This window comes from Silene latifolia, unplaced genomic scaffold (assembly GCF_048544455.1).
Source record: "Silene latifolia isolate original U9 population unplaced genomic scaffold, ASM4854445v1 scaffold_202, whole genome shotgun sequence".
Lineage (NCBI taxonomy): Eukaryota > Viridiplantae > Streptophyta > Magnoliopsida > Caryophyllales > Caryophyllaceae > Silene > Silene latifolia.
This window is the reverse complement of record NW_027413165.1, coordinates 232475-295225: the sequence shown is the minus strand read 5'-3', so window position 1 is coordinate 295225 and position 62751 is coordinate 232475. Positions and strand designations below refer to the sequence as shown.

Here is a 62751-nt window from a genome sequence, read left to right as displayed (position 1 = left end):
GATAGGTTAAGGAATTATCATAGTATGATTAAGGGTCCATGGATTGTTGCTGGGGACTTTAACTCTGTGATGGCAATTAATGAAAGGATAGGTGGGGCTCCTATTTCTCATGCTGAGATTAGGCCTATGCTGCAGACTATTCAGGACTGTCAGCTGTCTGATCTCAGTGCAAAGGGGGCTTTTTTCACCTGGAATAACAAACATGAGCATCATTCCAAAGTTTATAGTAGATTGGATAGGGTGTTCATCAATGCTGACTAGATGGACATCTTTTCTGATAGCTATGTTCACTTTTTACCTGAGGGAATGTTTGACCATTGCCCAGGTCTCATTTACCTTGAAGAAGAAAGACAAAAGAAAGGGAGTTCATTTAAGTATTACAATATGTGGTCGTTGGCCCCTAATTACAATGATATTATTAGGACTGGTTGGCAACAGCCAGTGCAGGGCACTCCTATGTTTAGAGTAGTCCAGAAGTTGAGAGGGTTAAAAGCTGGGTTAAGAACGTTGAATAGAGACCATTTTGCTGACATTGAAAACCTCACCCATGTAGCTGAATTGTCTCTGAATCATTTTCAACAATTGTTGGTTGATGACCCACTGAATGAGGATTTTTGTCACTCTGAGAGAGACTGTGCAAGGAATTTAGAGGAATTACTGAAGGCCAGAGATCAATTTTTGAGACAGAAAGCTAAGGGAGATTGGATGCAGCATGGAGATGATAACACGGCCTTTTTCCATGCTAGCATTAAACATAGAAGGGCTAAAAATAGAGTGTATCGGGTGAAGGATATTAATAACCACTTATGTTCTACCCCTGAGACCATCCAGACAGCCTTTGAGGAGTATTATAAGATTATGTTAGGCTCTTCTAAAAGTGTGAAGCCTCTCAACAAGAGGATTGTCAAGTATGGGAATTGTTTAACTCCTGAACACTGTTCTCTATTGACTGCTCTTGTCACTGGGGAAGAAGTCAGGCTTGCTATGTTTAGCATCCCAGGAACAAAAGCCCCAGGGCCTGATGGGTATAGTAGTCAGTTCTTCAAGGACAACTGGAGTGTTGTTGGAGATGATGTCATTTCTGCTGTTCAGAGTGCCTTTCAGTCTGGGAAAGTTTTGAAACAGTGCAATGCCACTATCATTACTCTAATCCCAAAGGTCCCCATACCTGTGAATGTTATGCAATTCAGGCCAATAGCATGTTGTAACACAATGTATAAATGCCTCTCTAAAGTGATATGTAACAGACTGGGAAAGGTGCTACCTCATATTATCAATCCCTCTCAAAGTGCTTTTGTGAAGGGAAGGGATATTGTAGGGAACATTATGATTTGTCAGGATCTGGTTAGATTGTACAAGAGAAAGAGTTGCTCTCCCAGAATTTTGATGAAACTGGACTTACAAAAGGCTTATGACTCTGTGGAATGGGCTTTTGTAGAAGATATGTTGAGAGCCACTGGTTTCCCTGATCAGTTTACCCAGCTCCTGGTTCAATGCTTCACCACACCCTCTTTCTCTTTGTCTGTTAATGGAGAAAGTTTTGGATATTTTAAAGGCAAAAGAGGACTTAGACATGGGGATCCCCTCTCCCCCCTGCTTTTCACTCTTTGTCTAGAATATCTCAGTAGAATTCTCTTAGTGACTCAAAAGCACAGCAAATTCAAATTTCATCCACTTTGCAACATAATTAAATTGTCCCATTTGTGCTTTGCTGATGATCTCATCCTCTTTTGCAAAGGGGATAGAGCCTCTGTAGGGTTGATGCTACAAGCTTTTAAGTTGTTCTCAAAATCTTATGGTCTATCCATGAACTGTAGCAAATCAAACTTCTATTATAATGGTATTGATGCTCAGTTGGTGTCTGAAATTGAGAGAGCCACTGGTATGAAAAGAGGAACTGTTCCATTCAAATACTTGGGGGTGACAGTCTCCCAAAAATGATTGTCTGTAATGGATTGCAATATCCTGGTGGATAAGATTGTTGACAGGATCAGGAGTCTGGGGTCTAGGAAGCTTTCTTATGCTGGACGGCTTGTCTTGATAAAAAAGATGCTCGATTCCTGCACGCTTATTGGTCTAAGATTTTTATCCTTCCCAAAACTGTCATTGGCAAACTGGAGGCTATATGTAGATCTTTCTTATGTGGTAATAATAACAAGGAGAGTCCAATGCTGGTTTCTTGGGAGACAGTTTGCAGAGCAAGAAATCAGGGGGGCCTAGGGCTAAGAGACTTTCATGCCTGGAATCTTGCTGCCATAGGAAAATATGCTTGGTGGGTGGCCAAAAAGACTGATCATCTTTGGGTCAAATGGGTGCATGCCATCTACATCAAAAATACCAGTTGGAATGAGTATGAACCAAGAGTTGGCAGTAGTTGGGCTTGACGTAAAATATGCCAGGTTAAACACTTACTTAAAGATCACATTTTCAGAGCAGATGTAGAGCATTATAACAGTCAGATAGGGTATCAGTTGCTGAAACCAGATATGGACAAGGTGACATGGTATCCATGGGTGCTAAATCAGTGGATCATTCCTAAACAGTCTTTCTTGTGTTGGTTGATTGCTCGTCATAGATTAACAACCCAAGATAGGTTGGTTAGGATGCACATCATTCAGAGTAACAAGTGTTTTCTTTGTGGATTACAGGAAGAGTCTCATGAGCATCTCTTCTTTTCCTGTGTTTTCAGTCAAAGATGCAGAGGTTTGGTTGCTAATTGGTGTTTGATTGAGCTTCCATGTTTAGAGGTGATTCAGTGGTGGGTACATTTACGAGATCATAGTGCTTGCAGGAAGAAGATCATAGCAATGATATTAGCCAGCTTAATGTATAACATTTGGAATGCACGAAATGTTAGCAGGGTGGATGGTTTTGTGAGCAGACCTGATTGCATTCTGCAACGGGTCAAAAATGAGGTGAAAATGAGAGTAGGGCAGTTACAGATCAAAAGTAGAAATGCTAGTGCTTTAACTTGGATTGACTACATTAGACAGCATTATTTTTTATGAGTATGTATGAAATGAGTACTATGTAATTGTATGGGAAACTTTTGATTTTAATGAGAAGCTTACCTTTACCCAAAAAAAAAAAAAATAATTAAAAGATTCTTCACTTTATTTTTTACATCAAAAATAATTATTTATGATACTTTCCTAAACTAATTTTTGATGATGTGGACGCTCTCAGATCGCTCGAAAAAACTCTCTTTTATATATATAATATATATAGATTTTTTTATTATATTTTTATTTGCTTTGTTTAGGAGTATCGAATTCTCAAAAAATTTATCGATTTACGGGTCGGGTTACAAGTCGGGCGGCTCTTAACCCTAAATATGCGGATTATCATCGGGCGGGTCCACGTGTTCGGATTGGATAGAGCGGCTTATTTTTGAGTTATTTTCTGGCTGGTTTCGGCCGATTTTTCAAATCAGATTATTTTTTGACAAGTGGAAATATAATCGATTAAAGTTAGCTTAGTACTTAGTAGGAATATTTAATTAAATAATGGTACTTGATTTTAATTTAAATAAATTTATTCTACTACAACTTTATTAGGGGTCGTATTGTTCAACAAGGCGGAATGGAATGAAATTTGATAGTGTTGAGTTTGTGCCTTGAATCTGTTAGTCGCCATTTCGAACGATTATAACCTAAACGGTATCCGTCATCTGTATTAGGCTAGGGTCTCTGTCATGGGCCTTTCTAGGTTTTTCTGTATTAGGTTAGAGATTACTATATAAACTCTCTAACCCTTACCGTAGTTGTCATACATATCATACCGTCTATCTGTAATCTGAAAAACTCCTCACACGTTAATAAAACTCTCACCCTTTTGCCACGTAAATCCGTGCGTTACTTTCTTTATTGTTCTTTATTTGTTTTTCTCGCATCCGTTATAACAGATGGTAACCACGTAAATCTGTGTGTTGCTTTCTTTATTGTTTCTTTATTTGTTTTTCTCTCATCCGTTATAAGAGATGGTATGAGGTTCTAAATCCATACTTGCTTAGTGTTGTTCGGTTCACCATAAACTAAAATGACACAAATCCATTCAATTCCATTCCAACCGAGTTAAAATCACCTGTTCCACTTTTATGTCCCATCATCTTAAGATCTTGACACATCATACTTGAATAAAAATGGTAATAAATAATAATAATAATAATAATAATAATAATAATAATAATAATAATAATAATAATAATAATAATAATAATAATAATAATAATAACAATCCGTCTTGCTTGTGACGGTCACAAGCTTGTGACATCTCACAATCCCCTCCCACTTGACCTACTTGCTTATCCTCCCACTTGCAAGTTTGTCTCACGTCACAAACTTGTGACGGATTTAGCCTGTCACAAATAAGAATTTGTATAATAATAAAGTGCTGTGCTGAGATAAGAAATTGAACGAAAAATTTCCATTGCAACCAGACACCCCTAAATAAAGGGAACCCATAAATACGCGGGAGAAAAGTACGGAATCACGGGAATTAATCATAGGTTGTACAAACATGCCCTTATACGTGGGCCACTAATTGACCAGATTGCATGAAAAAAGGGTATTTTAGGCATAATACACCTAAATCCAGTGGCCCAGTACAATTTGCCCGTGATTATATGGCTAACCTAAATAAATCCAAAATAAGTTTGACTCCGTAGTCGATAGTCCGTACGAAAGTCAAGAAATTGAATCTGAATAATAATCAGCGGCCGCCATTAGATCTGACAAATATCTCAATAATAGAAAGTGTGGGACAAAAAATAATTAACATCCAAAATCGCGATGACCACACCACCTCCCACTACACAACATGATTCTAATCTCCCCGAACCTGCCGCTTCACCCCTTAATTTATCCGATAATACTAAAAATAATAATACTTCCATTTCTACCCTAGATTCTAAGGTAAACAATTTCTCCATTTTTTACTTCATTTATCTTTACTAATTTTTCATGAACATATTATTTACCGTAATCCTTTTTTTTTTTTTTTTTTTTTTTTTTTTCTTATTGAGGTCGATTTTTTTTTTGCAATTTAGGTTTTGACCAAAAGAATCAAAGATGTTGACGTTAGCGTCCCAATTGTGTATGGGACCATCGCATTTTGGCTTGGTCGTAAGGCTACTGAGTATGTTTTTGATTCGGCTTTTTGTTATGCCCACCAAGTGTTTGATGAAGTGCGTCCCTGAATCATTGTTTTGATTTGTGTTTTTGTTTAAGGGCGCAATCGCATAAGTGGAGTGTTTATGTTCGTAGTGCAACGAATGAGGATTTGACTGTGGTGGTTAAGAAGGTGGTGTTTCAGCTTCATCCTAGTTTTAATAACCCTGTTAGGGTTGTTGAATCCCCGCCTTTTGAATTGTCTGAATGCGGTTGGGGCGAGTTTGAGATCGCCATTTCGCTTTACTTCCATCCTGATGTCTGTGAAAAGAAGTTGGACTTGTGAGTGAGCTTCTTTGGTTTTTTGTTTTGTGATTGATTACGAAATCAAATACATTCTCATATAAGATGGTCTCGTGATAACATTATTATGAGCCGGACTCATATTATTGGGTAGTTATTTCGTGATTTCAGTTTTAGGTGGTCAATGGGCTAAGATTGTAGTTGAATTGGGCTGTGTTTGCCTTATATGAGAGTATGAGACCAGCTTGGAGGAGACTAATTGATGGGTAAATTACGAAATTTGATGATCACGATCACGTGATTATTATGAGTATAGTTTTATCCTGATTTCAGTTTCAGTGGGTAATGGGTAAGGATTAGAATTGAATGGGGTTGTTTGCAGGCAACTCATATGAGACCGTCTCTAAGGAGACTAATTGATGGGTAAATTAGGATCTTAGAGGATTGTATCGAATTTATTTGTGGTTGTTTTTTGTTGATAGGTTTCATCAATTGAAGCTATACCCTCAAGAGGATGCAGGACCACAGTCTACTAAAAGGCCCGTTGTCATGGAATCATATGATGAGATTGTTTTTCCTGATCCTATGGAGACTTTTCTTTCTCGCGTACAAAATCATCCTGCTGTTATTATGCCTCGGCTTCCCCCAGGGGTTGAGTTACCTCCTGCTGGTAGGTTTCAGTTTTTCTTTTACTAGATTTCTCCTGTAAATGTTATCGTTATTCTATTGATCATTTTTTTCAAGTGCAGCTCCATCCGATGATTCCAAATATAAGCGAGGTCATAACAAAGAGCATCACTTAATCCACTGGTACACCAATTTCTCAGAGGCAGATGAACTTCTCAAGCTTGCTGCTGCTCGTCAACAGGTAAATACAGTCTTGAGTCTTGAATAGTTGGGTTGCCTCTCTCAATTTTAGTTGTTAGTGACTCAGTGCGTGTTTTCTTAGTATTATGAATTTATGGATGTCATAGTTTTTTTGTGATATTCTTTACTCGTACTGGGCAGACCGTCAGAGGGAACTTCTGCGATGCAAGTATTACTTGTAATGTAGGGTGATTGTAAGGATGATTCTACATAGCTTTGTGTGCGAGAGATTTGGGATGTTTTTTCCTTGTTACAAGAAGTCTATCATAAGGATGTAATGAGTCTTGTATTGGTGGTTTAGATGAAAGTCTTCACATCGCTTCACTGATTGTATATGTAAGAGAGGAGGTGACGAAAAGAATTTGGAGTCGTAGATCTGAATTACGTTAAGAAGTATGCTTCCGTTAATTATTTTTTAGCACCAAAGCTGGAGCGTACAATAACATTACCCAATTTCATTAAGAGGCTCCTGCCTGTGGTTAAGTAAGGAGAAGGTGATCAGATTGATGGAGTCTTATCCTGGTGTTAAAAACAGAGATATGCTTTTTGCAAATTATCCACCGAGCCATAATTCGTCACAATACAAGAAACACCGACAATTTAGCGAGCCATGTTGCTTTGTTCTATCATATTTCAAAACAAAAATGTGGGTATATTTTCAGATAATTCTGAAACTTTTGTTGTTTGGTCATACAATAACTACATTATCTCAGCGCCTCAATGGCTCCCGCAAAGGGGTCTAATGTACACAGCCTTGCCCTTGTGTTAACAACACGAAGTGGTTGTTTTCAAATGACCCAAGATGAAAATTGCATCGGGAACTGCATTGGATGACCGCTAGTTCACTAGGGAAAGAAGCGGAGCCACTTTAGTGAGCCAGGTTTATGTATTCCATCATAATCTAGAACCACAAAGCAACGAATCTTTGGCTCCATTGGAATGCGGAAATGGTTGTCTGCTCATATTCAATACATATTAAAACCTACTGCATTACTGTTGGATTTTTTCAGAGCTAAAAACTTCCTATACGTCTGTACTCTAATTGTTTTTCTTGTGTCTAGTTACACTATAGTGTGATTCAAACCTACCTTTTTGGTTATGTAGGTACAAGCTCACATCGTTAAGCTAAAAAGACAGATGAGCATGGTGGAAGGCTCATCTCCTGCACCAGATCCTACCTCTACTTTTTAGAAGTATATGCTGACATTAGAGCAAGAAATTTGGCAACCCCTTTTCCTTTTGTTTTTAAGTTTGCAAGGATTATTGATGTGTATGTAGTTGAATGTAATTACAAATTTCATTCGTTGAATCGTTGTCATGTGCCCCTCTTCTCTATTCTCTAACACGATGACTCTAGCCTAGAGTATCTAGTTGACATGAACTTTTTCTGTAAATGTGTCTAGTTTGGTACTTATGCTGCTGTATTGTTGCCTTGTTGGTAATGTATCTATCTGCCAAGAGTGTGAACTTGGTTCCCTTGCTTGCATTCTCTTCCGTTTTTTTTGGGGGTTTTCGTATTGATTCGAAACTGCGAGTTACTACAATGGTGACTACACAAAATGGCCGAACGTTTGCAAATTTTGCTCAAAATTGAGCCTAATTTTTCTCTATTGATAAGGAGGGAGTCACAGGAGCACTCGAGCGCTTGAAGGACTTCAATAATGTTTCATTTTAGTTAATACTCTGCCTTAAACTTGAAATACCATATTTCTAAAGATAATATTGCTTCTTAAAAGATTTTTGATAACAAACGAGTGAACATCATATTAATTTTATGTTTTATGTATGAGGGGGCTAGTGCAAGTGCTCCCACTAATGTTGGGAGAACGGGAGAATTTTCCGTTACTATTGGGGTGTATAAGGTTCCGTACTTAGTCCCTTCTCTTTGCTATAGTTATGGATGAGTTGACAAGGGATATTCATTTTCGATGAAAATGTTGTTGAGGGGTCAGATTTCTTTAAATATCTAGGATCTATTATTCAAAAAGATGGAGAGTTAGAAGGAAATGTGGCTCACAGAATTAAAGTGGATGGTTGAAATGGAAAAATGCTACATGATTTTTATGCGATTTAGGTATGCCCCAAGGATTAAAGGAAAATTTTATCGCACGACGATTAGGTCTGCCTTACTTTACGGCTCCGAGTGTTGGGCCGTGAAAATTGTCACATTCAAAAGATGAGTGTGGCGAGATGCGTATGTTGAGGTGGATGTGCGGTCATGCAAGAAAAGATCGATTAAGGAATGAGGTGATTATGGAAAAGGTAAAAGTGGCGTCGTTAGAGACAAGATGATGGAAAACCGCCTAAGATGGTTTGGTTATGTGAGAAGGAGATCTATGGATGCATCAGTTTGGAGGCTGGAGACCTGGGCAACAGAAAAGGTTGCTAGTAGGGATGACAATGGATCGTGGATCCGACCCGGATCCGCAAGACCCGACCCTGATGGATCGAATCTGGATCTTATTTTTTCAGACCTGTTGGATATGGATCGGATCAAGATCCATTAGTTTTAAAACGGATCTAGATATGGATCTCGGCACTCGGACCCGGATCTGGCCCGAGACCAGTTTCCATAATGTGTAAAATAATTTTTTTTAAATAAAAATGTTCGTCTTTTGTCATACACTCTTGGTATATCATAGTTTGACTATCACTCAAAATGTATCAATGGCGAACACTTTTACTTAGATCTGACAAATTTTCATTCTAACTGTACAATAGATATAAATGGCCTCCATTTCGTCCCTTATTCTCCTTCCTTTAGATCTGAAACCAGCTAACCACCTTAGGTAACAACCGATAGCCAATCTCCCACAGCCGCCACCACCCACATTTGCCAAAATCGCCCATAAGTCGTCTACACCGGTCAACCACCACCTCCTTCGTCAACCTCACTTCTCCTCCTTAGATCTGGTCATGACTCGCGTTTTCGACCTGGTGATGACTCAAGTGGTTAATAGTGGTGGTAGGTTGAACAAGGTGGCGCTTTGGCGGTCTCGAGGTTGATGAGTATGTTTGAGTGGATGGTGTGGGCGGTTGGCTAAGGTAAGTCGAATGCAATTGTGGTTTCATGGCGATGAAGATAGATGGCAATTGGCAAGGTAGGGAATCTATAGATGGCGGCTGCCTAGCGAGGAATTATGACAAAGAAGGAAGGGTAAAACTTAAAAAGTCTAGCTTTAGAAATTTAGACCCGCGGGTAACCCGGATCCTACCCGGACCCGTTGGATCTGGATTTGGATCTTGATATTTCGGACCCGTTAGATATGGAGCGGATCTGGATCCAAGGTAGACAACGCGAATCTGGATCTGGATCCTACTAGACCCGGTCTAGATCCGGCCCGTTGCCATCCCTAGTTGCTAGGGGTATAGGGAGACCAAAACATACATGGCTGAGAGTGATACAACACGATATGAGAACTCTCGGGCTTGATGAGGGAATGGTGACGAAGAGGGCACAATGGTGGGCAATGATACATGTGGATTTTTAGTATTTGACGTTATTTGAGATATTTAGGTGGCGTTTGGTTGTGGGTATTCAGGAAAGGGAAAGAGAATCAAAGCAAATGAATCCCTTTGATGGTGTTTGTTTGTCTCTTTCAATCATTCCCATTACCCCTCTCTTACCCTCAAACACCTCCAACTCCTTACCCCTCACCCACCTAAAGAATGATATTTCAATGCCCCTCATTCCCTCAACCACCTCACTTATCATCAATCACCACCATTGCCACATTACTTGTAACCACCACCACACTTGCCACCACAACCATAATGACACCACCACCACCAACACAGCCACCTCGTCGCCACCGTCTCTAAATCCAACACCACCGAAAACCCTACTGTAATACTCCGTATTTTATTACCTTGGTCAAAGGCTAGTCAAGGTAAATGAGAAAATATATTTTATAAAATTATATTGTATTCTACGAGTTATGTTATAAGACGGAATAATAAAATAATAATGATAATAATAATAATACATGACATTGTATTCTACACATGTATATACATACTCCCACCTATCCTATATCCTATATATATATATACACATCCCACCAACCTCATTTCTACCCACCTTATCTCATCATATCAAAACTCCACCACACATTTAGAAGAGAGAAAAGGGGGAGATTTCAAGTTAACATTTTGTCCCTTCGCCTCGAGATTTTAAGGTAAGACCATCTTATACTAGACCAGTGACCTGCCTCGACCTTGACCCATCTTGGACCGTCATTGACTCCCATTTGACCACCGTTGACCACCCTAGCTCGGGTTTGACCGTGTAGATCTATGGCTTGTTGTTGTTGTTGTTGTTGTTGTTGTTTTTGTGACTCGGTTTTAAGTTGGGATTTTGATCCTCATTTGTGGCCTGACCTGGGGCGGTTTTGGAGTGGTTGTGTCGAGGGTTGGGTGGAGAGGATAATGGTGTTTATGGGAGGTGGTGTGGGTGGCAGTAAGAGGTGAAAATCGAGTGTTAAAGGGGGGATGCGGGTGTGTTGTTATTGGTTGTGCGTTGTTGTTGTTGTAATACCCGATCATTGTGGGACCCGTACTTGGACCTTGGGACGCATGAGAGGACCTTTAGACCCGATAAAAGATCACTCAGGAGGGAAGGATAGCCTTACACTAGACCTAGTAGGACCTAGACTAGACCAAGTGGAACTGCAGTGGACCGAGTGGGTCCACTCGATCGAGTGAAAGGTATACTCGACCGAGTGAGGTACCTACTCGATCGAGTGAGTCTACTCGACCGAGTGGACTCGGCACTTGGTCGAGTGACGTTGTTCAGAACACGGGTTAAACCCTTTCTCGCCTAACCCTAAAATCATTTCTATCTTTCTCCTTATCTCTCCAAACTCTCTAAAACCCTCACAAACACCTACTACTTGGGATCCAACTTGAATTATAGGATTTCCAACCTTCTTCTGCATCTCGTTCATCTAGTAAGTAAATATCTACCCTTTTCTAGTCTTTTAAACCCTAACTTTTGGGAGGATTTTGTTATGGTAATTAATTAGTAATTAGTATGTATAAAAGGGGTAATTAGGGAGTAATAATAAGGGGTTTTGTAGAATATATTAGTATAGGATGTATTGTGATAGTTATTATGTGATTTGTATAGGATGAGACGGTTTCTTGAGACAGTTTCAGTTCGGATTCGAGTAGCTTGAGGAGATCGCTAAAAGGTAGGTTAATCCTACTCGGTTTCAATAATGTGGCATTGTTTATGTTGATATTATTGTGATTAGTCTCACATAATTAGGGCATTTGCATCATAACATATTTAGTGGTTAATTGCATCATTAAGAGGATGGTTATGATATGTTGGGTTGTATTTCATGTATTAGTTATTATTGTGTATGTGGAAGATGTGTTGTTGTTGAGGAGACGTAAGACAGTTGGGATACCGTCTTACGCTTGAGTCGCCTCTTGGAGATTCCCACTCCAAGAGACATGTGCACATTAATGGCTTGAGCTACGAAGGGACTCATGTGGTTGACACATGACGCCTGGCAGGGGATCCGGTTGGCTTCCGGACCCGGTACGTCTGGGCGTGTCCCAGTACCTAATTGTGGTTGTTGGTATGTCTGAGCGTGTCCCGGTACCAGTGTGGTTGCATATCGATATGTCTGGGCGTGTCCCCAATAACTTCATATTTTGACCACGTAAATCCAAATAGCGTTTAAAGAAGAGACTCTTAGGGTTCTAACCCAATTGGTCTTTCATCAATAGGATTTTTTTATAATTAATTATTAATTTTACGGTGAGACTGCGCATGCTGTTTTTCTGTAAAGTTAGATCTTTTATAGTTTAAGATAAGTTTATGATTAGCACGTGATTATCAAAGCTAGCATTATGGTTAGTGCATGTTAGGACTTGTATTAGAGCATGATCATGGCTTAGGATTACCTATATGGTTAAGAGCTTGTGTTGATTAGAATTGGTTATGTTATGTATAGATTGTGCTTTCGAGTAAGAAGAGTTTTGAGCTTGTGTTTTGGATTTGCTAAGCTATCGGTAAGTTTTCAACTTACTCAATATAGATATGTATGATAATGTGTGAGGATGGATGAAGATGATTGGTTTTCGAATCGTTTCAAGTATGTTTCTAATTGATTTGACAAGCATGTTTTATAAGTTTATGAAGTATGTTTTCAAGTGAGAATTATTATTGATTATTAAAGTTGTGGTTCGACCTATTTACGTGAACAGATTTAGCTATTTGGCTACTATTTTAAAAGTGTTTTATGGAGATGGAAGAGAGGGGTATATGTCTGTGGCGGACTTTACCTTATATCAGGATGCCTTGGGGACCCATACTTATAAGATTTGGTGTCTCGTCATTTTTCCTCCTCCTTTGGGTTAGTCAATGTGAGGGGTGTGCACACTCAGGATCTATGGCCAGTTAGTACATAGTTGGGGAAGGCTTGTCAATCCGGCAATGGCTTCCTGAAATCTTCTATACATTGATACTCTTTCCAGATACCAAAGCAAAGCAAGTTAAGAGAAAGTTTAACAAGCAAGTTTGTTTATAAGCTATGATGAGAAAAAGAGAAGTGCTTTGAGAAAAGATTTGAATGGTTTTAATTACTTTTTAAATTGGTTTATAAATATGATTGTTAATATTTATTATTATCATATTGGATTATGTATTTTTATTGGTTTGTTTTGTTTTAATGTTGTGCACCAAATCTTTCACTCGTGGACCTATGATGAACCATTCAATATTTCCGATTGTATGGGGAGTAGAGTAATTGACAGGTTTGCTATGTTATGTGATTGGGACGAAGGGATAGAGAGCACACGTGACGACGACAAGTTTAGATTGTTTAATAAGACTAGTAGTTTACGCTTCCGCAGCAGTTGAACTTATTTATTATTAAAGATATTTTAAGACATTGACTTTCTCAAGTTTATTTCGAGTTAAGAAGGTTGTAAACTTTATTATGACTTTTTCGCTGCAAGTTAATTTTATTCTAGTACCCTTTATATTTATTTTGATATCGTTGCTTTATTTGAAGTGACACCTTTAACACGCCCAATTTCTGAGTTAAAGGTTTACAAATTTGGAGTTCGGAAATTGGAGGTGTTACAAATGGTATCAGAGCGGAATTTTAGTAGGTGACCACCATATCTTCATATCTCTTCACCGCCCGTGAGTCGACCGGCCTTAGAAAGCTTTCAAAAAAAAAGGGTAGGCCATGTATAAAAAACGTGTCTCGTGTGAGTAAAGTGCGGGGATGGGGACGTTATATTTGTCTTATAATATTTTGTTTATGTATCTATGACATGCTCTTACTTGTATGTGTTTGAATTGTTATAGAAGATGAAGTTCACCACACCCTTTGAGTGTAAGATGCAACCATACGAGTGCCTAGTGACTCATTGCAAGGATTTGGAGAAGTATGTGAATTTTCTATGTACAGTTAATGGGTTTGAGTGGTTGAGTGATGCTTATGTCAAAGGATGGGCTCTTGTTAACACCTTGCCTACTTATGGACCGTATTCTAACCTTAAGCAGACCTTACTCTATGAAAGGGATACTCACTACTTTAGAAAGAACTATGACCCAAACTACCTTGGAGGACAAGCCCTCATACAACAACCGACCATAGTTTCGAAGAATTAGTGTTGAGGTATAGGGAGTTTGCAGGGTGGAATGTAGCCGGAAGAGGAGGAGTGGCGGGTAACCGTGAGGTACCCGAGAGAAGAGAGGATAAAGAGGGTAACCGAGTGGTACCCGAGGAAATTGTGAGTGAGAGCGAGCAAATGGGCTCGAATGATGATGAGAGTGATATAGAAATTGAGGTGATTATTATTGATTCTTACACTAACGAGGATCCTGAGGAAGAAGATGATTTACCTTTAGAATATTCGGAAGGGGATGATGATTGTTGAAAGAGTTTAGAAAGAAAGCATTATATGTCATTAGATCTTGTCATAAGTTATTTATATATTCGTTAAATCTCATTGTTAGAATTACTAACAGTTATACGTGTTATGTAATAAGCAATGTTTTAACTACGTGGTTAAGTGTGGCATGTGAGCCTATTTATTTAAGATGAGCATGTTTACTGTTGTGACATATAGGGCATATTAATTTATTTTATGAAGTAATAAGATTGGTTTATGTGAACCAAAAAAGTATGCATATTCGTGCAAAAAGTTATTATTGTTATTTTATCCGTATGGATAATAGTATGGATGCTATGCATAAGTTTGGCATTTTGTGGCTAGAGATGTACGACGTCGGTGCTAGGGGTGGCGTTTAAGATGTTACTCATAGTACTGAAGTCGGTTTTATTCATGTTTAAGTCTCGTATGTACAAGTAGTGATATGAAACTCTACTTGTATAAACGTGATTTATTAAGATATATGATACTTGCAGTGATGTTATGTGAGTAGTATCACAGTGATGCTAGATTCGATATTAGAATGGACATTAGGATAAAAGCTAACTCATAGTTATATCGTGAGTTACTTTATTGCAGAAAATGGTTAAAAAGGAATCTGCAAATGAGGACACAAATGCTATGATGCAACAACTGTTGCAAATGAACATGGAATTGGTAGAGTTAGTTAGGCTGTCAAATCAGAATAGGGTGACTACACCAGCAGCTAGTATGACTCGTTCAACCAGTCAAAAGAACCCAACTACTTTAACTGGAAAGGACACTGATCCAATTAAGCTAGAAAACTGGATCCAAGAATTTGAGATGATATTTAATACTTTACAATGTCCCGAGGAGTTGAGGGTAGATCGGATTGCCTTTTATCTAAAGGAGAATGCTATTATCTGGTGGAATGCTAATAAGATGGTATTGACTGATTTGGGATCCTATGTTAATGAGGGAGGAGAGGATGTTACAGAACCGTATCTTTGGGATAGCTTTGTGCATGACCTTAGAAAGCAATATTTTACAGAGCATATGAGGAGGGCTAAGAGGGCCAAATTCGACCGATTGGAGCAAAAGTCAATGACCGTTCAAGAGTACTACTTGAAATTCCAGGAACTAGTTCGTTTTGCACCCGAATTAGCACCTAATGAAGAGGCTAGGGCTTACAAATTTGAACAAAAATTGTCTTACGCCATCCGCGAGAAGTTTGGAGGAGATACATTTGATAATGTGAGGACTGTTTATGTTAAGGCTTGTAACGTTGAGAGATTGCTTGATGAAAGGAAACCTGTGCTAGGAGAGAAGAGAAAAGGAGGAACGTCGTATAATACTCAAGGATTTCCTAAGAGAGATAATTTCAAACGTTATGGAAATAGAGCTCATTCGACGGGGAACCACCGTCCAACAAATGGAAATACTAGTGGTAAACCACCGACTCCGAGAGTATATCATTGTAAGCAATGCGATAAGAATCACCTTGGAAAAGACTTTGATGGGAATTTATTGACATGCCATTTGTGTGGTAAATTGGGACATAGGCAATATGAGTGTTATCAAAAAGACCAGTAAGGCGTAGGAAGAAAGTTTATCACGGGGAATAACTCTATGGTAAGTAGTAGTGGTTTTAATACCCCCGGAAATTAGAATGTAACTCAGAAGTTTTGCAATAATAATAACCGAACCAACTTTGTTAAGTCGGTCGCGTCTGGAGCGACCAATAAGCCGACTGGGTTAGCTTCGACTATGCAAGGAGGAAATGGAAATCATGTTCGATTTGGACTTCCATTAGTCGGGTTTTATTGTTTGTTAAAATGAGTTGAATAAGACCGGTAAAGCTCACTACAGTTATGTGATCCATTGGGCCTAGGTCTGTCTCAGTTAGTATCATTAAGTACATAGTGTGATGGTACTAATAAGTGTAAGGCTTGTTTATTAAACAGTTGGCAGCCTGATGGGGGTGGGGGGGGGGGGGGGTCCAAATACAGTCTTATTATGGCTAGGTCTTTTTTCATGTCTAGAATACCTCTAAACTATATAAATAGGTTATTTGGATGACATGCCCCATTGGTTGTCATCATAAATAAACCTAGAAGAGGGTGGAGAAGATCCTACCATACTAACTACTATCTTTCTATTATTCATCTATGGCTTCCGCTAACGGTATGTACCCTATACAATGATCCTCTATATTTCTTACATGTACTAGGTGTTGGGATTCATTAATCTCATTTGTTTACATATCCAATATATGATAGTTTAATTTAGTCATAAAATTAAATTGAATCTTATGCATGCAGAAGTAGAATAAGAGTAAGGAGAAATTGGTTTCATACCATATGAATATTTCGGCCAAATATGGGCACAAAAGTGGTCTCCTTCCACTACTTGTTCTTGAGCTAATAACACAATGGTTGATCCTCCAAGTATTCAAAGTAGAACACCTCCAATTAGTTGCACCCAAGACTAATCCCTTAATACATACACTATTATTAACTAGATAATAATATAAGTAACCTTAAAATCATTCTAATATTTTTATGTTTACTACACTTGTAATTTTGAGAATATATTAGAATTTAGGAACAAATTTTTCCATAAAAACAATTTTTATGTTTAGAGAGAAGTTGGAGTATTTTTTTTCCAATGAACAAAAAACAAAAATGAAAACACATCAACTCTATTGTGATGATGGTGGACGGTCAAAAGAAGTAGCATGGGGAGTGCATTTTTGATGTTATACATGCCCAATAGCTTTTGGCATGGATTAGAGTAAAAGTTTATGGGAAAGACAAGAGCCAATAAAAAACAATGGCTTGTCTCATGTGTGTCTAATTGTGTCTTGTGCATACAATTCAAGGCACATTTTACACGGTCCAAAATGACCCATTTACGGGTCCATTTTGGTTCTTATATTTGTCGCACAAATACGTGTAATTTTATTTTAAACATCATCTCATGTTTAAATAATTCCCAATTAGTTTCGTCTAACATCACTCGACAAATATACGTGTACAACTGCACATATATTTTACGTACCAATATTAATCACATTAATCGATTAGTATAATTTTAATAATTAACCGCTTAATTATTAATTCCCGTCTCAAATAATTTATTATTCAATTATCGCATAATTAAATAATAATTTCCGCGCCTCGAGTTCAAAACTCGAAATCTCTCTAAATAATTTGTTCGACTAACTTTTAGTCAATTTTAAGGAATTAATTAACTCGTATCGTCATACAATTAATTAATCTTTTCAATTAAGGGAATCGTCCTTTAGGTGTGACCTCAAGAGATCAACTGATCACCACCGTCGTACGACAGTAATGTCAAACTCTAGTCAGCCAATCATTACCGATATGTGTGGACCAGTTGACTATATATAATGTATCATCCCTTTCGTATTCTTATTATGATATTTAAATATGTCATTGACAATGTGATCGCATTATTGTCGGGGACACTTACTCCAACAATCTCCCACTTGTCCTCGACAAGTGTGCGTCAACAATTCTCTTGTCCTATTACTATCTCCCACTCAATGCAAGGTGTCTTTCGGGTCGTACTTGCAAGTGATCATATCGTGAGTGGTTTCCTCGATCTGGAGAATAACTGATTTGACCAGAATTATCTACCGTAGATACTTTCCGAGCGTTGCCACGCATTTCCAATTCATTACTCCTCGAGTGGCCCTGAGATATTGTTTTAACCCTGACAAGGGGGTGGACAATTCCTATCGCACTATTCCCTTCGACTAGCCACGGCTCATCATAACCCAAAATAAGCCCATTTGACCCCATTTACGAAGGTCGTAGAAACATAAATCAAAGTTACTCTGAAACTGTGCCACCTTAGGAGAATAGTCTTTAGTCAAAAGAATTGACTCATTAGAATACTATAGTATCTCTCACCACGACCAGGCTATATAAATTTGCTAGAACTCTATAAGCGGTCATTAGCCCGGCAGAGTGTTCCAAACCGTCTGCCTATGTGATCGACTAGTCATCTCTTATGACTTTATGGCACTTGAACTTGCCATCAATCACATCACACTCTAGTCACTTCGAGACGTCATCTCATATAAGCAACTAAGGGCCAATACTGTGTTAATCCAGTTCACTTTAATGGGGTTCAACATTGTCTCTATAACCCATTGGATTTAATAAAGTAATAAAAGGAGTTTTTAGATTACAAAATCGAATGACAAATGCCATTATCACATATGAATAGTCAATACCTGATTACTATTTCATATTCTATAATCCAAATTTGATCTTGTATGTAGTTGTTCATCTCAATCCAATTGAAATGACACGACTCCTCATGTTAAGCCTATGAATAGGCTTTGGTTAGTAGGTTTTATCAACTCCTTGCACCTTACTCAACCTTACTACATACTCGTTTTTCTTTTGTAATGCATACCTTTTCATTATAAAAACTTTCTGAGTATGTGTCTAGATCTAGTCTAGACATAGGCTCTCTTGCCTTAGAATAGCTCCCACTGATTTCACAGTGTGCGGGACTCATCCTTCTTGCACATCTCATGATTACAAGTGTACTCAATTTCCGTTGTAAATATCTCTCATTGTTCTTTATTGCCTAGAACGATTCTAGAAAATATATTTCTTAAATAACATAGCCACAATGGTTCCTTAACCATCTTTATGTGTTTTGAATACGGTTTTGTCGGAAACCTTGCGCAATCTCAATTTGTCATTTGTGTAATGCCTTTACACAAATTTAGTGAATTGCATCAATAACACTTAACTTTACATCCTTAATGCTTCTTCAAACACTTAAGAGTGATTTGAATGACTACATGGTAACTACTACTTAAATTCGATTTGAAACAATTCATCATACTAAAGGTATATGAAGTGTCATACATCATTTCCTATTTAATTGATCCGGCAGCAGAAGCAAATGGAATCAATCAAAATGTTCAACTCGATTGAACTAGTCATGAATCTTATCAACATAAGAATTCTTATTTGATGCTAACATCATATGGATTTATCTCCATAAATCCAGATATTAAAGATGTATTATATTTCTCCAAAGCTTAAATCATTCACGATGATCATTATGTCATCCACATATGAGACTAATAAAATTTCCGTAACTCCCACTAAACTTCCTGTATAAACACAACTTCTCGACCCATCGAGAAAAGTTTTATAACATGATCAAAATTTTGACTCCAACTCATTGATGTCCTACTTAAGACTATCTCTTAAGTTGCACATTGTCTTGGGATTGTAAGAATCTACAAAACTCATAATATGTATCGAATATATTCCTTCTTTGAAGAAGTGGGTTTTAGATTCACTCGCTATATATCTCATCATAATGAAACACAATCCCTAAGAAGATCCGAAAGTGCAAAACACTTTGTAACTAATCAAGCTTTGATATCTCTCTTTGATATCCAACAATTCCACTTGGAATTTATTTCGGATTTTCATGGCTCTAAGCCTTGTATTGAGTTGTGACTTAAACACTCTCATGTAAGTCATATGTTCATTACTTTCCAGAAGTAACTTGAATCAAACAATTTCTTTGTAAGTTGCAAGATCTTTACTTTCTAAAAGTAACACGAATTCATCATCTTCAACAAGTGATGAGTTCAACCTCCTAGTTTTCGAAGAAATAACGTCATGTAGCCAAGAAAGACAACGTCATGTAGCCAAGAAAGACCAGTTTCTTGCGACATACAATTTTTGACACAATTCTTTTTTGGCTCTTGAATATTTTCTCCCACTCTGTCTTCTAGAAATAAACTTGTATTCTAGAAAGACAGCTTCACGAGCCACAAACCCGTTGTACTCGTGATTATAGTAAGGAAAAATGAGCATTTGTTTCTTGTGAAAACTTACAAGTATTGTACCCTACCATTTCATATCTCATAAGAATCGTTTAGATTTAGTGGAAAAATAATTGACAAAATGATAAAATCCCCAAAATAAGATCAAGTAACTCAAAGTAACTTGATTAATGTTAAAACAATATCGAATAGGGTTTGATTTCTTCATCTAACCACACCTTATCCCATAATGTGTGCTAGGAGAGATCAACTTGTGATGCTATATCACACTTCCTTTGGCTTATATCAAAGTCATCACTTAGATAATCCCATCACGACTAAATCGTGGTTCTTTTAACTCTTGGAACTTTTTCATAGATTTCTGGATCAATGATTTACATTCTCGATCTCCTTTTCAATCCAAAGGCACAAGACATCTTGCTTTGAATAGAAGATACGCATATACCATAAGATTAACAATCTAATGGTTCCAAGAGTACTCGGTAACTCTTTGCGTTTATCATTCCAGAATTTAGATTAAATCTGGGTTACCAATTTGAGTCTTGCATCATCTACATGATATATCATTCTAGCTTGGTTTAGAATATAATCACCTTGATAATGGGCTAGCCATACATCAAAATATGGTGTATTGGGTCACAAAAGCGGAACCTCTTTTGTATCGTAACAAAATTATATTCTTATTTGGATTTTATGTACTTAATAGTCATAATTAAGTACAACTTTAAACCCAAAAACTAGATTGAGTACACAATGACTCTATCTCTCAACATTATTTGATGCTAGTCGTCATATTATAATCATCTTATGTATCGAATACAATGATGAAAACCACCACCGGTTTCTAATATTGACGAAGTGGTACTAGCAAAATTTATGTCAATCAAATAAACATTTAAAGAAAAAAGTCTCATTAGATGTCCCACAACTAACTAGCTGATTCTTTAATAATTTGGGGTAGTTTCCTTCCAGTGTCCAACACTTCCAAAATGGAAACTTTATCGGTTGGGATTGATAGGTTTAGTATTGTTATTCTCAATAACTTTACTTTTACCATTCCTTGTATCAATACCATTCAAGTTTTACTTCTTGAACCTCGTCCTTTCCTTAACAATTAAGAGAATGCTCCCACTCATTTCAATGAATCTTTGCTTAGAGAAGCAAAGTTGAATCTTATGAAGACTGCTCTTCAATTCAATCGTTTAGTCTTAAAACTTTCACTGAAGTGGTTGCTTTATTTTGGTCAATTTCGATTTCTAACAAATCTAGTCACCAAAATGATTTAACGTTTCAAAGTACTTAACTCAATTAAGAACATGAGAAACAATCCATTGTAAGTAGATATGTTAGTCAAGAATCAAAAACCCTTTTGATCACGAATAACTTTTATCTCTACTTTTCACAAGAGATCCTTGCAATGGTTAATCTGAGGTTTTAGAAGAAAATTCAATTTTTGTCTTTAGTTACGATGTTTTAATGGAGATTTGAACTAAAATCGAAATGATATCGTATATAATTTGAGGTAAAGAATTAGAACAATATGACAACGGAATAATGAAAACAAACATTTATCGTTATAATAATACTTGTAAATAATTTAACAAGTAAAGCATTTACATAGTGACCTCTACCCAACTATGATAAATGATACCAAGATCCAAATTCATATTAACTCGGGCACGGTGATCCGATTCATCCCTTATCAATATAACTCGGTGGATTAACTCTTTAATCGATTCTACTTCTAGAACTCTCGGTCGATAAAATTACTCTAATATTTATCTTTAGCCCGGAACACATGCGACTACGGTCACGAATACTTCCGTTGAGCTCAATCCAAATTTCGATGTAATAACATTTTACTACCCACTTACCCAACGTAACAAGGTTTGTATTACGGTGAAGCCGGATTAACTCCCTTATGAAATTGGGATTCATGGTTTCTACTATTTGGTAAGGCTAAATCTCAATTATTAATATAGCGAGAGGTCATGTCAATTTATTATCTATCACGTTTTAAGTGAACTAAAGCGGTGAACTACGATAATTATAATTGACACGATCGATGACTCGATTAAATAAAATGCATGTTTAGTTATGGCGATTTAGCGATGCATGCAAACATATAAATAAAATGCAAAGCATAAATATAAAATCCTAGTATGGCCTTCCTAAAAAGAAAATTTAATTAACTATTAAAAATTCGGAAACCAACTCCATTGGTCCCTTGAACTTCACTTGGCACGCATTCCAAGGCAACACCGTCTTGTCGCAACGCCTTTCCAAATGGCACCGTCTTCAAGGATCTCCGGAATTACAAGTAATAATAAAAAAAATTACATAATTTCTTATTATACATTTGTAATAAAAACTAAATCTATTAAATTATAAAACGGTGATACGAGATCACAAAAAACACAACCGAATCGATATTCCCATACATTCCGGTTAATACCAATTAAAAACTAAGGCCATACTAAGTAAAATTACATAATTCAAAAATTATATAAATCAAAAATATAACAATCATAAAAAAAATGCAGCATTATAATATGTATGAACATGCTTAATTTTATGCTAAATCGCCTTTTAAGAGCCAATATCGTATATTTTATCGGTTTTTATGGATTTGCATGATTATAACTTGTTAAAATCACAAAATGTTACATAAATTCGTATTTATGTTCAAGTTAATTACCCTAACTATCTTAGGACTCAAAACTTAGTCTTCACTAACATTTTGACAATAATTCAACTTGATTTCTTAATATTGTTCATTATGGACCCAAAAATACAATTTATATTATAAACTCCAAATTAAATTATAATAATTTCAAATAATTTCAAAATTTGAAATTCAAACTCATGAACATTTTGGAAAAACACCATAACACTCATAATATTCAAAACTTAGGATAAAAATTTCGAAATGTTTTGAGAAAAACATCGTTGTGGTTTATCAGTTTTATCAAATATGACCATTAAAATATGAGAAAATTAAATTTAATCAACTTTTCACTTTTAGATCTGAAAAAGTGGGATAAAATGCAACATAGGACGTTTTTATTAAGTCATGAAATATGTTTTAGCATTATAGGCTAATTTAAGTCACTATTTATTGAATTTTTACTCAAAAATTCATAAATCATGCATAAGGAGTTCAATTCGTCTAAGATTTTTATACACACTGAGTAAAAATGCATGTGATAACATATTAAATTTTCATAACCAGATTCGAAATTTAACTCATATTAACCTAATAAACCCTTTTAATTCGATTTTAACTTATAAAATCCATATTTTATGCAAAATAACTTAGTTTTTCACGAAATTTAACATGCAACCATTAGATAATATATGTGAAATCATACCCAAAAATCACTGAAAAATTCAAAGTTTAGCTATTTTTCGTCCAAAAATGACATTTTTCTCATAAAATCACATTTTAATGCCAATAATATATGTAATGAACAATAAAATCCATAAATCATCCCATATGACCTAAAATCCATTTAGGACCAGAAACTTTTAACATGAAAAATTATTTCGTGATTTATCTTCATAAATCCTAAATAAGAAGTTTTATTTGTTAACTAATTAACTCGGAAAAACAAACCCGATTTTGCATGCAACAACCTTGTTCTCTGATACCACTTGTTGGGATTCATAAATCTCATTTGTTTACATATCCAATATATGATAGTTTAATTTAGTCATAAAATTAAATTGAATCTTATGCATGCAAAAGTAGAATAAGAGTAAGGAGAAATTGGTTTCATACCATATGAATATTTCGGCCAAATATGGGCACAAAAGTGTGGACGCGGGCTCACGGGGGCGCTTGGGGGAGAGAACAAGCGTTTTCATTTGTGGAGTCGCCACCAATTTATTGTGGAAAATTAGAAACCGTTCGAATACCTCGTGCCATGCCAAGACACAAAGTAGTGACATGAACACCAAGAACTCGTTACCCTTAGCATTCTATGTCTAGAATGACTCTCGTGGATGCCATTGAACACGGATGTTCACAGAGATCTGGAGTAAGGGGTGAGGGTACATATTAGGAAGCTCTTTTGATCGAACACCTAATCCCGCCCTCCTCGATAGCGGCCTCTACTAATGATTAGGGAAATTGTCTATACTCGATATATTGTCGATTATATGCATGCAATGCAACATCCAACGTTTTAATCCTAGCATGTGAGAATTAGACTAAGTCGGTAAACACGTAATTTTAGCATACAATTGGGTCAAAGTTGGGATTTAAGTTTAATTACAAGTGAAGGCATACAAGTGATACAAAAAAGAAATACAATAATGAAAATTACAATAATGAAAATTACAATAATTACATTAGGTTTAATTGATTTATGTCAAAAATACCTTTAAAACGGATAATTTGGAAAAGAATAAATAAATGAATTAACGAACAGGAATTAGGGTGATAACACGAATAATAGTTAATTAATACGAAATTAATAAACTAGGTCAAGGCAAAAACGGAAGTTCAGGGACAGAAATCAGCCAGGAACAGGCGCGGCAGAGTTGCGTCCCTTGGAAGAGGCGCAACAGTCACTGCGTCTGTTCCTTGGCTCAGTTCTGGCTGTGAAGCCGGAATTGCAAGTCATTAATGTTCGTTAGTGATTTCAATGCTTGATTAATATTATTTACTCGGATAGAAGTGATTAACAGGTTATTTACATGTGATTAACGGTCATGAAAGCAATAAACATGGATGAAAACGATTAATACGAATTATTTACATGATTAATGAGGGTTAATTACAAATATAAGAACTAAACAAATTAATTAGGTTAAATATGATGGATTAATGATGGACCAATGATGAATATGATAATAAACAGATAAGAATATATCAAAGATCGAATTCCAGAAACCCGATATGAATGAATCGAATTTCTACAACCCGGTTTGACTTTAATGACGAAAACTCGCAAATATTGGTTATTTGGGATTTAAATCGGGAATTAAAAGATGAATTAATTACTAATGGTGATTAATAATATACATGTTAGAATTATTATGCTTTTATATCAAAGAATCGAAGAACACGAAAGAAAATAAAAACAAACGAATTGACAAAAGACGAAGGAAGAAGAAAGAAAGGAGGAACTGCGGCAGCCTCACGAAGAGGCGCAGCAGGCACTGCGGCCCTTCGAAGAGGCGCAGCAGTTGCTGCGTCCTTTCTCAACGTCTGTCTTCTGATAATTCGTAAAAAGGGTTTTAAACAAAGAGTTTTAGAAATTGGTTTTAATTGTATTTTCGACACAAATCTTACAATATGATTACAATAAATAAATAACAATGAATAAAAGAGAGATTTACACCCTCAGACTTACATGTTTGACGAAACGAGATGAACTAAGTTAACGATTAGTGATGCTCGACTCGAATGTAGACGAAAGTGCCCTCGTAAGAGGAATTAAAACAGATTGATTAAAGTTGATTATGGTGGAGTTGGTCAAATTGGTCGGTCATGCAAAACGAGGCTGGTACTCAGAAGAATCCGAGCTTACGTGGTCGAATGTTCAAGCACGTAGACGCCAAAAAGTAAGAACGTGGTCCAGAATGCAAAGGGAGAAGAGAAGGGCGGACACTCGCGTGAGAAATATGTGAGACCGAAGGTCTTTATTTATACTAATCACATGGAGGAAGTAGGGTTTTCGGAGAGACTTTGGAAGTGAATCTCGAAAAGATATGAAAAGATACGAAAAATAGGCAGGAAAGGACTCGGAAAGAGGCACAGCAGGCACTGCGTCTCTTGGAAGAGGCGCAGCACCTGCTGCGTCCTTTCCCAAGTGGAGGACAATAAAAAAAACCTGCGGAAGAAAGATTTCCGTGTTTAGTTTATGGAATAACGGAATAATTTTGTTTTCCTTAATATTTTGTGTGAATATTACGGGAAATTGTTTACCAAAGACTAAAAGATTTATAAAATATGGAATAGAAATATCCGGAACATTCCAGAACATTCCGACTCGGCATTTAAATGGTTATCAGAAAATGAAGACGGTTTTAGGCCCAGACTCCAAATGAACTCTAATTACTGTCAAAATGACCGTATCGGCACGTAGATGAAAATTAAGAGGTAGACATAAATGTTTGAGCGATCACTTGACGATAAACTTACGAACTGTCACAAATCGTTCCGCGTACCAAACATGCGGCCCAATCATCACCGGGTGGTTTGCGGGAGGTGCGAAATGATGTATCTACTGAGCCCCACTTTGACCGAGGCTTGGACAAGGCGAAAGTCAAAGTATAGCCATCAGGTCAATCGAAGATTACAACCTGACGACTATGGCGACGCGAGGCGGCTCAAGGGGTCTGAGCCAAGGACCTGTCGTCGGGAAAATTTTAGAGTCTGTCGACTATCGGAGAGGGTCGTTTAAAGTCCATTAGACTACATAAGGAGGCTCGCCAGCCATAAGGAGAGACCATACCTGAAATTCTTTGAAACTCCAGGGAAAACAAAACGTGATATTGGGAGAAGACAGCGTGACACAGTCTGGAACTGCTGGGAGAAATCTGCTTGTGTTCAGCTTCAAATAAACTTCGGAAGGACTTGGGGTCGATGTTGATCTCCATGTCTCGAGAGGGAGTGACTGTCAGTCGTGAACTCTCGCTGGGGGAACATAATCGGGAACTGATCTCCATGTCTCGAGAGGGAATGTTTATCCGTGTACTCTCATTGGGGGAACATAATCAGGAACTGATCTCCACGTCTCGAGAGGGATTGTCTATCCGTGTACTCTCGCTGGGGGAACAGAATAAAGGTGTGTCGAAACACCTGTCAAAGAAGAAATGCTCGTTGTGACAAGCTAAGTCTTGGATAAAAAGAAGGGCGATAATTTGTTGTTGGCTTGGAAGAGGTGGATCCGGGCGAAGAACATACGTCAAACGGACCAAATATGCGATATAGCATCAAGGAAGAGGCGCACCAAAGATGGGCCCACAAAATAACGAACTCATAACGAATTTTTGAAAATTCGTATGAAGGGAAACTGAGGAAGAGGTGCAGCAAGAGCTGCGTCCCTTGGAAGAGGCACAGCACCTGCTCCGTCTATTCCTGGGTGTGGCAATTCTGCGTAAAAACCCGATGAAACAGAGGGTTTGTTTCATTTGTTCGAAACATAAAATCTCAATTACTCTCTCAAATTCCAACCATTTCCGTCAAAATTTGATCCAAAAGCTTGCATTTGCCATGACTAATCGAGGTATGTGTATCAATCTGGCATTTATCTTCCGTATTTGATCAAATGGGATCGACAAAATTAGGGTTTTCGACCCTAATTAGTCGAAAATTTGGGGCTTTCCCCCAAATGATTTTGCCTTGAAAAATTGACTTTGTAAATGGCTAATTGGTAGTATAAGGATCATAACCATGTATTTGTTTCGAATTTTCGTTGACTTTTGAGTATTTGAGTGAAATTGAGACGGTTTCACAGCTAAACCGTAAATTGCTTCGAAAATAGCCTTAGGATTGCCCATTTGTGACGAAACTTGATATTCGGAATCCTTGTATGATGGGTAAACTTCCTACCATCTCTAAATTTTGGTTTTTGATGGCTTTTTCAGGACACTTTTCTAGGGCATAATCGCCGTTATAACAAAATGCTGCCGAAATTCCGACTCGAACCCATGACTAGGCTTCAACTTAGGCTTGACATTGTTAGAAATCTAGATCTCTTTATATAACATATTCATATATGTTTTAATTTAATTTGTCATAAAATTAAAGAATGATCTTATGCATGCAAACTTTAAACAAAATAAAGAGGAAATCATCATCTTACATTGGATGTTTCGGTTTTATGGGCACAAGTGAGTTCACCTACTCACTTGTTCTTGAGCTTCCAAATAATGGATGAACAAGGTTCAAATTAGAACCTCTCCCAAAAGCATATACCCAAGGAAACTCATAATAACCAATATTATTTAGATCTAGTAATAATATTAGTTTTACTATAAAATTGACACAAAATAAATTGTATTTTTGGCTCTTGAATCACTCGGTCAAGAGGGAGTATATGTGAGATTTTATTTCTCTAGAAAAATCACATATTGTAGAGATTATACATTTTCTTACACTAGAAAATTATGTAAAGAAGTAGTGAATGAATAAAAGAAAAGCCCCTTGTCTTTTCTATGTAGAAACCGATTGGAAGGGAAGGAGAGCCCAATGCATGGGCTAATTTTTCTACCCAAGAAATGTAGGCTTGCATGGCTACATATAGGTAGGTCATCATTGTGTTTTCTCTTATTAAAATAATCAACACAATTTTTCCACTAAAACCCTCTAATTTTTCGGCACTTATAAAATGGAAAGTCCATTTTATATTTTGTCATTTGTCAATTTTGTCACATGTAACATGTTACATGACATGTCACAATGTAATGTATTTTTAACATATTAAAAATCAACATATTCATAAAATATGTCATTTACAAAATCGACTAGTAATTCGTAATTACTCGTACCAAAAATGTTTCCAAATTATAAACTACAACATTCTGTATTTATAATAATTTATTCAGTCAGTTTAAATTGTTTCTGTAAACAATAATTTCATCTAAGTAATAAAACAATTTGATTACTTAGACCGTGTCTCATTTAATCATATTTACAATAAGATACGTAAATTATACTCACAAAATCATTCGTCAATTTTAAGCAATTTAATTAACTCGTAAAGGTATACGATTAATTAAATAATCAATTAAGAGTATTTCCCTATAGGTATGACCTAAAGGGATCAACTGATCACCACCGTCGCACGACAGTAATGTCAAACTCTAGTCAGCCAATCATTACCGATATGTGTGGACCAGTTGACTGTAAAATATTACATCCCACATGTATTCTTAAAATGAGATTTAATAATGATATTTAAATCATGTGATCGCACTATTGTTGAGGACACATTTCCCAACAATCTCCCACTTGTCCTCGACAAGTGTATGCACCAATTATCTTGTCCTATTACTATCTCCCACTCAATGCAAGGTGTCTTTCAGGTCGTACTTGCAAGTGATCATATCGAGAGTGGTTTCCTCGATCTGGAGAATAACTGTTTGACCGGATTTATCTATCATAGATACCTTCCGAGCGTGGCCACGCATTTCCAGTTCATTACTCCTCGAGTGGCCCTGAGATATTATTTTAACCCTGACAAGGGGATGGACAATTCCTATCGCACTCATTCCCTTCGACTAGCCACAACCATCATAACCCAAAATATGCCCATTTGACCCCATTTACGAAGGTCGTAGTAACACAAATCAAAATTAATCTGAAACTGTACCATCTTAGGCGAATAGTCTTTAGTCAAAAGAATCGACTCATTAGAATACTATAGTAGCTCTCGCCACGACCAGGCTATATAAATTTGCCAGAACTCTATAAGCGGTCACTGCCCGACAAAGTGTTCCTAACAGTCTGCCTATGTGATCGACTAGTCATCTTACATGACTCTATGGCACTTGAACTTGCCATCAATCGCATCACATTCTAGTCACTTCGAGACGTCACCTCATACAAGTGACTATGGGCTAATACTATGTTAATCCGGGTTCACTTTAACGGGGTTCAACGTTGTCTCTACAACCCGTTTGGATGTAACAAAGTATAATAAAAGAGTTTTAAAGGAAAAACTCGAACGACAAATGCGATTATCACATATGAATAGTCAATGCCTGATTACTATTCATGTTCTATAATCTAATTTGATCTTGCACGTAGTTGTTCATTTCAATTCAATTGAAATGACATGACTCATTATGTTTAGCCTTTGAGAAGGCTTTGGTTAGTAGGTTTTATCAATTTCTTGTACCTTACTCAACCCTACTACATACTCGTTTTCCTTTGTAATGTATACATTTGCATTACAAAACTTTCTGAGTACGTGTCGAGATCCAATCAAGACATAGGCCCTTTAGCCTAAGAATAGCTCCCACTGTTTTCACACAAAATGCGGACTCATCCTTCTTGCACATCTCATGATTGCAAGTGTACTCAATTTTCGTTATAAATATCTCTCATTGTTCTTTATTGCCTAGAACGATTCTAGAAAATCTACTTCTTATTTAACATTGCCACAATGGTATCATAACCATCCTAATGTGTTTTGATTATGGTTTTGTCGGAAACCATGCGCAATCTCAATTGTCAATTGTCACTTGTGTAACACCCTTACACAAAATTGCATCATAAACACTTTGCATCATAGCCTTAATGCTTCTGCAAGCACTTAAGGGTAATCTTTATGGCTTACTTGGCAAAGATTACTTAAATTCGATTTTGAAAACAATTCATCATACTCAAAGTATATGAAGTGTTATACATCATTACTCATTTAATTGATCCTGCAGCGGAAACAAATGAAATCAATCAAATATGTTCAATTTAATTGAACTAGTCATGAATCTTATCAACATAAGACTTCTTATTGACGCTAATATCATGTAGATTTATCTTCATAAATCTGGTTATTAAAGATGTATTATATTACTCCAAAAGTCTTAAATTATTCTCAATGATCAATATGTTATCCACATATCGGACTAATTAAAATTTCCGTAACTCCCACTAAACTTTATGTATAAACACAACTTATCGACTTATCGAGAAATGTTTTATCACATGATCAAAACATTGATTCCAACTCATTGATGTCCTACTTAAGACCCTCTCTTAAGTTTCACATTATCTTGGGATTACAAGAATCTACAAAATTCAAGACATGTATTGAATACATTCCTTCTAATTGAAGAAGTGGGTTTTAGATTTACTTGTTATATGCGTATCCTCATAATGAAACACAATCCCTAAGAAGATCCAAATAGACTTAAGCATTTCAATTAGTGCAAAACCCTTTGCAACCAATCTTGCTTTGAAATCTCTCTTTATTAGTGCAAAACCCTTTGTCACTAATCAAGCCCTTTTGTTTCGGATTTTCATGGCTCTAAACATTGTATTGAGTTGTGACTTAAACACTCATATGTAAGTCATATTTTCATTACTTTCTAAAAGTAATCAACTTGAATCAAACAATTTCTTTTGTAAGTTATAAGCTCTTTACTTTCTTAAAAGTAGCATGAATTCATCATTTTTAACAAGTGACGAATTTAACCTCCTAGGTTTTGAAGAAACAATGTCTTACACAAAACGTCTCATGTAGCCAAGAAAGACCAGTTTCTAGGTTTTGAAGAAACAATGTCTTACACAAAACGTCTCATGTAGCCAAGAAAGACCAGTTTCTTGCGACATAACATTCTCTGTGGCATTCTTTGTGGCTCTTTGAATAATTTCTCCCACTCTGTCTTCTAGAAATAAACTTGTATTTTAGAAAGACAGCTTCACGAGCCGCAAACCCGTCGTACTCGTGATAATTGAAAAGGAAAAATGAGCATTTGTTTCTTGTGAAAACTTACAAACATGGTATCTTACCATATCATATCTCATATGATTCGTTTTAGTTTTAGTGGAAAAATAACTTAGACAAAATGATAAAATCCCCAAAAGAATCAAGTAACTCAAAGTAACTTGATTGAAGTCCAAACCATATCGAATAGTGTTTGATTTCTTATCTAATCACACATTATTCCATAATGCGTGCTAAGAGAGATTAATTTGTGATACTATATCACAATTCATTTGGCTTATATCAAAGTCTTCACTTTGATAATCCCATCACGACTAAATCGTGATTCCTTGAACTCTTTGAAATTCTTCAAAGATTTATCTATTTACCTTATTAAGTGAACATATTAGTGTCAACTTAAATCGTTGGTAAAAGATAATGATCAACCTATTTTGGATCGATGATTTACAACCTCGATCTCCTTTTCAACCAAAAGGCACGAGACATCTTGCTTTGAATACAAGATACGCATATACCATTAACAAACTAATGGTTTCAAGAGTACTCGATAACTCTTTGCGTTTATCATTCCAAAATCTAAGGTTTGATCTTGGGTTACCAATTTGAGTCTTGCATCATCTTTATGATAAATCATTCTAGTTTGGTTTAGAATATAATCACCTTGATAATGGGCTAGCCATACATCAAATCGTGGTGTATAGGGTCACAAAAGTGAAACCTCTTTTGTATCTTAATAAGTTTGTATTCTTATTTAGAGTTTGTGCACTTAATAGTCATAATTAAGTACAACTTTAAATCCAAAAACTAGATTGAGTACACAATTACTCTATCTCTCAATATTATCGTTGCTAGTCGTCATATTCTAATCATCTTATGTGTCGAATACAATGATGAAAACCTCCACTGGTTTCTAATATTGACGAAGTGGTACTAACAAAATTTATGTTTAATCAAATAAACATTTAAAGAAGAAGGTCCCATTAGATGTCCCACAACTAACTTGTTGATTCTTCAATAATTGGGGTAGTTTCCTTTCTAGTGTCCAACATTTAAGACAGTGGAAACTTTATCGGTCGGGATTGATAGGTTTAGTATCGTTATTTCTCAATAACTTTACTTTTAACATTACCTTGTATCAATTCCATTATTATTTTTACTTCTTGAACCTCGTCCTCATCTTAACGGTTTAAGAGAATGCTCCCACTCATTTCAATGAGTCTTTGCTTTGAGAAGCAAAATTGAATTCATGAAGATTACTCTTCATTTGTTCATTTTAGTCTTAAAACTTTCATTGAAGTGGTTGCGTTATTTTGGTCAATTTTGATTTCCAACAAATCTAGTTACCAAAACAATTTATCGCTTCAAGGTACTTAATTCAATTAAGTATATGAAAAACAATCCATTGTAAGTAGATGTGTTAGTCAAGAATCAAAAACCTGTTTGATAATGAATAACTTTTATCTATACTCCTCACAAGAGATCCTTAACAATGGTTAATATGAGGTTTTTAGAAGAAAAAATCATATTTGTCTTTAGTTACGAAGTTTTAATGGAGATTTGAATTAAAATCGAGATGATATCGTATATGAATTGTGGTAAAGAAATAGAACAATACGTCAACGGAATAATGAAAACAAAACATTCATCATTATAATAATACTTGTAAATAACAAGTAAAGCATTTACATAGTGACCTCTACCCAACTATGATAAATGATTCTGAGATCCAAATTCATATTAACTTGGGCACGGGATAGCCGATGGAACCCTTATCAATATAACTCGATGGACTAACTCTTTAATCGATTCTACTTTTAGAACTCTCGGTCGATAAAATTACTTTAATATTTATCTATAGCCCGGAACACATGCGACTACGGTCACGAATACATCCGTTGAGCTCCATCCAAATTTCGAATAAATGTGACCATGATCCAAACCCACATTAACTTGGGCACGGGATAGCCGATGAAACCCTCATCAACATGAATTCGGTGGATAGACATTTATCACCCACTTCCCCTACGTAACAAGGTTTGTACCCTGGGGTAGCCGAGTGCACTCCCTCGCGAAATAGGTTTTCATGGTTTCTACTTTTTGGTAAGGCTATGTCTCAATTGTTTATTTTTAGCGAGAGGTCATGTCAATTTATTATCTATCACGTTTTAAATGAACTAAAGCGGTGAACTACGATAATTCTAATTGACACGGTCGATAAACTCGATGAAGATGATGATGCATGTTTTAGTTATGGCGATTTAGCGATGCATGTGACATATAAATAAAATGCAAACATAAAATAAATCCTAATATGGCCTTCCTAAAATAGAAAAACTATTTAACTATTACATATTCGGAAACCAACACCATTGGTCCATTGAACTTCGGTTGTGGCACGCATCTCGAGGTAACACTGTCTTTATATATCGCCATCTTGAAGAAATCCGTCTTTGGGAAACTCCGAGATAAATAAATTACATAGCAAATTACATAATTTCCTATTATACATTTGTAACTAAAATAAAATAAATCTATTAAATTAAAAACGGTGATACGAGATCACAATAAAATTACAACCGAATCGATATTCCCATACATTTCGGGTAATACCAATTAAAAACTAAGGCCATACTAAGTAAAAATTACATAATTCAAAATTACATAAAATAAAATTATGACAATCATAAAGAAATGCAGCATTATAATATGTATGAACATGCTCAATTTTATGCTAAATCGCCTTTAAGGAGCCAATATCGTATATTACACGGTTTTTACGGATTTGCGTGATTCAACGTTTTATAATCACAAAAATTACATAAATTCATATTTATGCACAAGTTAATTACCCTAACCAACTTAGGACTCAAAATTAGTCTCTACTAACTATTTGACCATAATTAACTTATATTTCTAAAATTGTTCATTAAAGGACCTAAAATTATAATAAAAATGCTATAAACTTCAAATAAATCACAAAAATTTCAAATAAATTTGAAATTTGAAATTTAAACTCATGAACATTCTGGAAAAATACCATGACACTCATAATGTTCAAAAACATAGGTTAAAAATTTCGAAAGTTATCGGAAAAAACAATGTTGCGGTTTATCGGATTTATCAATAAAAATCATAAAAACATGAGAAAAATTATATTCATCAACTTTTCAATTTTAGATATGAAAAGGATAATAAAATGCAACATGTGACATTTTTCCTTAGTCATGAAGTATGTTTTAGCCATTTTTCACTAATTAAGTCACTATTTATGCTATTTTTCATCAAAAATCCATAAATCATGCATGAAGACTTCATTATAGCCTATTATTTTACACACATCTTGTAAAATTGCATGTGACAACATACTAAATTTCTATGACCAGATTCGAAGTTTATCTCATATTAACCTATTTTTCACCTAAATCCGAATTTAATAATGAAAAATCCATTTTTCGAGCATAACAAGTCCAAAAATTATGAAAATTTAACATGCATAAATTATTTTCTAATTTTAGATAAAAATAAAATCATATTTAAATGCCATTATTGTATAATTAACAAAAAAATATCCAAAATATCAAATTTTAGATCAGAAACTTTAACATGCATAAATTATTTTCGTGATATATCATAATATCACAAATTTACAAGTTTTGTTTGTTAATCATATAACTCGGAAAATCAATAACCGGTTTGCATGCAAACAACCTTGTGCTCATGATACCACTTGTTAGAAATCTAGATCTCTTTATATAACATATTCATATATGTTTTAATTTAATTTGTCATAAAATTAAAGAATGATCTTATGCATGCAACCTTTAAACAAAATAAAGAGAAATCATCATCTTACATTGGATGTTTCGGTTTTATGGGCATAAGTGAGTTCACCTACTCACTTGTTCTTGAGCTTCCAAATAATGGATGAACAAGGTTCAAATTAGAACCTCTCCCAAAAGCATATACCCAAGGAAACTCATAATAACCAATATTATTTAGATCTAGTAATAATATTAGTTTTACTATAAAATTGACACAAAATAAATTGTATTTTTGGCTCTTGAATCACTCGGTCAAGAGGGAGTATATGTGAGATTTTATTTCTCTAGAAAAATCACATATTGTAGAGATTATACATTTTCTTACACTAGAAAATTATGTAAAGAAGTAGTGAATGAATAAAAGAAAAGCCCCTTGTCTTTTCTATGTAGAAACCGATTGGAAGGAAAGGAGAGCCCAATGCATGGGCTAATTTTTCTACCCAAGAAATGTAGGCTTGCATGGCTACATATAGGTAGGTCATCATTGTGTTTTCTCTTATTAAAATAATCAACACAATTTTTCCACTAAAACCCTCTAATTTTTCGGCACTTATAAAATGGAAAGTCCATTTTATATTTTGTCATTTGTCAATTTTGTCACATGTAACATGTTACATGACATATCACAATGTAATGTATTTTTAACATATTAAAAATCAACATACTCATAAAATATGTCATTTACAAAATCGACTAGTAATTCGTAATTACTCGTACCAAAAATGTTTCCAAATTATAAACTACAACATTCTGTATTTATAATAATTTATTCAGTCAGTTTAAATTGTTTCTGTAAACAATAATTTCATCTAAGTAATAAAATAATTCGATTACTTAGACCGTGTCTCATTTAATCATATTTACAATAAGATACGTAAATTATACTCACAAAATCATTCGTTAATTTTAAACAATTTAATTAACTCGTATCGGTATACGATTAATTAAATAATCAATTAAGAGTATTTCCCTATAGGTATGACCTAAGGGGATCAATTGATCACCACCGTCGCACGACAGTAATGTCAAACTCTAGTCAGCCAATCATTACCGATATGTGTGGACCAGTTGACTGTAAAATATTACATCCCACATGTATTCTTAAAATGAGATTTAATAATGATATTTAAATCATGTGATCTCACTATTGTTGAGGACACATTTCCCAACGGACATGACCCAAATTACCACATGAGCGGACGGGTTTGTGGGAAATTTGCCAAATATGGCGAGAAAAGAGCGATTTCGGAGTTCCGAAAACTTGAAAATCCTCTAATCAAGGCTTGTCGTCACTTGACGCGGCCTAAATTTACCTTAATTCTGCAGGTGACGAGGCTTCTACGTCTGGGAGGGATCCCATGGACGTGGACACTGCTGTTGACCCTTCTCAGGTGCTTGAGGAAGCGTTGGAGGAGGCTTTCATCGCTGCTGTGACGACTGATGAGGACGAGGTCCTAGAGGAAGAGGTTGCTGAAGAGGAGGAGGCCCCGAGATGGGCCAACGTTGGACGACGTGGTCGCTAGCTGAGGGGAGCACCTGCGTGGGCTGAGACTTGGGACAGTAGGCACCTTCTTTGGGCTACGGAGAGTCACCTGTTCTACAGGACGGTGAAGAGCTTGGTAAATAAAACTCATCACTCTTCATTCATCTTCTTTCATCTCTGTTTGTCGCTCCTTTTCTTCTTTATTTGAGCTAAAGATAGCTTTTGTTTCAAATCAACATAGGAGGCCGGGAATATCAGGTCGTTCTCGGGCTACATGACGGCGATGGGGTGCTACGAGAGGCTGTCGGCTGAGGAGTGAGCCATGATCGAGCGGGGAGCGTTCGGCGCCTTGGTGCAGGCTTGGAGGGATATTGCGAGGAGGAAGCTTCGGGCTAACCTCAGTCTCGTCCGAGCTTTCTTGGACCGGTTTTGGGACACGACCTCCACGTTTCACATGCCTTTTGGTGAGGTGGGGGTCACGTTGGAGGACTACGGCATGATTTCTGGTCTGCCGTGTGGGACTGAGGTGGTGGAGTGGCCGGAGACGGCCATGAGGGTTGACTCGGTGGAGGCTAGGAGGTTGATCGGCCGGAACTTGGCGCCGAAGGCGACTGCGGTACCTGGCTTGGTGCCTCGTTCTTACGTTCGAGACTACTTTGCGGGGAAGACCCTGGCGTCGGTGGTGATCGAGGGGAGGGAGACGGCTCCTCCTCCCTGCACTGCAGAGCAGAGAGTCCGCTTGTGGCTCTGGTGGTTCTTGTCTTCGATTTACCTCGAAGACAAGGGAGAGAGGCTTTCGACGAAGCTTATTCCCTTTCTTTCTGACCTGAGCTCCCTAGGCCATTGGGACTGGGTCACTGCTGGTTTTGTGGTCCTCATCCGCTTCATGAGGGCCATGGTTCGTCCGGAGTTGATGGAGAAGAGGACTTCTCCTGCTGCTGTCGGCCCGGGACTGCTGTTGGAGGAATGAACCTTCACTTCTTCTCATGAAAGATCATTTCCTTTTCTTGTCGAACCACGAAAGATCGTTGTTGATTATCTTGATTTACAGGCATGGGTGTACTCCTACTTTCCGGGCCTCGCGCCCAAGAGGACGGAGCCGGTGGAGAAGGCCTATCCCATTGTGAGGGATTGGGTGATGTGCCGCACGAGGAGTCGGCGTTCCTTCCACGACGTTTGTCGGCGGGAGGTGAACGCTCTTCAGTTGGACGGCGTGAGTATTTTACCTTACATTTGTCTGTCTTACTTTCTCCTACTTTTAGAACTGATCATAAGAATGACCCTTCGTTTGCTTTTCTAGTGGGTGCCCAGGCCCTGGGGAGAGTACGCTGGCGCTCCTCCTTTCGTGGCTGAGGTCCTTCGACCTAGGAGCTCGAGCCGGCTGCTGCTGAGGACGTCGATGGGTCATGTGTGGTACTTGGACGAGCGTTTGATTCGTCAGTGCTCTCGGGACGTCTTAACGGTTCCCATCGATCCTCCTCGGACGATGTTTAGGGAGCCTTTTGAGGCTGAGAGGGAGGCTGACTTGGCTGGCGTCGGCGGTGACGCCCTCCTTCTTCCTGGTGAGGACTACTCGGCGTTCCTCTACGGGAGGTTGGCGTACTGGCCAGTTGTGGTTAGTGTTTTACTCTCTTTCATTTTTGGTTGTTTGTGAATATGACGAAAGATCATCGGTTGACGGAAATCATCTGATCTTGCAGGAGGTTGAGGCGGCGGGCATCGAGCCCCCAGAGTACCCTGAGACCCTTGAGTACACCGACAAGACGGGGATGATGACAATCTCCGAGCTACGTGACTTTGACGTGGCGGTGAGAGATGCTGGCTTGGACGATTGGCAGCATCTGATTCGGAGGGTGTGTCTTCTAGCTTGTATAGTTTTCGTGTAAGAACACATTTGCTCGAGTTTGCTCAATTGCTAAACATTTTTCTTTTGAAATGCAGGTCGCGCCATCCCGGTTCGTGGCTTTGTGGAGGGTAGCCAACCGGCTGCGGGCTACTGCCGTCGAGGCACTTGCTGGTGGCCAAGGACGTCAGGTATGAACCTTCCGTTTACTTCATTTTTGAGTTTTCTAAATTTCCTTTATGCTTGATATGATTGACAAGAGCCAATTCTGTTGTTTGCAGAGGGAGCGCGAGCTGGAGCGAGAGCTTGCCCAGTCCCGGAGGAGACGACTCGCCTGTTGAGGGAGCACGAGGTTCGCGACGCCGAGGTTGTTGCTCTCGAGGCGAGAGTTACTGAGCTAGACGGCGACCAGCAGTATCTTTTTTGTTGTTTCTTGTTTTTTTGGCTGTATTTTTGTACATTCGCACATTTTAGGACCCACTTTTGGACACTTGGATCTTGTTTTGGGGCTCGAGCCCCCTGTTTGGTGTATATATCCCCTTTTTGGTTGTATGTGATGGCTTGATTGCCTTTACTGCTGGGTTGCTTTGTTTATATCTGCAGGTTAGCTTTGAACAGGTTTGGTAGATGACGGTTTACGCCGTCATGCTGCCGAAATTTACACAGAAATCACATAGAACATATATTTGTACATATGGCCTAAATCAGCGCGAAACAATGACTCGAAAAAGCAAAAAGTATGACCAGAAATGCAAAAATTTGGTCGGAAATGACCGGACATGACCGGACGGTAGGGAGGGTTACCCCCTAAAAAAAGAAAAAATAAAAACATATAAGTTTGAAATGGAGAGTGAAATGATTTCCCCAAAAGGAAAAAGGTAAAAGAAAAATGTAAAGTTCGAAAAAATGATATAATTAAATTAAATACAAAAAAATGAATAAATTAAATTAAATTAGTGAAATGATTCCCCAAAAAACAAAACTAAAAAGAAATGTACAAGTGTGCTAAAATGACAAACATGTCAATATCAACTCGAAATGCGTGCTCGCGAAATTAGGAAACACGAAATATGGTAACCTGACGCATTTACCAAAATAATAACTCGTATGAATAGGAAATTATTCGTTGAGGAATTTAGGAAAGATCCAACGCGGAAAATCACAGAAAAAAGAGCCGAGGAAGAGGCGCAGCAAGAGCTGCGTCCCTTCAAAGAGGCGCAAAGCAGTCTTCCGCGCTGTTCCCCGATCGTCCGTTCTGACGGATTTTAGGAAACAACTTTTAGTATAAATAGAGACGTCGAGGGAGGTTTTATTCACACAATTCTTCCGTCTTCCTTCGTCTTATTACACAAATTTCCCAAAATAAGCATACATCATGAATACTCTTGAGATTCGTTTAAAAGAATGGACAAATGAGTTTTCTAGTGTGGAGAAGCATGACATGGGTGCTTATAATTTTGGAGCACTTTTGAGCTTGAAGCTGATCGAGGTAGTCAAACCGTTTCTGGATGCTTGTCTTGACTATTGGGACCCTAATTATCACGTTTTTGCCTTTCCTGGGGGCGACATTTGCCCATTTCCCGAGGAGATTGCTGCGATTGGTGGATGGGATCCGGAATATTTGCCTGCTATTCCCTCCACTTCTCAAGGGTATAAGAATAAGTTTAGAGACTTGCTTGGATTGGCCAGAGTTGATGTTGACCGTCTTGTGACTTCTAAAGGAGTGCGAATATTGGATTTCATCGATCGCTTCATCAATAGGGCTGATCCCACTGTCTCTTATGTTGCAAGGCGAAGGGCATTCAGATTTTGCCTATTACATGTATATGTCCTTCAAGGGCATGTTGATGAGGACATGAGAGGCGACCCTCGTCTTTTGAGCCTAATTGAGCAAATGGAGCTGCGCAGGAGCCCAGCTTGTCTGTGTTTAGGAGAGATCCTATTGGACTTGGACAACAGGAAAGCCAATCATGACCTACCTTACTTGGGAAGTCCCATTATTTTGCAGGTAAAAGAACACTTTTTCTTTCTTCTTCTTTTTTTCGTTTTTCATTTTTTTTTCTTGTTCGTTTTTTTTTTCTTTTTGTTTTTTTTTGTTTCTAATACCCGCTTTTGGTAGGTCTGGCTTATGCAGCGTCTTCGATTGATCGAGCCCCTAGTTCATGTTCCTTCTTATCATGCTCGTTCGATTGCAATGAGGACCAGGCTTTACATGGTGGACTTCACTCGAGTGTGCAATTACTGGGAAAACAAATTGAAGAGTGAAGATGGCCCCTTAATTAGATGGATCGTACCATGGTGGCACCTCAAATCTGTAACTGGAGTATCTTCCTTGGATCCTACCCGATCTGTTCGCATTCCCGGCTTGGAGTTTATGATATGCATTTTTCCGGAGAGGTTGATGAGGCAGGTTGGATTGAAGCAGAGGATCCCGAAGCTTGACACTGTTCCGCAGACTGCCGTGGCGCTTACTACGAGAGTCGAAGAGAATGGGCCATCAAATGGGCTCAGAGGAACATTTGGTTCTTGAATTCTTCTGTCAGTGCTCTATGGGTGTCATATTCCTATATGCGGTGGAGGAAAGCTGCTACTCCGGAGGAGTGCGAGAGACTGAGGAAGCGTGAACTCGTTGACTACAAGGTTCGCGAGGTGGAAAAGGAGAAGGACGGAGAAGCATCTGACTGAGGGAGAGGAAGAAGCCGGGTTTCGAGTTGTTCATCCTTTGAAGAAACCGAAGACTTCTCCTGCCGTCGAGATGGTGGTTGACAAGAATGGCAAAGCAAGACCACGAGAGAGACCATTGGTGATTAGGTCGGAAGTGGTGCAAAAGCGTCCGGCTCGAGGTCGCGACAAGAAGTATGATAAAAATGACAAAGGCAAAGGGAAAATGGAAGAGTAGCCCAAGTCTTTATTAATATTTATTATTATTATTGTAATAAGAAGGTGGGGTTTTTAGAATCCTAGCCTATTTATTTTTATTATGATTTTATTATGTAACGTATTATTATTATTAATGAAATAAAAGAGGTTGATTGGTTATGAAACCGTTGTGGTTTTCTTTTCATTATTCTTTTCGAATTTCAAATGCATTTGCAAATGTCCTTCTATTTACATTTAAAGTGATTAAGTGGGTTGTATCCCGTGAAGGATTGCCTACGTATTCATTAAAAAATGAAATCAAACCCTTGCGCGTAGTCCGAGTAAATGTAAAAGAATAATTGTTCTAAGCAAGAGTTTGTAATGAAATTTAGAAAATAAGCATGTGCTTTACTTACTCCAAAAATGCAATTTAGTTTATTTGATGATATGAGAATGACAAATTGTCAAAATGCAAGAGCAAGATGACATTAGCTTGATTCAGCTTGGCCAGGGGCCGTTTATTTCGTGCCGCAAGAGTGACAAGTGGGGTTACGCGAGGCGCGTTTTTGCTCCTACTCTAGGCATAATAACGTTTTAATTGGTCAAGGTTTGTTGGGTTGGAAAATTCGTTCCTGTCTAGGTCTGTGATCCTAAACGCACCCCCTGGAAGTATGGACTTGACTAGGAATGGCCCGGCCCAATTGGGTTTGAATTTTCCTCGTGGATCGACATGTAAAAGAGCCCTGATGGATTTGAGGACCAAGTCTCCTTCTTTGATGTTCCTTGGCTTAACCCTTTTGTTGAAGGCTCGTTTGATACGCACCTGATATGTTTGCACATTATGTAATGCACGTAACCTTCGTTCATCCAGGAGGATGAGTTCTTCATATCTATCCCTCTTCCAATCGGCTTCGGGTATTTGACTTTCGAGTAAAATACGCAAGGATGATATTTCTAGCTCGACTGGTTGTACGGCTTCTATGCCGTAAGTCAAATAGAAAGGAGTAGCCCCAGTGGGCGTCCTAACGGATGTACGGTATCCCCATAAAGCAAAGGGTATCTTGCTTGGCCAATCTCTATAGTTGTCAATCATTTTCTTGAGAATTGTGACAACGTTTTTGTTTGCTGCCTCTACCGCGCCATTGGTTTGTGGTCTATATGGCGAGGAGTGGTGATGCTTGATTTTGTACTTGGCTAGCAATTGTTCAGTCTCAGCTTGGAAATGTGATCCATTGTCACTGATGATCTCATGTGGGCAACCATATCGACAAATGATATTGGTTTGTATGAACTTTGCCACATTCTTGGTTGTAAGACTGGTGTAGGAAGCCGCTTCTACCCACTTGGTGAAGTAATCTATTGCTACTAGGATGAAATAGTGACCTCCTGTTCCGGCTGGAGTGATTTTACCGATGATGTCAATTCCCCAAGCAGAAAATGGCCAGGGAGATGTCATGGTGTAAAGCAATGAGGGAGGAACATGTTGCACATTCCCGAAGATTTGACAATTATGGCAATGTCTCACATATTTGATGCAATCAGATTCCATCGTGGTCCAATAATATCCCAAACGTGTGATTTTCTTTGCCATCATGGGTCCACTCATGTGAGGGCCACATTCTCCATCATGGACTTCTTCCATCACTTTCCGTGCCTGTGAATGATCAAGACAATGTAGGATTACACCAAGAGGTGTTCTTTTGTATAGCTCTCCTTGCATGAGGACGTATTGGGAAGCTAGCAAGCGGATAGCGCATTATCCCCTTTTATCCATTTCTGGTGGATAGGTGCCGTTGAGTTTGAAGTTTAGGATTGCTTGGAACCAAGGCTCCTCTGTAATTTCCTCTTCATCGGTGATTTGGTGCACATAAGCCGGCTCTGATCATCGTTCGATGCATAAAAGCATCTCTACCATACTATCCGACATGTTAATTAAAGATGCGAGTTTTGCAAGAGCATCCGCAAATTGATTTTCTTCTCGAGTTAGATGTAAGTAGGTTACTTGATCGAAGAATTGGGCGACTTGGTCTATTCTGGCTTGATAAGGTGCCAGGCTTTCGCTTCGAATTTTCCAAGATCCCGTAATTTGATTGATGATCAAAGAGGAATCCCCATGTACTCGAAGATTCTTGATGCCTAAACTTACTGCCGCTTGCAATCCAATGAGACAAAGCCAGATTCTGCAGCGTTATTTGTCACCTCGAAGTCGAGTTTGACAGAGATTGGTGTATGCTCGCCTTCAGTAGAAATGAGCAACACTTCTATTCCAAATCCTCTTAAGTTCAATGCTCCATCAAAATAGAGGTCCCAGGAGTCTACATCTGTTTGGAGTATATCCTCATCCGGAAATGACCAGGTGTCTATCATTTGTGTATCAGTGACGGGATTTTCTGCGAAGAATTCGGCAACGGCGCGCCCCTTTATGACTTTCAAAGGCACATACTTAAGATCGAACTCAGAGAGCATCAAAGTCCATCTTTCTAGACGTCCATTGAGAACGGGTTTCTCGAAGAGGTATTTGACGGGATCTATTTTGGAGAATATTTTGACGGAGTCGCTAAGCATGTAGCGGCGTAGCTTCTTCATTGCCCACACAAGAGCGAGGCATGTCTTCTCGAGTGGCCTGTATTTGCACTCGTAATCCAAGAACTTCTTACTAAGGTAGTAGATGGTTCTTTCTTCTTCCCCTACGGTTTGAGCTAGCATGGCGCCCATGGCCGTTTCAGTTACCGTGAGATATAAACCAAGAGGTTGATCTCGTTGAGGTGGCATGAGCACTGGCGGTTTGGCTAGTATTTCCTTGATTCAGTCGAAAGCCTTCTGACAGTTATAATCCCACATGGTGTGATCTGTTTTCTTTATCTTCTTGAATATAGGTTCACAAATCATGGTGAGTTTCGATATGAATCGACTTATGTATTGTACCTTGCCTGGGAATCCCCTAACTTCTTTCTCTGTTTGAGGTTGCGGCATTTCGATTAAAGCTTTGATCTTTGAAAGGTCTATTTCTATACCTCATTGGCTAACCACGTATCCCAGGATTTTGCCAGATGTCACGCCGAATGCGCATTTCTGAGGATTGAGCCTCATGTTGTACTTCCGTAGCCTCGAGAAGAATTTGCGAAGGTTCGCAATATGTCCCTCTCTTTCCTTGGACTTGACAATCATGTCATCTACGTATACCTCAACTTCTTTATGCATAATGTCATGTAAGAGCGTAGTTGCGGTGCGTTGGTATATAGCTCCGGCGTTGATTAACCCAAACGGCATAACCGTGTTGCAATAGGTTCCCCATTGAGTGACAAAGGCGGTCTTATGTATGTCCTCTAAGGCCATCTTGATCTGGTTATATCCCGCGTAACCATCCATGAAGGATAGTAACGCGTGATCCGCCGTATTATCCACTAATATGTCAATATGTGGTAGAGGAAAGTCATCCTTAGGGCTTGCTTTGTTTAAGTCTCTAAAGTCAACACAAACACGGATTCTCCTATCCTTTTTGGGTACGGGGACTATGTTAGCTACCCAGTCTGAGTACTCAGAAACTTTGATGAACCCGGCTTTGAATTGTTTATCGACTTCTTCTTTGTTCTTGAGAGCCCATTCTGTCCTCATTCGACGAAGCTTCTGTTTCACGGGTTTGAACCCTGGTTTGATTGGGATTCTATGCTCTGCAATGTCCCTGTCGATCCCTGGCATATCTTTGTAGGACCAAGCAAAAACGTCTTTGAACTCGTGTAGGAGGTCTATGAAATCGGCCCCTTCGGTGGGGCTCAAGGTTATCCATATCCTAAGTTCTTGGGGTTTTAGTTCAGTTCCTACGTTGATGGGTTCAGTATTTTCTATTACTGGTCCCCCTTCCCCCTCTTGTAGTATTTCCTTGGCTATGTAGGGAGGTATTTCGATTGAGTCAGGGTATGGGTCATTCTCATTATCATCGTAAACAGAATTGCATTCAAGATAACACGAAGGAGTAAGCAGAACCTGATTTATTCATATTAAGATTTGAGAAAAGTTGAAACAAAGAAGCCATCTGATCTGTGGTCAGTGGCGGTAAAGGGACAGTGGTTGGGACATTTCCCGAACTACTGTTTCTATTCGACACTAGGCTAGGAGAAACGAGGGGAGTGGGAATGACGACAGGAGGAGACTCTCTAGAAAGTTCTCTAGACTCCGACTCTGACTCCGACTCTGACTCTGACTCGAATTCATCGTCTTCTGGCTCTCCTTTGAACATCTCTCCTTCTCCAGTAGTGAGCTTGAAGAGTCTTCCTTGATTGTTTGTCCACTTGATCGATTTTCTCCATCCTTTCTGCTGATTGGTGTTGATTTCTGTGATTAACACGGTAGGGTTGAAGTGATCGTCTTGAAGTATCATGGTAATGATCTCATCCTGCGCGGCTCTAACGAATCGATCTTCTCCAAAGAGTAGACTCATGGCTTGTTCGTTTAGACAAGGTGCTTGACGAGTCTTGACGGTAGGAACCGTTTCTGGAGGAATGAAGTAGCAATTGTGAAAGATCTCAATTCCGGATAGCTTCCTTTCGAGATAGTTCCAAGGTTCAGGAAATCCATGAAAGAGTTATTGATTTCCTTCCCTAACGAAGTATCCATTTAGGGTAGGGAGATAGGGTCGCATTTAGATTCCCACATTCTTACGGTTTTGAAATTGAGCGAGCATCTCGAGAACTTCCTCTTTGGTGGGTTTGTATCCTAATCCAAGGGGTATTGTTTGTGAATTACCCTCTTTGTAGGGTGCAAAGTCGTTCCTTCGGATAGGATTCAAAGGCATTCCCGGGAAGTATCCCTGGGTTTTGAGTATGTGGTTGACCACTAGGTTAGAGTAGGGATTGAAGTATAATGGTGCCGATCCACTCTCTATGACATTTATGATATGGAAGCCCCCAAGTTCATGTACTGGATCTGTAAGGACTTGATTGCTTGACTTCTTTTCGATGATTGCCTTGATGGGCGACGAAGTGATCGTCACCACCTTACCATTTAGTGGGATTTTGATTTTCTGGTGGAGTGTGGATGTTATCGCTTTCGAAGCGTGAATCCAGGGTCTTCCCAGAAGTATGTTGAAGGATGCCTCAATGTCCACTATTTGGAAATTGACCTTTCGCTCAATCGGTCATGTGGCTATGGTTAGGTCAACGAGTCCCACCACCTTTCGTCATGTACCATCATATGCGCGAACACCTTGGTTGGTAGGAGTCCAATCTGATTCTTTCATGCCCAATTTATATGCCGTTTTCAAGGGTATGACATTGACTGCAGAGCCATCATCTACTAAGGTCATTGGCACATTCTTCTTTAAGCAAATGACGGTGATATAAAGAGCCAAGTTATGGCTAGCACCGAAGGGTGGCAAATCCTCATCCGAGAAAGTAATTGGATTACTTAGCTTTGGTGATTCTTGGAAGACCAAGTTGAACACGTCGTCAGGTGTGGAGTTATGTGCCACGTTTAGTTTGGCCAAAGCTTGCATTAAAGCTTGGCGATGTGGGAATGAGCTTGCCACTAGTTGCCAGACTGAAAGATCAGCCTTTGTCTTTTGTAGTTGCTTTAGTAGATGGTCGGTAGAACCTTCTTCATTATCATTTGGTGTGACCACATTGGTTGGACCGTTTGCTATGGGACCATTTTGAGAAGTATTTTGGTATGGGCGCCCTGAACGAGTGAGGTGATCTACATCTTGATCTTCACAATTCTAGACTATTTCTTCACCGACTTTGACTAAGTAGTGTTCAGTGAGATACTCATCTTCATCATCATCGGCCCATATTCCATTGATAGTAGGAAGTTCCCTCATTCTCACGATTTCAGCTTCTAATTGGATAATTTGGTCGACTAGTTCATCAACCATGGCTACTACTTCTTGCATTGTAATGTTTTGAGAGAAAACTAGTGGTGCACGTTCTTTAGGTGTGGCGTTGGGGCCACATAAGGTTGCCACTGCACTCTCTAGTTCCAAGACTTGCCTATCCACACTTTTTGCCCATGCGATGAAATCAATGATGGTTGGAGAAATGGTGGAGTAATTCCCTTCATTTTCTGTTGCATGAACTTCGTTTTCGACTGGAGAAATGAGATGTGAACAATCTATGGTAGATTCTTCACTTGTAATCATCAGAACTCCAAGAGGATTCTGAGTGTTGTTAGGCTTACCTCCAGGTGGTATTGGTAGGCGACCGTCTTCAATCATGTCTTGAAGTACATTTTTTAATTTGTAGCATTTTTATGTATCGTGTCCCTTACCTCTATGGTATTCGCAGTACGAATTCTCATCCCAGAACTTGGATTTCTTTTCTGGTTCGGGTGTAGGGCCTATGGGTTGAAGTTTCCCGAGTTTCATCAATCTTTTCAAAGCGTTGGAATACGTGTCCCCTAGATTTGTGAATTTCCTTGGAGGGGTACTCTTCTTAAATGGCTCAAGGAGGTTAACTTCATCAGTCTTGTTAGTAGAGCCGTAAGAACAACTTGTTGAGCCTTGATATCCACGACCTATCGTTTTGGACAAGAGCCCTTTACGAATGTCATCTTCGATCCTTGTCCCTAGTACGGTCAAATCTTTGAAAGTCTTGATGTTTTGATACCTCAAATGATTTGCGTAGATGGGTTTTAGGTTGTCCACGAATTTCTCCACAAGGGTAGCCTCATCTGGTCGTTCAACAAGTTGAGTACTAGTCTTCCTCCACCGACTTAGGAAATTAGTGAAACCTTCTTTGTCATTTTGGGTAAGAACCTCTAAAGTGCGCATGTTGACTTGGATTTCAGCATTATCCGCATATTGTTTAGCAAACTCGATTGCGGCATCGTCCCAAGTAGCGATTTTCTTGTGTTCTAGCGAATAGAACCATTGCTTTGGGATGGTATCAAGAGATGAAAGAAAGATCCTTAAGAACATCTCGGGTTTAATGCCTTTGATAGACATGTAATCCTTGAAGGCACGGATATGGTTCAAAGGGTTTTCATGCCCCTTGAATTTAGGGATATCCGTCATGTTGAAGTTGGTTGGCAACTTGGAACTCACAGCCTCATATTTGCGATTATTTTCCCTATAAATGTCATCCCCTTTGAGATACATCAATTGCTCCTCTAAGTATTGGAGTCGTTTCTCAGCTGCAGTCATACCCATGGGAGGGTTTTCGTCCCCGAAGTCGTTCACGAAGTCATCGGCTATTTCACTTTCTCGAGGAGGCATCCTCGTTTCCACGGCATATATTCGGCCCTCAATGGTGTCAAGGCGATCATACACTTGGTCTTGAGTAACTTGGAGACGAGCTAACGCGACTAGGATTTGATCATTACTATTCTGGAGTTGGTTGAAATTCACGTCGCTTGTTTCAGGCATCTTGGAAACTGAATAAGAGATCGACGACGAATCAAAACACGATCGACCACTCTAGCACACTTACTCGAAAAGAAATGTTTTGACTTGTGAAGTGGGAGTGTGCCACTTGTGTCAAGTGAGTTTTGAGGAAATGACAAAGTCGGAAAAATGTTGGTCCTAGTCAACTTTAGTGTAGTTGTAGGAGTGGACTCGAAGTGAGGTTTTGAAATGGGTTTTGAGGCCCGAATTTTAACTCGACAATTAGACAGAGTTTCGGCTTGTTTTGCGCTAAAATTAGGCCTAAGTTTCGAAAATTTACATTTTAAAGGAGGATTTTGAATTTACAAAAATCGTCATGGTTTTGTTTAGAAAAGGGTGATCACGTATGGTACAAACAATATACAAGCATTATAAGGGATGCTGAGTGCATTTAGAAGGGTTTTGGTTTAAAGGGTGGGTTGCCATACCGAACAATCAAACCTGAAGTCTGTGGAGAGGCTCGTACCAAACAAGAGTAAGGCCGATTCCTAGTCCATTTCCTCAAGTAGTGAAAGTCCTTGATACAAACAAGAGTAAGTATCATGGTATGGATGACATCAATCGCTATCCATCCTTAGGCCCAAATAAGAATTAGGACCGTTTAGACGGGACGATTGGTCGAATGGGTTGGGTTGGGCCTAGGAAGGCCGAATAAACAGTCTAGGAAGACCAAGTTATGAAAACCGACAATTGTCTTGTACAAACTATTCCCTAAACTTGTTCAAGTTTCACCCTTTTGGCTACACGTAAGTGTATTATCCCCAGCGGAGTCGCCAAACTGTAGACGCGGGCCCACGGGGGCGCTTGGGGGAGAGAACAAGCGTTTGCATTTGTGGAGTCGCCACCAATTTATTGTGGAAAATTGGAAACCGTTCGAATACCTCGTGCCATGCCAAGACACAAAGTAGTGACATGAACACCAAGAACTCGTTACCCTTAGCATTCTATGTCTAGAATGACTCTCGTGGATACCAATGAACACGGATGTTCACAAAGATCTGGAGTAAGGGGTGAGGGTACGTATTAGGAAGCTCTTTTGATCGAACACCTAATCCCGCCCTCCTCGATAGCGGCCTCTACTAATGATTAGGGAAATTGTCTATACTCGATATATTGTCGATTATATGCATGCAATGCAACATCTAACGTTTTAATCCTAGCATGTGAGAATTAGACTAAGTCGGTAAACACGTAATTTTAGCAGACAATTGGGTCAAAGTTGGGATTTAAGTTTAATTACATGTGAAGGCATACAAGTGATACAGTAAAGAAATACAATAATGAAAATTACAATAATTACATTGGGTTTAATTGATTTATGTCGAAAATACCTTTAAAACGGATAATTTGGAAAAGAATAAATAAATGAATTAACAAACAGGAATTAGGGTGATAACACGAATAATAGTTAATTAATACATAATTAATAAACTAGGTCAAGGCAAAAACGGAAGTTCAGGGACAGAAATCAGCCAGGAACATGCGCAGCAGAGCTGCGTCCCTTGGAAGAGGCGCAGCAGTCACTGCGTCTGTTCCTTGGCTCAGTTCTGGCTGTGAAGCCGGAATTGCAAGTCGTTAATGTTCGTTAATGATTTCAATGCTTGATTAATATTATTTACTCGGATAGAAGTGATTAACAGGTTATTTACATGTGATTAACGGTCATGAAAGCAATAAACATGGATGAAAACGATTAATACGAATTATTTACATGATTAATGAGGGTTAATTACAAATATAAGAACTAAACAAATTAATTAGGTTAAATATGATGGATTAATGATGGACCAATGATGAATATGATAATAAACAGATAAGAATATATCAAAGATCGAATTCCAGAAACCCGATATGAATGAATCGAATTTCTACAACCCGGTTTGACTTTAATGACGAAACCCGCAAATATTGGTTATTTGGGATTTAAATCGGGAATTAAAAGATGAATTAATTACTAATGGTGATTAATAATATACATGTTGGAATTATTATGCTTTTATATCAAAGAATCGAAGAACAAACGAAAGAAAATAAAAACAAACGAATTGACAAAAGACGAAGGAAGAAGAAAGGAAGCAGGAACTGTGGCAGCCTCACAAAGAGGCGCGGCAGGTACTGCGTCCCTTCGAAGAGGCGCAGCATTTGCTGCGTCCTTTCTCGACGTCTGTCTTCTGATAATTCGTAAAAAGGGTTTTAAACAAAGGGTTTTAGAAATCGATTTTAATTGTATTTTCGACACAAATCTTACAATATGATTACAATAAATAAATAACAATGAATAAAAGAGAGATTTACACCCTCAGACTTACATGTTTGACGAAACGAGATGAACTAAGTTAACGATTAATGATGCTCGACTCGAATGTAGACGAAAGTGCCCTCGTAAGAGGAATTAAAACAGATTGATTAAAGTTGATTATGGTGGGTTGGTCAAATTGGTCGGTCATGCAAAACGAGGCTGGTACTCAGAAGGATCCGAGCTTACGTGGTCGAATGTTCAAGCACGTAGACGCCAAAAAGTAAGAACGTGGTCTAGAATGCAAAGGGAGAAGAGAAGGGCGGACACTCGCGTGAGAAATATGTGAGACCGAAGGTCTTTATTTATACTAATCACACGAAGGAAGTAGGGTTTTCGGAGAGAGTTTGGAAGTGAATCTCGAAAAGATATGAAAAGATACGAAAAATACGCAGAAAAGGACTCGGGAAGAGGCGCAGCAGGCACTGCGTCTCTTGGAAGAGGCGCAGCACCTGCTGCGTCCTTTCCCAAGTGGTTTCCTCCTGCGGAAGAAAGATTTCCGTGTTTAGTTTATGGAATAACGGAATAATTTTGTTTTCCTTAATATTTTGTGTGAATATTACGGGAAATTGTTTACCAAAGACTAAAAGATTTATAAAATATGGAATAGAAATATCCGGAACATTCCAGAACATTCCGACTCGGCATTTAAATGGTTATTAGAAAATGAAGACGGTTTTAGGCCCGGACTCCAAATGAACTCTAATTACTGTCAAAACGACCGTATCGGCACGTAGATGACAATTAAGAGGTAGATATAAATGTTTGAGCGATCACTTGACGATAAACTTACGACTGTCACAAATCGTTCCGCGTACCAAACATGCGGCCCAATCATCACCGGGTGGTTTGCGGGAGGTGCATAAATGAGGTATCTACAAAAAGTAGTCTCCTTCCACTACTTGTTCTTGAGCTAATAACACAATGGATGATCCTCCAAGTATTCAAAGTAGAACACCTCCAATTAGTTGCACTCAAGACTAATCCCTTAATACTTACACTATTATTAACTAGATAATAATATAAGTAACCTTAAAATCATTCTAATATTTTTATGTTTACTACACTTGTAATCTTGAGAATATATTAGAATTTAGGAATAAATTTTTCCATAAAAACAATTTTTATGTTTAGAGAAAAGTTGGAGTATTTTTTTTTTCCAATGAACAAAAAACAAAAATGAAAACACAACAACTCTATTGTGATGATGGTGGACAGTCAAAAGAAGTAGCATGGGGAGTGCATTTTTTATGTTATACATGCCCAATAGCTTTTGGCATGGATTAGAGTAAAAGTTTATGGGAAAGACAAGAGCCAATAAAAAAACAATGGCTTGTCTCATATGTGTCTAATTGTGTCTTGTGCACACAATTCAAGGCACATTTTACACGGTCCAAAATGACCCATTTACGGGTCCATTTTGGTTCTTATATTTATCGCACAAATACGTGTAATTTTATTTTAAACATCGTCTCATGTTTAAATAATTCCCAATTAGTTTCGTCTAACATCACTCGGCAAATATACGTGTACACCTGCACATATATTTTACGTACTAATATTAATCACATTAATCGATTAGTACAATTTTAATAATTAACCGTTTAATTATTAATTCCCGTCTCAAATAGTTTATTATTCAATTATCGCATAATTAAATAATAATTTTCGCGCCTCGAGTGCAAAACTCGAAATCTCTCTAAATAATTTGTTCGACTAACTTTTAGTCAATTTTAAGGAATTAATTAACTCATATCGTTATACAATTAATTAATCTTTTCAATTAAGGGAATCGTCCTTTAGGTGTGACCTCAAAGGATCAACTGATCACCACCGTCGTACGACAGTAATGTCAAACTCTAGTCAGCCAATCATTACCGATATGTGTGGACCAGTTGACTATATATAATGTATCATCCCTTTCTATTCTTATTATGAGATTTAAATATGTCATTGACAATGTGATCGCATTATTGTCGGGAACACTTACTCCAACACTAGGGTTTATTGTTATTATTCTTCTTTTCGTTTGATTGGTATAATTAATATTAATTGGGGTATCCGATCATCGTGGTTATAAGTTTAAACAGAAACCCATTGTTATTAAGTATAAATTACGGAGCACTTAGTATGAAATATTGTCTATGAAACATTGTCGGTTGGTTTGTCATGTTTTGGAATTCCTTTTTTTTTTGTGGAACACAATTTTCTAATTGGGTTTCGTGTTTTTTTTCTTGTCTTTTCATGATTGATTAAATTTGATTCTATTTATGTTTATGCTGCTGGTGCTCTAATTAAGTTACTCTTTTTATTCCTCTTCGGTCAGTTTATCATATAAACAATGTAGTCAGTAAAGAAAAAATATAGCATGTGCAATAAAATTAAGTCGTGATATTCTCTGCATTTACACTTTGTTCTTAGATTTTGATGAGTGTTGTACTTATTTGACCCGCAATAAATTTAATCATGAAAACGAATGTTAATGACTAATAACATGCCGTATTACTCTTTTAATATTGACAAACTCGAAAAAACTGGAAATAGCATGTATGTAAATATATGGGTATTGTTTCGGTGATTTATTTCAATTGCGGTGGTTAGCTTGGCCAAAGCGGGCTATCTATCAATATTTGAAATAATTCATAAGGATTCCGGAATGTTTGTGCTTCTTAAATTAGTTTCTATAATTTCCTGCCCAAAGGGGGATGTTGTATAAGTTAATTTGAGTAAGTGGTTGAGTAAATACAAGTGTAAATAATTTGATTTCTTATAAATTTATCTGCCCAAAGGGGATTTATTTTTTAGAAACTTCCTTGTCTATTTACTTGAAGGTAGTTATTGTGCTTTGTGTATTCTCCCCAAAGCGGAATGCATAAGGTATAATATGAATTTATGTGAGAATATTGCAACTCCCCTAGCATATTCTTGTGTAAAGTTATAAAGAAATTATACCCATATCATGCTAATATTTGTCTTATTTATTATTTCAGTTAATAATTTTCCTGTGAGCAACCAACTTTGTTCTATTGAGACTCTTAGAGGGAATAATTTTGCTAAGTGGAAAAGTGATGTTGAGTTGGCCCTTGGTTTAGCTGACTTAGATATAGCTTTGACTGAGGACAAACCTTCAGCTCTTACACACGAGAGCACTCAAGCTCAAAAGGACCATTTTCATAAGTGGGAAAAGGCTAATAAGTTAAGTATGTTGATTATAAAAAAATCGATGTCTGGGGAATTTCAAGGTTTTTCTGCTGAGATTAAAACTGCTAAGGAGTTGCTTGAGGCTATAGGAAATCAGTATAAGGAATCTGAAAAGGCTGAAACTGGGGAATTAATGGATTTTCTCACTAACGCTAAATATGATGGGGTCAGTGGTGTTAGAGCTCATATCCTTAAAATGGAGGATATTGCAAACCGTCTTACTAAACTCAAAGTACCCATTGCTGAGCCATTCCTTGTTTATCAAATCCTTAATTCTCTTCCTCAAAAAGAGTGGGATCACCTCAAAACTGCCTATCACGCCCAAAATGATACCTGGACAGTCAATGCCCTTATTTCTTTGTGTGTTGGAGTTGAAAAGAAAAAGGGGAAGGAGACAAAGGACGAAGTTGTGAACTTAGTAACTAACCCACCATTTTCGAAGGAGAAGTCGGGTAAACCTTTCTACAAGAGCTCTAAAGGGAATAAGTTCCAAAAGAATAAATCTAGCCCATACCACAAACATGGTCCCTATCAAAAGCATGGTCCATCTCACAATCTTAATGGTCCTGAGGCTGAGAGTAATAAAGAACGTGACACCAATACTACTGAAGTTACTTGTTGGTTCTGCAACCAAACTGGTTATAGGAAGAGTGAGTGTTCTAAATACAAAGCCTGGTTAGCAAAGAAAAAGACAGGTAATTCATTGGCCTTAGTTTGTTTTGAATCCTCTTTAGGTTATGTACCTCCTCATTCTTGGTGGTTAGATAGTGGGTCATCTGTTCATATTTCCAATTCTTTGCAGGGGTTCCAAACAAACAAACACCAAGTGAGGGTAGAGTCACCGTGTCAGTAGGAAATGGAGCGAAACTTGATGTGGAGTTCGTAGGAACAATTATCTTAAAGCTTAGTTCAGAATTTTCTTTGACTCTAGAAAATACTCTTTATGTACCGTCTATGAGATGGAATTTGATTTCTATTTCCCAGTTAGACAAGTGTGGATTTCGTTTGGTTTTTTCTAATAAAAGAGTTGAATTGTTTGATAACTCTCGTATGATTGGAAATGCATTTCTTTGTGATGATTTGTACCGGTTGGATTTAATTTCAAATGATGTTTCCTTGAATGTTGAGAGTGTTGGAACCTAAAGAGCCTTAACCAAAGAAAATTCTTCCCTTTTATGGCATAAGTGACTTGGCCACATCTCTAGAGAGCGAATCCATAGACTTGTCAAATGTGAAATACTTCATGAGCTAAATTTTGAGGATTTTGATGTCACTTGTGTTGATTGTATTCGGGGAAAATTTACCAAATCTATGAAAAAGAGTGCAACCCATAGTAAGGAACTCCTAGAGGTTATTCACACTGACATTAGTGGACCATATCCTCTACCATTTGTGGAAAGACATCTTATATCATATTCATTGATGACTATTCTAGATATGGCTATGTCTACCTTATAAGTAACAAGTCTGAGGCCCTTGATAAGTTCAAAATCTTTAAAGCTGAGGTTGAGAACCCGTTAAATAAGACTATTAAGATTGTGAGATCGGACCGAGGTGGTGAGTATTATGGTAAACATGGTGATTCAGGACAGTTCATGGGACCATTTGCTGAATACTTGCAAGAATGTGGTATTGTTGGACAATATACTATGCCGGGTCTTCCTGAACAAAATGGTGTGGCTGAGCGTCGTAACCGTACTTTGAAAGATATGGTGAGGAGTATGATGTCGAGATCTAAATTACCTGATTTTCTTTGGGGAGAAGCTCTTAAAACTGCCTCATATATCCTAAACAGAGTACCTAGCAAATCAGTTCCTAAAACACCTTTTGAATTGTGGACTGAGAGAAAACCAAGTTTGAATCATTTAAGGGTATGGAGTTGTCCAACTGAAGTGAGAATTTATAACCCTTCTAAAAAGAAGCTTGATCCCAAAACAACTCCTGGTTTTTTCATTGGTTATCCTGCAACTTCTAAAGGTTATAGATTCTACTGTCCATCTAATAGCACCAGAATTGTGGAGTTTTTGACAGCTAAATTTTTGGAGAATGACTTGGAATCTTGTCGTTGTAATACTAACTCTATTTGTCCTTCTGAGCCTGTTAGAGTTCCTTCTTCTTCAAATGGGGGAAGTATGGTGATTGATAATACTGTTTCACCGGTCCCGAATAGGTTGTCACCTGTTGTTGCACCTTTAAGGCGTTCTCATAGAGAAAGACATTTTGCTATTCCTGATGATTATGTTATCTATACTGGGGAAGTTGATTATGATTTGAGTGAGATAGTTGAACCCGTAAGCTATAAGCAAGCTATTTCTTCCCCACAAGTAGAAAAATGGAAAGAGGCTATGTATAATGAGATGCAATCTATGGCACAAATGAAGTTTGGGAATTAGTTGATCTTCCTAGTGATTTTAAACCGGTTGAGTGCAAATGGATATTTAAAGTAAAGAAGGATTCTAAAGGTGCTAGTGAGAGGTTTAAGGCCAGATTGGTGGCAAAGGGTTATACTCAAAGATAAGGTGTTGATTTTAATGAAACATTTTCACTTGTTTCTTCTAAGGATTCATTTAGAATTCTGATGGCCTTAACTGCATATTATGATCTATAATTGCACCAAATGGATGTTCGGACTGCTTTTTTGAATGGTCATTTTAGTGAAGAAGTTTATATGCGGCAACTGGATGGCTTTGTTGAGAAAGGTAAAGAACATATGGTGTGTAAATTAAAGAAATCTATTTATGGTTTGAAACAAGTTTCTCGTCTGTGGTATTTAAAGTTTCATGAGGTTGTGCAGTCTATAGGATTTATTGAGAATGCAATTGATCTTTGCATATATTCCAAGATCAGTGGGAGGAAATTCATATTTCTTGTCCTTTACGTTGATGATATTTTACTTGCTAGTAATGATCTTGGTTTGTTGCATGACACAAAGGCAAATCTTTCAAATGTCTTTGACATAAAAGATTTGGGGGAAGCATCCTTTGTACTTGGTATTAAGATTGTGCGCGATCGGTTTAAGAGAATGTTGGGATTATCTCAAAGGGCATATGTCGATCGAGTTCTAGAAAAATTTATCCTCTTAGAATGTAAGCCTAGTGTAGCTCCCATATCTAAAGATGATAAGTTAAGAAAGAATGATTGTCCCCAAAATACACTTGATGAGAAGGCTATGAAAGACGTTCCTTATGCTAGTGCTGTTGGTAGTTTAATGTATGCTGAAGTGTGTACTAGACCTGACATTGCTTATGCAGTGAATGTGTTAGGGAGCTAATCCTGGTCATGCGCATTGGGTTGCAGCTAAGAAGGTTATGGTATACCTTCGGAAAACAAGACATCGCATGCTTGTGTACAGAAATGTTAGTACTCTAGAAATCACTGGTTAATCAGATGCAGACCTTGGGGGTTGTGTAGATGATATGAAATCCACTACAGGATTTATTTTTTTGTTAGCTGGTGATGTTATTTCTTGGAAGAGTGTCAAACAGAATACAGTGTCTACCTCTACTATGGAGGCGGAAATTAGCTTGTTATACTACTGCTCGTCATGCTAAAGAGTTGAGGAATTTCATCTCTAGTTTTAGCGATATTCTTCCTATTACACGACCTATTACACTACCTATCACTATACATTGTGATAACAGGGCTGCATTGTTATACACTAAGAAGATTGTGAAAACTCGCAAATCCAAATCATTTGATTTGAAGATTCATAAAGTCAGAGAGTGGGTAGAACTTGGAGATATCGAGTTTGTGTTTCTTCCTACTGAGGAGATAATTGCAGACCCATTAACTAAAGGACTCAGGCCTATTGAGTTTGAAAAACATGTTAAAAACATGAGAGTTGTGATTTCTTTTGATACATTGATTTAGTGGGAGTTGTATTTAAGATACTTTGGTACGTAATGTACTTTATGCTTTCAATAATAAGGTTGATATTTTATTCTCACTAAATGTATACATTTTGATTAAAAGCTTAATGCGTTTATGATTATTGCTATAGCTCAGTTTGGTTTCTCGTTATGAGATGTTATGCATTAAAGCTTTTGCCCTTTAATTTATTGGGTGGATTTGTCCTTTAATGGATGTTGGTTGTTAAGTCATTGTCTGTTATGGTGTCTTTGCCCTTAAGTGGGTGTTAATTCTCTAATGAGTATAAGTGTACCTTAAGTGGTATGTACCTTTCAAGGTAACTAAGGGGAATACTTCTTCGGAAGTGGGTCTCGGATTGAGACTGTGACCGAATGTGGTTAAGCACACTCATCTTAAAGTTTGGATCAATTGTGCTAAAACCACACTACACTTTATCACATTGGGGCTCATGTCGGTAAGCTTTTGTTGTTGTGATCATGGAAGGTCTTGTATGACTTAATTGTACTTTTTCCGCTATGATTTAAATTGAATTGCTTATTGGACCGAGTTCTATAGACTGAGATGTTTGTTATGGCCATGTTATTCAACCCGAGAGTCATTTTAAAAAATAAAGATTTTCAAAGCATTTTCTTAAAATAAAACTTTTTAATAAAACCAACAAATGTCGCCCAAGTGGGAGAATGTTGGATTTGGACTTCCATTAGTCGGGTTTTATTGTTTGTTAAAACGGGTTGAATAAGACCGGTAAATCTCACTATAGTTATGTGATCCATTGGGCCTAAGTCTATCTCAGTTAGTATTATTAAGTACATAATGTGATGGTACTAATAAGTGTAGGGCCTGTTTATTATACAGTGGGCAGCCTGATGGGGGGGCCCAAATACAGTCTTATTATGGCTAGGTCTCTCTTCCTGTCTAGAATACCTCTAACCTATATAAATAGGTTATTGGGATGACATGCCCCATTGATTGTCATCATAAAGAAACCTAGAAGAGGGAGGAGAAGATCCTAACATACTAACTATTATCTTTTCTTTCTATTATTCATCTATGGCTTCCGCTAACGGTATGTACCTTATACAATGATCCTCTATATTATATTTCTTACAAATTTACTTTAGGTAGGAATGAGGCGGAGCATACGGATAATGTTGTCACTGGTACATTTTCCTTAAACTCTAAACTTGTTTATATTTTGTTTGATTCTAGCGCATCGCATTTATTCATATCTAGTTACTATATGAATGTTAATAATATTTCTCTAAACTCTTAAGTGCTTAGGAATAGAAGTGTCCAATTCACGTTGAGTTCTGTTTTCATTCATGATCTTCCTTGTTTTCTATCATGATGATGATGGTGCTTTATATGTTGTTTTAGGCATCTAAATGTTCCTTGTATTGATCTAGTAATGCTTTCAATTGAATATGTGTTTCAACTTTTTTGTTGCTGCCTATCTCCATAAATAGAAGGTAGATAATCTTGTTCCGTTTAACGAATTTCATGCCTTTGATGCTTAGTTTAGGAAACTCTGCTACACAGGCAAGCGCAGTGAGATGCTAAGCAAAATGACTCCTTAGTATGCCTAAGATATGCGGCACTAGTTGTGCCATGATGCGCCCAAAGCACAACTAGTGAGATCGAGATGTACCCAAGTACATTTGAGTATCACTATTATGCAATTTCCATTTTTTTTTAATTTGAATAAAACAGTCTGCTTACTTGAAGATATTCGATCTTTATCCCAATTATACTTCTCATAGAACATTCATGCAGTATAATAAGCGAAATAGCATAGGGCTTTTGATCTAATTTTGGTCCGCAATTCCCTATAAAATCATAGGTCACACCTTTTTTTAATAGAATGTGTTATTTTTCTCTGTTTTTTTTTACATGGCCAATACCTATTGCGGACTTTTGGTAGGTGATTTGAAAGAAATGCGCATATAATGTAGTAGCTATGAAAAGAATACGGAGTATATAATATGGAGGAGTTTCGAGAAAGGGGTAGAACTGAGCAGATTGAGGGCCATTAATTTGTTTTCCTTTCTAGCGTATTGACCTTTAAATCAACCCTTGAAAGCAAAATGTATAGATTGCAGTTTAATCTGAAATCTTGACAGCATCGACTCCGTGATGTGAGTAACTTTGCTTCAACCTTCCTAAGTTCCTTGTACAAACCCTCATATGCTTCTTGTTATTTTGGTAGTAAATTCGTATGTTTACACGGATTTGATTTGATGTGAGTATGTGAGAAGGTGTCAAGTGTCGGCACGACTATTTAATATATACGTGTCATGGTTTTAGTCTAAAATGAAGCGTAGTGTCATGTTGTGTCCGGTTATTTGTGTCCTAACACGTGACGCGCTGCCAGTGAAGTTTTGAATTAACATAGGCAAAGCAACATTTCTCTTGAAGCTTGGGTCATTAATTCAGAAATGGATTCTTAAATCTATTTTAGTTAGTAAACAGTTGTTTCTAGTAAATAAACTTTTTTTCAAGTCATTAAGTTTTGAATTTTCTTCATAACTGCCAACTCTCCTTGGATTAATTGACAGTAATTTGATGCTCAATTTGGTGATGGAGCCAAGAATGTTACAGTGGAATCTCTATAGGAGAATTGTGTTAGTGTCTTTTTGATTGCTCTTTTGTGCCAATGTGCATATTTTCAGACTCGTAAATCTACACTCAAATGGCCCGAGTCTGACATTTTCATGAAGTCCGTCTCTGAACAACATAGTGTTATTTTTTAGCATTAACGTGTTCTTGGAATGCAACATTTTTTTCGTGGAAAAGGATGAGAAAATAACTAAACCCTAGATTGACGTTAGCCATTAGAGATCTTAGGGTTATAGAGGTCATACGGTTGGCTGCTTTCTACTAAGCGTGAAAAGGTGGTGTAGTCATGACTTCAAAGTTCAAAGCTACGGAGTATTAACGTTATTTTGTCATGAGTCGCGCAAGGGTATAAGTTATATATTCTGAACTCGTCGTTGAATAAGAGATTGCCTTAAGTTATCTGATTGCTTGTTTGTTGCTTTCTTGTGGTATTCATATTTGTGCTATCCTTTTTTTCGACCAAACATGATTTTTGAAGTTCAATAGGTGTCGATTTCTAGAGTATGTTCAGTTCATTACATGAAGCCATAAAGCTTGTTTGTTGCTTACCTGTGGCGTATTAGTTCCTTCGTGTTAAAGCCAAATTCTAACTATTGTTTGGCTTTGGAATATAGTGTATAAAGCGAAATAGCTAACTAGCTTACCTGTGACGTGTCAGTTCCTTTCCTTTGGAGCCAAAATATAACTATTGTTTTGGCTTTGGAATACAGTGTGTAAAGCGAAATAGATAACTGGCTCAATTGCGTTTTTTATAATGGGAAGTAGTAGTCGATTGATGCTCTCTCCATCTCGTTTGTGCTGTCCTCCAATGACCAAAGGTGGTATTTATTTAAGGAAAAAAAATGACGAAATAGCATTTTTTTTATCTTTGGCTACAAGAAAATGAGGATAATATAATCGAGGTGGAATATTAGTATCTAGAGAACTTAACTAGGAGCAATATGAAATGTTTACAATTTTATTACACTAGGTTTTGGAATCAGAATAGAAATGGGGACAACATAATTGCGATGGAAATAGTAGTGTAGTACAATTCTTGATGCCATTTTCGTTATGGTTCGTCCAAAAACCATGCTATTATCTAAGAGGTAAGGTTGTCTTTTATGTCTTGTTTGTGGTAAGATTTAGCAATCTTAAAGATGATTGTTTGTGCCATTGTTTGTTATTTGTGCATATTGCGTATCTTATTAAACCACAACAGCGTCCTTTTATACATCACAAATTCTTCCTTGTGACGAAGATACCCGTCGCAAGCTTGCGACGGGTCAATTACATACCATATTAATCGCGCGTCGGGGAAACAAGAAAGGGACAAGCCACTGTTGCGCATTTATGGAAGGTTGTACGTATCAGTACTTGGCCCATTATTTATTGACAATTATTTGCAATAAGTTTGTTTTGCTTTTAATGCCATATCTCTCTCCTAAATGTTAGGCTTCTTCTTCTTCAGTTCCCTATTGTTTCATTTGTAAGAAAGCCAAAAAAAACAAATTCCATTCATTGCTTTCTATTGTTCAAAATTATATATTCATCTTACAATCAATTGTCAATAAATATCTCAAAAATCTTGCGATCCAAAAATGGCTGACGAAGATGGAGCCTTAATTGACGTTACGATGGAGGAGGAAGATGATGTCATAATTCATCGAGGGTTGACGGATAAGAGTAAAGGTATGTATAATTATGATGTTTATGCTGTGCAGAACTTATAGCTTATTATCATTCCCATTATTAGGGCACCAATCCAATTAGAAAATTTACAATTTGTAAACATACAATTGTCTCGGGTATCCATGGCTATCGATATAATTTTTCGTGTGTTAATGTCTATATTTTATGTGTGAATGTCAACTAGTTGAGTTAGAAATAATCACAAATGCAGATTTATGTGTGAATCTCAAGGCACTTTGTAAATCTACTTAATGTTTACATTTTTTTTTTAATGTCACCATGTCAAATACATTACTTCAGT

General features: G+C 37.6%; 1 protein-coding gene and 1 pseudogene across 1 annotated transcript; both read left to right on the top strand.

Moving 5' to 3' along the window:
• The first annotated feature begins 4631 nt into the window (after positions 1-4631).
• On the top strand, positions 4632-7760 carry LOC141638651 (transcription initiation factor TFIID subunit 14b-like). The gene is made up of 6 exons (XM_074447994.1): positions 4632-4913; positions 5048-5136; positions 5229-5450; positions 5894-6081; positions 6161-6279; positions 7383-7760. Exons 1-6 carry the CDS (start codon positions 4791-4793, stop codon positions 7467-7469), a joined length of 828 nt encoding a protein of 275 aa, XP_074304095.1. The 5' UTR covers positions 4632-4790; the 3' UTR covers positions 7470-7760.
• Positions 7761-14780: 7020 nt separating this feature from the next.
• Positions 14781-57564, top strand: LOC141638649 (uncharacterized; annotated as a pseudogene).
• The last annotated feature ends 5187 nt before the right edge of the window (positions 57565-62751 follow it).

Excerpts from the sequence above, each read along its gene's own strand:
- LOC141638651 (XM_074447994.1), top strand. The coding sequence starts at position 4,791 with ATGACCACACCACCTCCCACTACACAACATGATTCTAATCTCCCCGAA. Across the intron at positions 5,137-5,228 it reads CTTGGTCGTAAGGCTACTGA|GGCGCAATCGCATAAGTGGA; the intron begins GTATGTTTTTGA and ends TTTTTGTTTAAG. Across the intron at positions 6,082-6,160 it reads GGTTGAGTTACCTCCTGCTG|CTCCATCCGATGATTCCAAA; the intron begins GTAGGTTTCAGT and ends TTTCAAGTGCAG.